General features: G+C 36.8%; 1 pseudogene across 1 annotated transcript; it reads left to right on the forward strand.

Annotated features, from left to right (window-relative positions):
* Positions 1 to 29,821: 29,821 nt before the first annotated feature.
* Positions 29,822 to 30,802, forward strand: LOC103254019 (annotated as a pseudogene). Its single transcript, XR_002481605.1, has 2 exons — positions 29,822 to 29,836; positions 30,383 to 30,802. The product of XR_002481605.1 is annotated as a tropomyosin alpha-1 chain pseudogene (transcript).
* Positions 30,803 to 72,089: the final 41,287 nt, after the last annotated feature.

A 72,089-nucleotide genomic window follows, 5' to 3' on the forward strand; every position in this document is an offset into this window, starting at 1 on the left:
TAACTGTTCTATATGTGACAATTTCTAGTTGAAAAAAGTTTCTGTTATATTATTTTATTTAATTATTATATCAACAAGTTCTTGGGATTATATATACATCAACCCCATTTTATAGAAAGAAAAGTGGTAAATTATGGATCTAAAGAAGGAATCTAGTGCATCTAACACTAAGGCTCATTTGCCTTCCAATGCTCTCAAAGAAGGCAAAGCACATACATAAAACAGTCATATTAGAAAGTTAGATAGTGACCCAGTGCAGTGACTCAAGCCTGTAATCCCAGCACTTTGGGAGGCGGAGGTGAGAAGATTGTCTGAGTCAAGGGGTTCAAGACCAGCCTAGGCAACTTGACGAGACCTCATCTGTATAATAAGTCAAAAAAAAAAAAAAAAAGAATTAGCAGAGCATGGTCATGCATACCTGTAGTTCCAGCTACTCGGAAGGCTGAGGGAGAAGGATTGCCTGAGCCCAGCAGGTCAAGGCTGCAGTGGTCGTGAGCATGCCACTGCACTCCAGGCTGGGCGACAGAGTGAGACTCCTACTCAAAAAAAAAAAGAAGAAGAAGAAGAAGAAAGTTAGAGAGAAAATACTGAAAGATCTAAATGTATGCCCAAGAAATAAGGTCTCACATAAACAACAAACATGGAGACTTTAGCTGGGTCTTGAAATTGTAGCTTGTTCAGAGAACATTCATAAACAGATCAAACAGCATGAATAAAAATGTAGAGGTAAGAATCATCTCATCATATGTCTGGAAAGGTCATATGAATGATAATACCAGATGAGAGGCTGTGGCAGAATTGAGTCATAGGCAGAATTGAACTGGAACATTAAGATGTGGTAAGAAAAAATGAGATATCAAGAATACCTCCAAGATGTCCACTCAAAAAACCAGGTGTAAAGAAAAGTCAATAGCCAGGAAGAAGAACATGGAAGGAAGAACACAGGGAAGGCAGAGCGATAGAGAAAGGACAATAACTTAATTTTGAATATACTGTATCCACATGCAGCTATTCTTTATATGGAGCTGCCCAGTAGACAACTGGGGAATGGCAAAACTTGGCTGAATCATAAACAGAGACACCAGAAGTTCCTAGAGTAACCTATTATTAAAGAGAGTACAAACTGGGACATCTTGGCATCTATAAAAGAAGCCTGGGAAAATATGGTCACATCTTAAGAAAAGGAACATTTAGAGAAAGAAAAGATTATTATAGAGTACATAAGTAGTCAAGTGTATAAAGGTCAAAAAAAGATTGCAGGACCAGTTAAATTAGAAATAATGTACAATTGTACAAAGATACGATTTTTACCTTTTATTCCTCATTTACTTTGCATAGAAGAAACAGAAAGGCTAGATTTTTTTTAAGGTGGGAAAACAAGATTTATTGAGAGGACAGAAAAGCTCCCACAGCAGGAGGGGACCCGAGTGGGTTGCCCAAAAGGTAAGATTTTAAGTTTTGCTCACAGTAATATTTATCAATATGAAATGACTATCTGAACTACAGGAAGTTCTCTTCATGAATGGTCCTTGGTCAAGCCTATAATGGGTCAGAAACAGAAGGAGACCTTTGCTATGTACTTTTGAATTTAATTGTTTCACAACTTAAGAACTGATAACTATTACTATCTTCAAGTTGGAGAGGTAGGAATGAAGTTCATACTGCTTATTCACTGGATTGGAGAGCCAGTGTTCAATTATAGATGTGCCTGGCTCTGGAACACGCACTCTTACCTACTATTGTAACTTCGCTAAAATTAATGAGCTGTGGGAAGTCGATGCTGGAGTACAAAATGGTTAATTAAATGTGTTCAAAATTATAGGCCATATTTTACTACAATGTAGCAAAAGTAGGTTCCTCACTAACTCTATCACCATTACTCAATAACAAGAAATTAAAGATATCTTTGATTAAAATAATTAAATGTATTCCTCATTTCCTCTCCCAGCCCTTTTAAAGTGTGTATCTACAATGTATAAGGCTCCATGCCTCCTCTTGAATTTTATCATAAGCAACTAGAAGTGAGACGTAAATTCCAAACAAGCAAATAAGAAATAAGAGACTCTCCTCAACTTCTGGTGAAATCCTATTTAAGTGCTTTGTGGTAAACTCATTCCTTTCCTGGCTTTCAGATGGTAAACGTTTTAGTCATCACTTTAGAAAGTCAACTCATTCCTTAACTGGAACAGAGGCCAAGAGCAATAACTCTTATCATTTTATTCTGAGGGAGTGAATGTATTTTATACCATCTTTGGATACAATGTAAATCTCATCAGAAGCTAGACTGTGTTTAAATGAATTAACTTCATACTGAAGTAACCATGATACTTTGAGTTATAAATTAGGTTGATTTAAAAGAACTCAGCAGAAGAACATTCCAAAAGTGGCTACAGAACCAAAGAAGAGACTGAGATCTTTTACTTTTAAAGGAAGTTAGTTTTAATAGGCTCTAATAAAGTTCGTAATTTTTGTTATTGCTATAGTGTACTTTGAAGCCTGGGAAATAAAACTATATGACCATTCTCCTTACTAAGACACATTAAAAACTTTTTCTCTTCAAAGTTTCTGTGAGGAAAACTGAGTATAATATTTTCTCCTAAAATAAGGAAATAAAGAGAAATGATACTTTTATATCAGAAAAAAAGTAGAATAACAGCATACATATATGTATTTTAGGTGTCTATCTAGGAACTCTCTTAAAATTGGGATTGTATTGTTAAGTTCCATTAGTAAAGATTACCTTATTAGCTCTAACTTGTCTGTACAAATACAAATAAAGATATGTCTTCATGGCCCTCTCCTTATACGTTTTACATGTAGATATTACTATCAACTCCATTTGTTAAAGACATTGAGGCTTAGAGGGCTGTCATTTGCCCAAGGTGTCTCAGCATATAAGGACCCCAGCAGGAATGCAAAGCTAAGGAAAATGTACAGCTTAGCAAAATTACTGTTTAGTGTATTCTTTTTATTTTTAATCAACTACATTGAAGTACATTTTACAAATGATAAACTATGTCTATTTTAAGTGGCCAGTACTATGAGTTTTGACAAACGGATGTACCATGTCATCACCATTACAAGAAAGATACAGAACATTTATCTTTTTAATTTATTTTATTTTATTCACTCCGAAGAGTTCTCTCCTGTCAATACCTCATGTCTTCTATTTTTTTGACAACTACTGATCTGCATCATGAGCTATACTTTTTATTTTATTGCATGCATGTTAAATCATTTGCCTTTATTTCCTTATTTCAGGAGAAAATATTATACTCAGTTTTCCTCACAGAAACTTTGAAGAGAAAAAGTTTTTAATGTACTCTTAGTAAGGAGAATGGTCATATAGTTTTATTTCCCAGGCTTCAAAGTACACAAAATGCCACATTACAGTAGAGTTTGAAATGATATGGTCCTTCTGTTAGTATTCATTAATATTGACAAATCAAATTCCTAAACAGATGCATGGAAATTAGTTTAGCCTTACCAGCAATAAGAAGAGGAGAAAAAGAACATATAAATTTATTTTACGAAATTTGACTGAATAAAAAATAAGTCCACAAATAGTAAAGAATTTTAAATAAAATAAATAGAAAAGTATTTAATATGGTCTTATGTGCCCCAAAATGGTGGTACCCAACTTGGAGGGATGAGCACTGTGATCACTATGCCCTACAGTGGGAGACTTCAGAATCATGGAATCACCATTCTTCTTTCTGCCAGACATGGTACTTCTTGTCTCCTTTACTCTCCTCTGTCTCTTGGCTTCTCTGCTGCCTTCCTCATGGGTAACATGAGACTCTCCAGTCATTCTTCCTCTTTGAGACCTGAGTTGCTTGTTCTAACCTGTGACCCAGACGACAAGCAAGAGAACCAATTGCTACTGGGCTTGACTAGCCCAATCATTTTAGTCCTTTAGTATCTAATCATTGTGGTATAATGAAAAAAAGAAAACAATTATTTACAAATAAATGAACCACTCTGAGTAGTAAATAGAGAAATTACACAGAGTTCCAAAATGCAAAGCACATGTAGTTTTATTTTCTATTTTCTATACCGATCTGGTTTTCCTTTGAAATCTCACTTCTTTGAGTTAGTTAAGAAAAAAAACCCACAGTCTTTAGTTAACCTGGACTGCAATAATTCATCCCTCCCCCATAAAATAGTCTCTTCCGGTTGATTCTGTCTTTCTTGGGTAGGTCTTTCAGATGCTTTCTACTTCTTCATGCTTTTTGGACAAATAACATCTGGGTATCAATGGGCTTTCTTAGCTGTGTGGAGGTAGCGGAGAAGGAAGCTCAAGACCACAGAGTTTCAGGAAAATGTATTTGGAGTGAAGGTTCTTTTCTCTTCCTCATCACATTTTTCTCTTTTTTTCACAGCCTGATGGAGCACATAGATTGGACTTTCTACTGCCTCTCTTCTGTGTAACATCTTCTTCTCAGGGGAATTAAGCCTCAAAACAGAGTCTACTCCATGCTGGGGAAATGATTGAGGCAAACCACTGGCTCCAGATCTCTCAGTGGAAGCTACAGAAATTTTAAAATCCTCTTCCATTGTAGCAATGCTACAATTTTAAGGTTGTTATTTTGCTAGCAATACAAAAATACAATTTTTGCAATTCAAAGTTAGTTCTCTTGCACACTCTCTCTTTTGTTGTTATAGTCTCTGATGTAGCAGTGTGAATCTTCCTGGAGATAGAGTGAGGTAATATAAAGAATCGTACCCTCAAAAAATTATAAAGGGAAAATCATATTTTTTGACTTACTTTAACCTTTATCTTTAGTATACATTCAGTAGCATACTAAATGATACACCCTCTAGCACAATAATAGTTCTGCCTCTGCCCATTAATAGTAATAAATTGGGTGGCTCCCCAATTCCAGGAACTGCCCACTCATTTCTTAGAAAAATCCACCCCTTTAATAGAATATTCCACCCCTTCATTATTATAACTCACAAGCCAAAGACCCCTGACATGACACTTCCTTGTATTCGCCCACACCTTGCCCTAAAGTGTGTATTACTGTTAATTTCACTTTTAGCAAATTGACTAACTGCCTTACTATGTTCAGCTCACTCTGAAATTCTTTTCTGCGGTAAAGACAAGGACCTGACACAGAAGACTAGTAACAGACACAGAATCCTGATAACAGAACTTGACCTTGCCCACCAGAGCTATCCTTGCTTCCACCAGGTCACATCTGTCTCCCCTCTCTCTATTGTTGTCCACATCTGGTCAATGACCATGTCCTGCCCACTTGGCTGGATTCCTTCTCTGCAGACCTTAATGTCACATCTTAGTCTTCACTTTCATCCCTGGAAAGGCTCTTCAAAGTCAGTCCAACCCTAGTTGTGCCACTGCACTCCTTCCTCTTCCACCCCCTCATTCCACCTTGTTCACTTGCTGTCTTCCAGGTGCACCAAGGGGACAAAGACCAGCCAATTGCCACTTTCATGGATCTCACATTCTAGGGGAACAGTGCAATGGGGCTGTGCAGGGTCCAGGAGATTGGCAGCAGGGGAGCTAATGCAGCTCAGGTGTCCTCTGTGGGACAAGCACTTATTTATTTATTTATTTATTTATTTATTTATTTATTTTAAAGATGTGGAATATAAGTCAGGTATACAAGTGTTTCATTGTAGAGTTGGCCTACCTCTTTTTTCTTTTTGAGTTGGGGTCTCACTCTGTCGCCCAGACTGGAGTGCAGTGGCTGCTCCCGGCCACCGCAGCCTCGACCTGCTGGGCTCCGGCGATCCTTCTGCCTCAGCCTTCCAAGCAGCCGGAATTACAGGCGCGCGCTACCACACCCAGTTAATTTTTTTATTTTATTGTAGAGATGAGGTCTCACCACCCAGGCGAGTCTCAAACCCGCGGGCTCAGGCAGTCCACTCACCTCAGCCTACCTTTTGTCCTTGCTTTGCCTGCTTTGAGATCAGCTACCCTTATTAATATTATATACCTCCCTCTCCCCTGGCAGCTCCAGCTACTGCCGATTCCTTTCTCATAGTATTATAATAAATGTTCAGGATCCACTTTTGAGTGAGAACATATGATACTCAGTTCTTCATTTCTGTGGTAAATCCCTGAGTATTATATACTCTAAATTCATCTAAGTTGCTGCAAAGTCCACAATTTTGTTCTTTGTGGCTGCATAATATTCCATTGTGTGTATTTACATTTTTAAAATTCAGTCCAGTTTTGATGGGCAGCATGGTTGGTTCCATGTTTTTGCTATTGTAAATAGTGCCGCAAATAAACATGCATGTGCAGGTATCTTATTTTGTAGAGTCATTTAAGTTCCTCCAGGCATATTCCCAGAAGAGGGACTGCTGGATCATATGGAAGGTCAGTTTCTAGTTCTTTTAGGAATTGCCACACTGTTTTCCATAAAGGCTGAACTAGTTTACATTCCCATCAACAATGTAGAAGCGTTCCCTTTTCTTCACATCCTTGCCAGCATCTGTTGTTTTTTTTGTTTTATTATTGATGGCCATTCTTACTGGAGTTAGGTGGTATCTCAATGTGGTTTTGATTTGCATTTCAAAAGGAAAAGATCATATTAACAGATATATTGAAACATATTACCATTATTTCCATTTTAAATACCATAAAGGAAAACAAAAGCAGAAGAAAACTACACATCTTTGTTCAATATTGTTCCACATTGCCCTTTCTTACAGTGTCAACACCTCTCAGCCAGGCATTCAGAATTTTCCACAGAAGTATCCATTTGTCTTGCACTACTTTTCTGTAAAACACATGCTCTGAACAACAATTGTTTCTCTAAACAATGTCTACTCTTTTGTTTCCATGTCTTTGTTCATGCTGTCCTCACTGTCTAGAATGTCCTTCTTCGATAGACATCTTTGAAAGTCTTTTTCATTCATTTGGGTTCAACTGAAATCCTATTTTTGTCTGCCAGGAAGCCAGGAAATATTGTTAAGTCTCTCTCTTATACTATTTCACATTTCTATCATGTATTGTATCTCCATTATAACAATTTATCTTTTTCTGCTATTTATTAGAGATACTTCTTCATCCATCTGTCTTTCATAGTAAAGTGAGTAGCTGTGTGAGCAATTCAGCCTGGTGTCACCTATAATATTCAGCACAATGTCTTACATCGTACATGATATGTGGTATGTAATCCAATCTGTGATGGTGGCTGAATGACAATGTAAGAAAAAACCAGCTATTTCTTACAAAATCCAAAAGAATTGTGCCAGGTCTTTTGGGATTTAAAGATACCTTATATAAAAATTCCATACATAGACTATATAATACAAAGAACTTCATAAAAGACAAATTCTTTTTTTAAAGTGTACTTTTCTAGTAACTAGCGGAGATTAAGACAAGTCTACTTACAAGTTTTGTTTTAAAATCTCCATGCTTTTTAAAAATAGCAATATATTCTGTTATACGCTTGGAAAATTACATCAAATTAGGTTTTCAGATCTTGATATCTAAATTTTGAATCAACAGATTATTTATTATAATTTCAGAAGAGCAGCTACAAAGATTAAAGAGTCAAAGATAGTAATTCACATAAAAAGTAAAAATATCCAGAGACTAATTTATATCTTTAAAGTGCATCTCAAGCTGGCTGTGGTGGCCCATGCCTGCAGTCCTAGCTGCTTAGCAGACTGAGGCAAGAGAATTGCTTGGGCCCAGGAGTTCAAGACAAGACTGGACAACATTGTAAAACCCCTGTTATCTATTAAAAAAAAAAAAAAAAGTTCAGGCCAAGCATGGAGGCTCAAGCCTATAATCCCAGCACTTGTGGAGACAAGGTGAAAGGATTGCCTGAGCCCACAGGTTAGAGACCAGCCCAGACAGCATGGTAAGACCTCGTCTCTATAATAAATGAAAAAATTAACTGGGCATGATAATGCTCACCTGTAGTTCCGGCAACTTGGAAGGCTGAGGTAGAAGGATCACCTAAGGCCAGCAGGTTAAGACTGCGGTGGCCATGAGCATGCCACTGAACTCCAGCCTGAGTAATAGAGTGAGACTCCAACTCAAAAAAAAAAAAAAGTACAGCTCAAAGTAGCTTTATTCCTTCAAAAGTGGGAAGGCAAGAGGAAACAACATTGTTTTACAAGAACATAATTAGGAATAGTTTGAATCACCAAAACTAGTGCGATGTATTACTTGGGGAGGAAGTAATGGCAGCAAATTGTAGCGGGTAAGATGAAAGGTGGGTAAGATGAAAATAGAGAGAATTTAAATGTTTCTGAACAGAGCATATCATCATTAAGAAACACATTGACATTAACAGCATAATGATAGCCAAGATGACTGAACAGGTCCAATGCCTCCCAACCTTAGCAGATCCATGGATAAAACATACAGAAAGTAAGACAACAATCATCAGCATTTTCAAGAGGAACTAAAAATAGCTCAGAAGTCATAAAAGTTTTCAGAACAAATCTCCAATATATAGAAAAGCACAGTTTTGTTTAAAAAAGAAAGACTTTTTAAAGTTGTGATGCACACTTACCATATCACCCATAAAGACTGTCATTATCCATTACTTTATATGTCTCTCTAAAGCAACACAAGGAAAGCTGTTCTGAGTCAGACCATTTAGCGAGAAATGTTCTGGCAGCAGTACCAAGGGACATCTTGTTGATGGATATAATCAATCACAAAGTCCTCTATTCCCACTGTCATGGTTCATCCAATCACTAAATATTGTATGTACTTTCATTATATGCAAAACATTTTTCTTATTTCAGTGGACCATAAGAATGAATCATAACACTTGCTCTTTTTTTGTTTTTGAGTTGAGTCTCACTCTGTTGCCCAGGCTGGAGTGCAGCGGCACGCTCACAGTCACCGCAACCTTGACCTGCTGGGCTCAGGCGATCCTTCCACCTCATTCTTCCAAGAGTTGGAACCACAGACGCGCGAGCACCTGTTCTCAAGGAACCATATTCTACTCCAGAAGACGTAGAGCTACCTCTACCATAGGAGGAGAAGAAGCATAAGCCACCACAATTTCTTTCAGGAGTTTATAGATATGGTCCCCCAGAGAGATTATCAAATACTCTAAACTAGCACCTTGTGCATTATTTGCCAAATGAATAAATGAATCTGGTAATTTGTCTAAGTTCCATATACATTTATTTATTTGATATTTTTAGCCTAAGTCATGTTGAGGCACAAGATTTAGAATTAGCTTTATATTGTGTGTACATATATTTAAAATTAGCTTTATATTGTATATACAGATGTGCATAAACATGATGTCATTCAAGCATCCATATTGCTTTTGTGAATCTTGGTCTATTCCTAAATGTATACACCTTTTGTGATTTTTGCCCTTTGATCACATGCCTCCTTGGTTTTAATTACTTAGAATTTTTAGATGTCATAATTTCCTCCTTTTTTCTTCAAAGATCTTCCTATCTCTTGGGTGTCCTCCCATCCTTCTGACTTCATCTTCTTAATCTCCTTCCTGGCTTTCTCTTCTTCTGTCTATCCCTTATAATTTGTTTCTGCTGCCAAGTTTTTGACCTCAGTCTTTGCTTTTTTCATTTTGCCTTTTTCTCTAAGTGACAACAACCGGCTTTACAGCAATGTAACACCTGTTAATTTCATACCATTTCAACATCTAGTCCCCCATTTTAGATCCATCTCCTAAGTGGAGACTCAAACATCCAACTCTATTCTAGGTAGCTTCACCTGGATGAATGACACGCAGGGATCTCAAGCTGAACCAGTCCTATAAGTTCTATCACCTAAATATTTCCAGATTTTATCATCTACATATCCTACTCACTGCTATTCCTTTAGTTGTGTCCCTTATTAGATTTAAGACTGATAAATTCAACATTGCATCTGACTTTTCTATTTTGTGCTTGCTTTCCCATCAGCCCACCTGGACATATTCTCCATACCACTGACAGACTGATCTTTAGAAAACTGATCTGGTTTTGTTACTTCCTGATTGAAAATAGTTTAGTGGTACTTACATAAATTTAAAAATAATTAGCATGGCATATGCTGACGTTTATGACCTAGCCTATAAGCACCTTTCTAACTTCATCTTTGGCTATTCTTCTTATTCTCTGTAAACCAATCCATCCTTTCCCAGAATGTTCTCTCTTCATTCCATGCCATTAGAAATGCTTCTTCTCTTTCTTTATTTTCTCTCTTTTTTCTCTTTCTCTCGCCTTCTCTTTCTTTTACCTGTTTAACACTTATTTATTTTTTAAGTATTTCTCCTAAGATATCTTCAGAAATCCCTCCTTAACCCTTAAAGTTTTCTACCTATTGCACCAAACATAGTAATTTTTGATGAACTGTTTCAAGTTGGTATGAGTGTTTCTGTAAGATCATTTTAATACTGTGAAGACCTTTTCTTGCTACTGGAAAAACTGAATGACAAGATAATGCAGATTAAAGGTATCATAGCTCTTTGAGGGGGATCCCAAAAACCTGGAATTATTTTTTGGAGGGCAGGATCCTTGTAGCATGGGCTTCCCCTGTTCTAGGAACCCATCAGTAGCAACGTACCAGCTAGCATCTTTGTGAGAGGTTGAGTTCAGCTTCAGTGAAATTTTTTTTTTTTTGAGATGCGTTTGCCCATTTTGTAATTGGTGGTTTATGAGTGTACCTGCCCATACTGCACTGAGTGTACAGCAGTTTTTGACGCAAAAAAACATAACCCTGTGCCTCGCCCTCCCTATTCACCGGATCTCATCCCAAGTGACTTTTTTGTTTGTTTGTTTGTTTCCCCAGAATAAAATACCCTTAAAGGCAAATGTTTTTCTGATGTGTAAAAGGTGAAACAAGAAACAGCAGAAGCACTAAAAGGCATCAAAATTGGTGAGTTTAAAAAATGTTTTGAGCAGTGGAAAAAGCATCTCGATAGGTGTATTGCATCAAATGGAAAATACTCTGAAAGTGACTAAAGTTTAAACATGTAAGAATAAATACACATGTTTTTATAAATAAATTCTGAGGTTTTTTGGGTTCCCCCTCATACATGTTCATGGTTAAGAGATGTTAGCGAGACCTCATCCCTACAATAAATCAAAAAATCAGCCGGGCATAGTAGCGCATGCCTGTAATTCCGGCTACTTGGAAGGCTGAGGCGGAAGGATCGCTGGAGCCCAGCAGGTCGAGGCTGCGGTGGCCAGGAGTGGCCACTGCACTCCCAGTCTGGGCAACAGAGTGAGACTCCAACTAAAAAAAAAAAAGAGTCACTGATCTAAAGACATGAGTCTGAATCCTGGTTCTCTCAACTATGAGTTTGCTAACTTTAGACAAGCTTTTTTTAACCTCATAGTTTTCCACTCCCTAAAGTGATTATAGTTAACCACTTCATATGAGGTTTTATGATTTTGAATATGATATTATATGTGAAGCATTTGCATGAATGTAATTACGTTAGAAAAGACCCTCCAAATCATCTACAAGTATATTATATATAATCTTTTATGTTTTAAAAAATGCATAGTCTGAAATATTTATGAACAAAATGACATGGTGTCTGGATTTTGCATCAAAATAATCCAGTGAAGAGGATATTCAGGGATATGGTGGTATAGATAAAACAAGATTGTCTCTGAGTTGCTAACTGCTCAAGCTCATTGATGGGTAAAAGGAGAGTTTATTACATTATCCAATCTACGTATGTGTCTGAAATTTTTCAGAAGAGTTCTTTTTAAAAAGTAGACTGTTATGTTTAATACATATGTACTTTATACTACAGTATGTAAAGATTCAGTTTCTTTTATTAGAATGCGATAAAATGCTGGCTTGCACGTAGAGATCTCATTGTATAAAAAGTATATGGCTTTGCCTAGAATCACCTTCTGCAAATAAGAAGCTCACACTCTGAGAGGTATAAGGGAACTGAGATAATTTGGGGAACAGAAGATTCAGGACATCAATATCATGCTTATTCCAAGGACATTCACCATAATGTACTCTGACTAACAGATGTACCCAGAATACTTAAATCCTCTTTCTCTTTCTCTCATATAAATGCAATAAGTGTATGTATAATATGACACCAATATACATGGTTTTAGATAGCAGAATTGCATTATATTCTCGTTGGATTTGCAACTGCCCTAAATTTTGTATTTTGTGGACACTTAAGCAATTAACATAGGATTCATGTCCATTTTATAATAATTGAAAAGTAATCTTTCATATATATGTGCAAAAGTAATCTTTTATACACACACACACATATATATACATATATATTCTACAAAAAGGAAGAAGAATTTAATTAGGTATCAGGAGACTGGGGTTTTGAGCTTGGCTTTAAATTCTCCTGCCTGTGTAGCCATGACTATATCACTCAAACTCTCATTTTCTTCAATTGCCAAGTAGACACCCTAATGTCTTATTTTCAATGTTGCTTTGAGGAGTAAATGCAAGAGAGGGGGAGTAAGTAATGTTCTGTGTACCTATCATGTGCTGGGCACTGTGCTAAGTCCTTTAACATAAAAAATAAAAACTTTTGGCGGGGCTCGGTGACTCAGCCTGTAATCCCAGAGCTTTGGGAGGCCGAAGTGAGTGGATTGCCTGAGCCCGTGGGCTCGAGACCTGCCCGGGCAACTTGGCAAGACCTCATCTCTACAATAAATCAAAAAAATTAGCCGGGCGTGGTAGCGCGCGCCTGTAGTTCCAGCTACTTGGAAGGCTGAGGCGGAAGGATTGCCGGAGCCCAGCAGGTCGAGGCTGCGGTGGCTGGGAGTGGCCTCTGCACTCCAGTCTGGGCAACAGAGTGAGACTCCAACTCAAAAAAAAAAAAAAAAAAGTAAAATAAGGGCTTTTAATATGTAAAATGAGATAGAGAAATAGATGTAGATATTAATATGTGTATTATGACATACTAAATGTGTGGTTGTGCATATGCATACATATATACCCTAGTACTGTCCACTATGAGGACTGGGGGCAATGACACACCTAGAACTCAAATCCTGTGTTCTGAATACCATATGCCATTAAAAGGAAGTAGGGATTCTTGGACAAAAGGCTGGTTTTGAATCTAGAGCATGCTTTAGTGCCAGAAAGTAAGAAAGTGCACAAAGAATGATGGAACTTGCCCAGAGAACAAAGTAATAACCTTGAAAGGTATCTATTGGCCAAATTGAGGGAAAGTTGTGTTAATTGCATAAAGATAGATATTTGAATCAAGGAACAAATAAAGACTTCAGAAATAGACACATGTATGGCCAGTTGGTTTTTCAACAAGATAATTCAATACAGAAAGGGTAGCCTTTTCAATAAACAATGCTGGAACAATTTTGCCATATTCCTACCCCTTCCAAAAAGAATTTCAATCCCTACTCCACACTGTATTTTTAAAAATCAAAGATCAAAATAGATCATAGACCTAAATGTAGGAGCAAAGTCGACCAAACTCCTATAAGGAAACATAGGATAGGTATACTCTTAGAGAATTTAAGTTTAGTAATTTTTTAATGCAAAACACAGTTATTATTTAAACTACTGGAAAATATTGACCTTCATTAAAAAATGTTCAAAGTTTTGAAGACAAATTTTATTTAGAATATAGAAGACACCTCTTAAGATTTAATAAAAAAGAGATAGGCCAGGTACAATGGCTCATACGTGTTATCCCAACACTGTGGGAGGTCAAGGTGGGAGGATTGATTGAACCCAGAAGGAGTTTGAGACCGGATAGGCAACATAGCGAAACCTCATCTCTACAAAAAAAAATTTAAAAATTAGGTATGATGGCACATGCCTGGAGTCGCAGCTACTTGGGAGGCTGAAGTGGAAGGATCCACTGGAGCCCAGGAGGTGAGGCTGTGATGAGTTGTGATTGTGCCACTGCACTCCAGCCTGGGTGACAGAGTGAAACCCCAATTCAAAAAAAAAAAGAAAAGAAAAGAAAAGAAAAGAAAAACAACCCAAATTGGCACCAAAAAAAAAAAAAAAAAGTGACGAATATTTCACCAAAGAAGATATAGGGCTAGTAAACAACTAAAAGAAAATACAAATCAAAACCAAAATGAGAAGCCACATGTTCATTAGAATGACTAATATTTCAAAAATAGCAGTATTCAAGTATCAGTGAGCATGCAGAGTATTTAAAATTCCTAAACACTTCTGATGGGAAGCAAAATGGTAATGAGTTTGGCAGATTTTCAAAAATTCATAGGACCCAGTCACTTCGCTCCTAGATATTTACTCAAGAGAAGTGAAAGCATATATTCATACAAAGACTTGTACACAAATGTGCATAGAACTTCATCTGTAATAGCCTAAACTGGCAACAACTCAAATATCCATCAGCAGGTGGATCAATAAACAAATAATACATAGCTATACAAGGGAGTACTACTCAACAACAGAAATAATGAACTATTGATATATGCAACAAAATAAATACATCTCAAAAATTATTATGTGGAGTAAAAGATGCCAGACACAAAAAATGTATGCATACTGTATTATCCCATCCATATGAAATTCTAGAAAATACAAACTAATAAAGAGGACACAAGTAGAGTGAAACATCACATTAATGTTATTCCTACTAGAAAATCATAATCTGATTCAAGGCATGAGACATGACCAGACAAATCCAAATTGAGAGGAAGTCTACAAACTAATGGCCCGTAATCTTCAAAAAATGCCATGAAAAGTCAGGGAACTGTTCTTAGGAATCTAACGAAGCATGACCACTAAATACAAAGAAAGATATTAAACTGAATGTGTTTGCTATAAAGGCATTATTGGGACAACTGGAAAATTGAACAGGATGGGAGTATTTGCTTAGACCGAAGGTCCTTCTTGAAGCTACTGGCAATACTTGAATGAAATCGAATTAGATAGTAGTAATGTATCAAATCCATTTCTTAATTTTACTTATATCATAGATATGTTGAAGACTATCCTGGCTTGAAGGAAATGATAAAATATAAGGAGTGGATGGGGCATCAGGTTGCCAACTTACTCAGGAAATATTACAGGGAAAATGAAATTGTTCTTTATGCTATAATGACAGGTCTTTTTTTCTAAATTTGAATCAACAGATAAATATTATAATTTGTTATTTCAGTCTATTCTGATCATTTTAATCCTAGGAAAAATAAATAACCCAGGAAAAACAAAATTATTCTTTGCACCATAATGATAGTTTATTTTCTAAATTTGAATCAACAGATAAATATTATAATTTGCTATTTCAGCCTATTCTGATCATTTTAATCCTCCACAGTTGTTCAAAGAATCTCCTTATATAATAATTTTTAACTCTTCCAGTGAAAATCTCAAATTTATACCTACTATCCCTATTTGTTCTTCTCCAAGATTGTACCTAAGTGTGCCAAGGTAGGAAGGACTAGGTAGGGTAACCACCAAATTAATTATTGTATCTAGACAACAGACATAATGCAAAGCCATCCTGGAAAAACCAGAAAGGGTGGTCAGTTTAGGCTGTGATGTTGGGATTAGAGATTCTCAGTTTCATTCCGGGTCCTTTCCATCTTTTGTTCTCAAAGTCAATGACACTCTTATGTTGCTAGCTCTGCTGTCAGTAACAACCACAATCCATGACCTGATCTCGGTGGGTCCTGTTGAATTCTTGTGGTCTTCCCTCTACTTGGTTTTTGCCCTACTTTGGCCTTCACAGGCACTACAGAAATCTCTGAGATCTGCTTGGCTGTGACTGTCATTCAGACCAGACCTACAAGATTCATCGTGAAACTACTCAGCCCTTACTAGTTCCCCAGTCAGAAGTCCCACCACCTACGAATACTGTCTATGTCACAAGCAAGCATGGGTTGGCTCCAGGAAGGCCTTTATCTCTTTTCTTCTTCTCTTCTCATAACATCTCTGGATTTCTTTGTTACATTATCTAATACATATTCTCTCTCTCTTTTTTTATTTTTGACTCCAACCTCATGGTTAAACCCTAATATCATATATGGGTACCTTCTTGGTACTCAGGGAGAAAAGTCTAAAATTTGATTATTAGACATGGCCCTTGGTATTATTAAATATGAGCTAAAAGAATTCAGAAATTACCTCCTATCTCTAAAAGCCTATCTTTAAGCCTTTTTTGATGTTGCAAAATTCCATTGTAGGTGCCAGATGTTGAATATTAAGCCTACTCTTTCTTCGGGAAGGCCTGAAAGGTCCCTGTGGAAAGACAAAAAAAGAATACAATAGTATTTTTTCTAATGTTACATTCACAATACATTTAAGTTATATGTAAGTCTTGCTCCATGTAACTGTTGAAAGCCCAGTAACTTTTCTTAAATTTCCAAGGATCCCAAAGGTGTATGAAAGTTGGATATAAATTTTCTATATTCACCTGCCATTGGATACACATTTCTTCCACCAGGTTAATGATCCATCTCCTCTTACCATCTTGCCTTCTAAACACTGTCCTTTCTCCACCATTCACCTCAGCTATTGGCCCTATTCTTTATCATTCTGCAAAATAATTCATTGGGTTGCTGTGCTAGACTTTTGCTGAACATTCAAAGAGTATCAGTACAGAAGTGAAGAAGAAACCTAAAGTTGAACATCAAGAATTACTCTTTGTACCCATTCCTGTCCATGCATACTGTGCTGAACCAAAGTTTCATCATTCCTCTACTTTTAGCCTCCTGTTGGAAAAGCCTCAGTCCTTTGAATGTTATTCCCACTATCCAAGAATTCAAAACTTTTCTTCTTTGACAGCCTGCTTGTTTGTTTTTTGAAAAAACTTCTCCCTCTTTTTGTCTCAAAATCTCCCAATTGGACAGGTTCTTGATCCTTCTTTAACCCCCCAAAAATGACTCATTAAGTTCTCCACTTCACCACCACCAAATGTGCAAATGTCTCCTTAGATCAACTCTGCCTCCCCCCTCCAGTGGAGGTCTACAACAGAGCAACCCAAAGCTATAATCTGGCCTAGAGTTAAACTTTGTTGGTGTATAAAATTTGTTTGTTTGTTTTCCTCTCATGTCTGTCTTACCACTGCGTTCTCAAAGCAGATAGTTTATTTTATAGTATTATGGGTCCAGAATGGATCATACCAAGTGTCTCATTCATGTATGATTTAAATAATTTAGATAATGATATTTGGGGTTTTTGAGCTACCAAGATTTAGATGAGAATTTAGATTTGAGTTGATGCTATAATAGGCTGATACTTGTGAAGATGTTAGGATGGGGTGAACGTGTTTCCCATGTAGGATAGATGTTAGCCCTTGGGGATAGAGGGTAACCTACAGTATGTCAACAAATTCCCCTTGCCCCAAAAAAGATATTTACATAAAATCCCTGAAAACTGAATGTTACCTTATTGGGAAAAGGGGCCATTTTATGTGTGACTAAGTTAAGAATCTCTTATTTATTTTTCTTTTCTTTTCTTTTTTTTTTTTTTTTTGGAGTTGGAGTCTCACTCTGTTGCCCAGACTGGAATACAGTGGCATGCTCATGGCCACTGCAGCCTCGATCTGCTGGGCTTAAGTGATCCTTCACCTCAGTCTTCCAAGTAGCTGGAACTACAGATGCACACTACCACAGCCAGCTAATTTTTGTGATTTATTGTAGAGATGAAGTCTCACCATGTTCCCCAGGCTGGTCTTGAACCCCTGGTCTCAGGCAATCCTCTCTCTTCAGCCTCCAAAAGTGCTGGGATTACAGGCTAAGCCACTGCATCCAGCCTAAGTTAAGGATCTTGAAAGGAGGATATAATTCTGATTTATCCTGATGGACCTCAGGTCCAATGGCAAATATTTTTATACAAGAAAGGCAGAGGGAAATTTGACACAGAGAAGAGAAGATACAGATACAAAGAGGAGAATATGATGTGAAAACACAGTAAGAGATTAGAATGATGTGGCCACAAGCCCAGGAATGCTGAGACAGACATCAGAAGTTGAATACACAGGGAAAAGTCTGTCCCTAGAGCCCCAGAGGAAGTACAGCTCTGAATATTTCAGACTTCTAGCCCCCAGAACTGTGAGATGATAAATTTCTGTGTTTTAAGTCACCAAGCTTGTGGTATTTTGTCAAAGCAGCCTCAGAAAATGAATATAATATCTTATTCTCTATCATAATTATGCCCATTCAGCTGCCATGAGCTACAATGTAGCTAGCTATAGGAATGGAACTTATCAATATTGGTTTTGTTTGAAAAATAATAAAGATTAGAATATGATAAACTGTGTGTGTGTGTGTGTGTGTATCCATACATATACAAAGACTGATATAAAAGCTAAATATTGGAAGAAGTACTATTATACTATCCTTTTGGGAGAGTGAAAATAATTATTTAATCATAAGTTCCCCATAACTTCATTAGATTCTATACAGAATAAAAACATTTCACATAAAACATTTTTTAAATACGCACAAAAAAATGGAAGCATTTACTCAGGTAGCCCAAAATTTACATTACTATGATTACGTATATTATTTGAGACTTGAGAAAACTTAGGAGACATAAAAGACCATTCATGCATTTATTCTTCATTCAACTTTTATGCACTGGATACTGGCAAAAAGCATTGAACTAAGCCCTGAGTTTACAGTAGTGAGCAAAACTAATGAAGTCTCTACCCCAAGGCACATATATTCTAGTAGGAGAGAGAGACAAGAAACAGATAAATAAATATCTAACATCAAAATAGTGACATGTGTAATTATAAAAAAAAAAGGAGGCTTAGAAATATATAGACAGTCAAGTCTTTTAATTATCCTCAACATCCATTTTTCTGAATTTTAGCAGGGAACATGGATACTCAAATAGGGATTGTATTTCTCAGCTTCATTTGCAGCAAAGTCTGGCCATTTTGCCACACCTTATCCAATAGAATGTGAAGAGACATACTTAATAAAAGTCACTCTTTTTTCTCTTTTCTCTCATGGACTCCATGGGATGGTAGAGCCTCCAAATAAAAGGGTTCTCTGTCTCTGAAAGATATCCTGAAGCAGGAGCCTCCCTACCATGCATCATTTGCCTATCTCTGGAATGTTATAGGAAAAATAAATGCATTTTTTTCTTGAAGTTCTCAATGTTGTGTTGCTTATTATAGCAGTTATGCCTATACCTTATCAAATAAATATTTTCACCAACATGGGCAGGGAAGGTCTTTCTGAGCAGAGACCAAGTGAATTAAAGAAACAAAGACTGTGGAGAGGCAATAAAGTGTGTTAAGAGTATAGCATCTGTCCCAATTTGTGTTGCTTCAGAAACAATTCCCTATGTTGAGGCAGGTACTTTTTTTGAAAGGTGATCCCAGAAAGCACAGGTAAAAGAGTGAAGAAAAAAAAGAAACAAAAGTGTGCCAATAAGTAGAGTTACCCCTAGGAGCACTCAGGACTCTTTGAGGAACTTAGTAGAGCATACCTCAGAATAGTCCCCCCTAAAAGAGGAGAGGCCAGAGTAGTTAGACATCAAACCCATCCCCCATGGAGAGTTTCCTCTGGAGGCATTACATATCTGGAACTGCTGAACTTCCCCATATGTGACCTGAGCAAGCCCCCAGACAGTAGCCTGAAAAAGTTCTCAGGTTGACTAGCATGGGAGCCCATGAGACTGTGGTAAGAAATTATAGGCATTCTGAAATTTTAACACCTCCACTACAGATGAAATCAGAAATAGGCCAAGTCCTACATGGCAGGACACTAGCAATGTCTGCTTCAAAGCCAGAGAACCAAGATTCCTGTGCAACCTAAGACAAGTTACATAGCCTTTCTATATCTTGATTTCCTCATCTGTACAGTGGAGATAATTATACCTACCTAGGTACCTTCCTACCTCATAGGCCTGTTATATTATATATTAAAAGTATTATTATGAGTAGCAATTAGAATAAGGATTATCACATATTAAGCAGTATTTAAATATTAGCTTATTCTCTGAGGTCACAATATGATAGTCTCAACAAATTCATTAAATCTAAAGGCTTAATCTGTTTATTGTTGAATCTTCAGTGCATGTCATGAAGAATTGTACTAGTCACCTCTAACTAGCATCCTCAAAGGGCTACCTAGAAAAATTATATAGGATTGCCCTAAGATAAAGTTTGCAATGGGGCCAATGACTACATTAGCTTTATGAATAGTCTGAGGTATAATTTAAAAGAGTCTCAGAAGCCTATTTTCTTAAGTAATTTTCACATTTTCTTAGGTAACACATTTCATAGAAATCTTAGCTATAAATAAAATAACAGCATTTCTAGGCAAATGCAGGAAAATAAAGGAATTAGGTGGCTAGTTTTTAAAGAAATCCTAAGTGCCAAGAGATTGTGCTAATGGCTAAAAATAGTGCTACTTGAAATCTAAACTTGAGGCTGAACTTGAAAATATTTAAGAATATTCTCAAAGGAACTGAACATAAAGAAAGGCCAGGGAACTTTTTTCTATGCCTATGGGAACAGGTAGAGTTCAGGATCTTACAAATAAGAAATGAGAGAAAAATCAGTCAGTACTTCATACCAGGCAGTTAGAGTCATCCATGAATCATGGTGGAAGGAAGATCACACTAAAGAAAGGATAAAAGAAAGAAATTGAATGTTTATTGAATATCTAATGTGGGTTTCAAAACCTTGCGTTAAGATTTATAGACATACTTTTTATTTAAGACTTAAAATAATGTTTTGAATAACTATTGTCGTCCATTAAGTCCTACTAATTTAATCTCACTCCAAATTCATGCTCTTATCAGACAATTTAGTGAGAGAGGGTCTCATAAAGTCTCTAATCATGAGTTATACACTGTACCCAGAATATAAAGACAAACCCCTGAAGAATTTGAAAAAAAGCATGTGAATGAGAAAGACTACTAACTAACCTTAGGGCTACCAGCTCTAGTCATTTCTGTTGTTTGAAACAAGGAAGGAAATATTAATTGCCTTAGTCCCTTTAGAAATATTGTCACGTTTAAGATAAGATTTCATAGTATTCTACAAGACAGAGAAAATAATAATATCCTGCCAGATAACCAAGTGGATTTTAGGTTCCAGAAACCCAGTATGAGATGACCTACCAAGTGACAATATTAGGACTCAGGGTCTCAAATAAGGGTGAGATAGTGAAAACTTTGAAGTCTTCAGAAATTTCAAAAAATAATAATGATGAGGAAAATATGCTCTACTTTGGTCTTGGTTTTGTTTTACTTTAAACTTATTTCCACAAGGAATCTGTCTTCAATGTTTGTTTTTGTCAAAGATGAGTTGGTTGTAGGTCAGTGGTTTTATTTCTGGGTTCTCTATTATATTCCATTAGTCTGTGTGTTTATTTTTGATTGGTATCATGCTGTTTTAGCTACTTTAGCCTTGTAGTAAAGTTTTAAGCCTTGAAGTGTGATGCCACCAGCTTTGTTCTTTTTGCTGACAATTGCTTTGACTACTCAGGCTTTTTTGAGCTCATGTAAATAAGTATTGTCTTTTCCAGGTCTGTGAGAAATGTTGTTGGTAATTTGACAGGGATTTCACTGAATCTGCAGATTGCTTTGGCCATCTTAACAATATTGATTCTTGCAGTCCATGATGCTTTTCTGTTTGTTTGTCTCACCTTTGATTTCTTTAAGCAGTGTTTTGTAGCTCTCATTGTAATGGTGTGGGGAAAACTGGCTAATCATACGCAGAAGAATGAAACTAGGATCCTATCACCACAAACAAAACTTAACTCAAAATGGATGAAGGACTTAAATGTAAGGCCTCCAGCTATAAAAATCTTAGAAGAAAACCTAGAGAACACTCTCCTAAATTTTGCCGTAGGCAATGAATTCATGACCAAGTCCCCAAAAGCAAATGCAATGAAAACTAAAATTGACAAGTGGGACCTTGTCAAGGTAAAATGTTTCTGCACAGTGAAAGAAGTTTATCCACTCTGGAAAGCAGTTTGGAGATTTCTCAAAGAACTAAAAATGGGTCTACCATTTGACCCAGCAATCCCACTTCTAAGTATATACTCAAAGGAGCTTAGATAATTTTTCCAAAAGATACCTGCACTCATATATTTATTACAACACTATTCACAAAAGCAAAAACATGGAATCAACCCAGGTGTCCATCAATAGTGGGTTGGATACAGAAAATGTAGTTCACATGCATTATGGAATACTAAGCAGCCATTAAAAAAATGAAATCATGACTTTTGCAGCAACATGGATGCAGCTGGAGGCCATCATTCTAAGTGAATTATCACAGAAACAGAAAACTGAATATCACAGTTTCTCACTCATAAGTGAGCACTGAACACTGGGCACACACAGGCACAAGAATGGGAACAACAGACACTGGGCACTGCTAAAGTGGAGAGGGAGGGAGGGGGGATAATGGATACAAAACCATCTGCTGGGTATTAAGCTTATGGGGGAGGAAGTTCAAATATCACCTTCCCCACAATACACCTACATAAAAAAGCTTCACAGGTACTCCCTGATACTAAAATAAAATTAAATTAAATAACAAACAAAAATAAAGAATCTGGTTTGAAACACGAAGGAAGCCTTAATTTTTGAATTTAGGTAGACTGCATGACATAGATGAGAATCTTGGTTTTTCACTTAATTCTATTTTGCTTTTGCATTTCAGTGAAAGGTGTGCTGCTGACATTTACCAATAATAGATCTTTGGATTATGTTTGATTATTTAGAAAGTTAAAACAGTTTACTTTGTTTAAGATTTTTATTGTTGTTGGATTTTTTTGAAAGCTTTTCTTGTTGTATTTTGTTTTGTTTGGTTTTGGTTTTTTACTATTTTCCATCAGTGGGAAATGTATACCGATAAGTGAGTGGAATCAAAGTCTAAACAGCCCCTGGTAAAATTTCTTCAAAGATGCTGGAGAAGGGTGAAGCTCTCCTATTTTGTGTGCAACTGTATCCAATAGCAATAGAACAGAATAGAATAGAATAGTGTCCTTTCAGACACTCCCTCTGGGGAATTTCTCTGTATGGTATTTTGTGTTTTAATATGGAAATAAATTTCCTGTTGGCATAAATGTCATCATCTTAATTTACTTTGCAAAGGGCCCAGCCCAATCTCTTCATAAACTGAATTTAGAAAAATAAGTGATTATATGGATTTCTATTAACAAAAATGCTTTTATTTATTGAACTACATACAATTACTAATATTGAGCTACTTTTGCTCCAAGATTACAATTTTATATGATTCAACCTAATATATTCCTGGTACTTTCACTGGTGTAAGAATAAATGATGCCCCACTAACATCTCTACAGCCCTTTAGGATTCTAAAGTATATTCTTATTGTATAACATAAAATACAATTATGGTATAAGATATTATCATCTAAACTTTTTGAACACAGCATTAATATCATTATAAATATACCTCACATTTAGAGAAGTCAGTGTGCAATAGAAATAGGCTTAAAGAAACCCTTCTGTTCTATAAAGTCATTACAACATTTTTGTATTTTTATTACTTGATTTGCTATCATTTATACTTTGTGATAAACATTTGCAGGATTATCTAGAAGTTAGTTAGCTAATGGTTGGTTAAATTCAATTCTTTCTTAGGTAATCAATATTGGATTTCTTGAATCCAGTTTCCTAGTTCAACCATAGCATCAGTAGTATATAACCTTACCAACAATATCATTGTTATGCCATATCATAGTATGGTAGTAGATGTCACTTGACAAATAAGAGTCAAAAGATACTGGCTCATTACTAGAGTCCCACTCAGTCACTAACGATTAGACTAGTCCACTATTATATTGTATAACCAAAATGGCTCCCAGAGTGAGGTCACTCAGGTTTGCGGGCTTCCATTCAACCTTGCCAGGTCCCACAAGCAGGACTGGTCCTCACCCCTTCCATCCTTTTGTTTAATTGAGCTAAGAGACGACATCATCTCTTTTCCTGAGCCTCTCTCAAGGTGTAATGTACTATTTGATTTCCCTCATTGCATAACCCATTCATTTATTCCCCTACTCAGCAACTAATACTCCCTAGCTCCATTAACTGTTTGTTTTTAACCACTTTTTGGAGAGATATGAGTCTTGACAACTCTGCTGACCAGGTTACCAACAGCAATACTAGTCTAGCAAATGCTTTCCCCTCAGTTTATTCTCATTCATGTAGGATAAGACTACATAGGTACATAACCAGTGGGTTATCTCAAACACTAGACAATATGGTTGCATTTTCTATCAACCTCAGTTTGCTAGATGGGGTGAGGGTACAATCCACCCCACTAGGCCTTTAGGAATTCTGACATAAGATTTAAAGGTATAGTTACTGTGTTGTTTAGGGCTGATCCCTACTTCTGCCACTCACAGTTGCAGACCTGGTTCTGGAACCACAACATCAGGTAGGAAAAAGGAAAGTTGAAGTGACACTTGGGGGTAAAAACAGGAAAATAATACCAGTATCCTCTCCCACATCTTTCTCCCCAGATTCCTCAGAAAAGGGGAGGAATTTATCTAGTGGAGACACTCCCTTGGACCCCCTCACATTAAGTGTAAGAACACTTTCATGAAGATGGGTAAGCAAACCCTTGTTGCTTTTATCTACCCTATTTTAGACAACAAACTGTACAATTGCTCATTCTAATACCCTATTAAACCACTACTCTGAAGATTACATCTCTCTGTCTTTTATTGGACATTATAAGCTGTAAAATGTGTTCCTCAGTCTGAGGAAATGGGACTTTGCAGTTCAGATTTGTGCAGTATCTTCTGTTCCAGTCCTTTTATAGTATTTTAAGCCTTTACATCCACCAGTGAGTATGCAAAGCCCAGCCAGAGCGTCTATTCCTGTCAGGACTCATTTGTAGTCTCCAGGGGTTACCGGCATCAGTCCTCCTTGCCAGCTCTGTGCAAGGCCTTCCCCCTGGGGACTCTGGCCCAGAGCTATCAGGAGTCTCTGTCTTTCTTGTTGGCAGGCAGGACAGTTCTTACTGGCAATTTGTGCCTCAGAGGGTGTAAAAGTATGTCTAAAATTCAGCCTATCTCTGCATTGCTGCAGCACCCAATGTCCACTCATTTCTTGGACCTGGGTGCCATTCAAGCCAACACACCAGGATATGGATATGCCAGTTGCAATTGCGTTTTGATCCTGGAAGGGGCTTCTGATTGGCATCTATGTATTCCACTATAATGCACCCCTCAGATCCCCATATGTGCACCTCTTTAATAGGCCAGTTTTCTATTGCCCTTATGCTTAACCATATGGCCAAGATATTGGCCACCACGTATGGGTCAATAAAACCTGAAATACAGGGACAGATAGCACGCAATTCTGCCTGCCAGCCTAATTTGTTTTTACCTCTTTTTTTTTTTTAGTTGGAGTCTCACTCCTTCTCCTAGGCTGGAAAGCAGTGGCATAGTCACAGCTCACTGAAGCCCCAATCTCCTGGGTTTAGGAGATCCTCCTGCCTCAGCCTCTCAAGTAGCTGGGACTACAGGCGTGTACTGCAACATCCAGCTAGTTTTGTGAATTTTTGTAGAGATGAGGTCTCATTATGCTGTCAGGCTGGTCTCAAACTCCTGGGCTCAAGCAATCCTCTCACCTCAACCTCCCAAAGTGGTGGGATTACAAATATGAGCCACCACACCCAGCTTGTTTTTACCTCTTTCAAATAGAATGGTCAACCTTCCAAATAAGATGTTGTCCACTCATGTTGGAGCTGCCGTCCATATGCCAAGGAGCTCTTTGTCAACCAATCAAGAGATGTTCATAGGCACCACCCAAGTGGTGATAGGATTTGGCAGGTCTTCAGGTCATTTCAAGTGAACCCTTGGGGAAGATGTTCCCTGTTCATGAGTACTTCCTTGAATTCCCCCAGTACCATGTTACTGTATAAACCATTTCCATTGTATTATGAGGTTTTCTGGGTGTTGTCTTCTTCATCAAACTGTTTCTTAAACATCATTCAAGACATTATAAGTATTTCAGGTTGCAAGATTACATTATACTCTTCAGTCATAGGATTAGTCTTCATTCATACACAGTAGCAAGCTAGCTGTCTCTCAAATGAAGATTTTCATGTCTAAAACCTCAGAGGTCATTGCTAGGAGGCACTCACAGGCTTTTTAGTCATAACTTCCAATTTGTGTTCCATACAGGGCTACTGTACTAAGAATTTATCCATATCAGCACCCCAGCTACTATTCTATGCTATTTCTAATTAACTATTTGTTTGGGTTCAAGAAATCTTATTGGCTTCTATTTGTCATATCCAATCTATATAGGGAAATGGGCAGATTTACATACCTTCTGTTTTATAATACTAGGTAGGAGAAGTCTTCCCCAGTCAGAAAGAATATCCATCATTATAATAAGCTCAAGTAAAGGAGATGCAACTCCTTCACATAAAGTCTGTTCAAATATTTCAATTTTTATCTAACATTTTATCTTAAACCCACTAGTCATTGCGTTGTTATATCCTCTCAATCTCACTGTAGGACCACTTAGGACTTAGACGACAGGTTTGGGGCCTATAGTGCACGGGGTTTCTATGTCAAGGATTTTCAGACATGCCTCTCCTCTACCCCTTGGCTGTTTCACTCATTCATATGCATATGGCTCTGGGTTCTGAACTGGAGGTTGGGCCACAAGATCCAGGCCCTCTCAGCATTCTTTTTCTTGCTTAGATTGTGAAACCATCATCCCAGGCTATTGGAGGTCAATTTGTCATGGCCATTATTTTCTTGTGGCTTTTTAATTTATTCCACACTAGAGTAAATAAAGTAGATTTGTTTAGGATCCTTCAATGTTGGGGACAAGTAGATGCTCCCATTGGCCTACCCTTTTTCCAAGAGTACTGCATTAAGACTTGTCTTCAATCCATCAATGTCTGACTTATTAACCCAATATCTAACTATTTAAAGATTTCTGGGTTGAGTCCTCTGACCCTCCCTTCTCTGTTACCTCTTTGCTTTGCTCCTTCTCTTAAAAATCATTCTAGTCTTGTTATCTGTAGTTTCAGCATTTTTTTTTTCTCTTTGCAAGCAGTTCTGAGGTTAGAGGCTGTAAATTAGGCCAGCCAAAACCTAAGCAAAGCTCCCAGCATCAGATTCTGCCATAACATGTTTCTTCCCTTTTATTTTTAATTTTTCCCATGGATAAGAGATCTAAGGCTAGAGGCTTAGCTTGGGCCAGCCAGAATCCAAGTTTGGCCCAAAGCCAAAGTCCACCCCACCACTCTTCCTTACTTTTGTTTTAACTATTACAGATAATAATAACCAAGAGATAGTATAGTTTGCCTTTTACTAATTACTTTGAATTTCCTTATGTATCCAGCAAGTCAACTCCCTGGGAGTTGGAGTTATTATTTCTAAATTCCATTAGTAAATTTTACCTCCAGTAACAGACTGTTATACAACAGTGGTTCCATAATATGGCTAACCAAATATCTTCAGTTAGCCAAACTTCAAGGTTTGAAGATACAGTTCTCTAAACTTCCAACTCTACCCAAGATTTCTGACACCAACTGCAAGTTCAGGCATTTCCCCCAAACCACCATCAGTTTTGATAATTTGTTAGAAGAACTCATAGAACTCACTGAGAGCTATTATACCCTTGCTTATGATTTAAAACCAAAAAAGAATCTATTAAAATCAGACAAGGTAGCCAGGCTCGGTGGCTCAGCCTGTAATCCTGTGCCATTGGGAGGCTGAGGTGAGTGGATTGTCTCAGCCCGCGGGTTCGAGACCCGCCTGGGCTACTTGGTGAGACCTCCTCTCTACAATAAATCAAAAATCAACCGGGCATGGTAGTGCGCGCCTGTAATTTCGGCTACTTGGAAGGTTGAGGCGGAAGGATCGCCGGAGCCCAATGGGTCGAGGCTGCGGTGGCCAGGAGCAGCCACTGCACACTGCACTCTAGTCTGGGCGACAGAGTGAAACTCCAACTCAAAAAAAAAAAAAAAAATCAGACAAGGTAGCTCACACTTGTAATCCTAGCACTTTGGGAGGTCAAGTCAGGAGGATCCCTTGAGGCCAGGAGTTAGAGACCAGCCTAAGCAACATAGTGAGACCCCCTCATCCCTACAAAAAAAAATTGTTTTAAATAGCCAGGCTTGTTGGCATATGCCTTTAGTCCCAGCTACTCAGGAGGCTACAGTGGGAGGATTGATTGAGCCCAAGAGTTTGAGGCTGCAGCAGCACTCCAGCCTGGACAACAAAGCAGTACCCTGTCTCTAAAAATAAAATAAGGTAAAATAAATATAAAATAAAGTCAGACAAGGAAAGGGACACACAGAGCAGAGTCTGAGGAGGTTCCAAATATGAGGCTTCCATTGTCCTCGGGAAACACTACCTTCCTAGTACCAATGAGTAACACTATGCATGTAGTGTTGACAATCAAAAGAACTCACCTGGGCTTCAGTGCCCAGACTTTTTATTAATGCTTCGTTACTTGTGCATGATTGATTGATTGCCCATATGGTTGCTTTCAATTTCTATCCCCTTACTCCTCAGAGCTCAGGTTGATATCAGATGGTTCAAGAAGTCCATAGTGGGTCACCTCATTAACATAAACTATTAGGCATGTCACAAGTACCTAGGTACCATGAGCCTCCTAGGTTGCAGATGTGGCTTACAGAGCCTCTCCATGAATAACAGACACTCCTGTCACCGGAGATATTCCCAAGAATAAAAGGATTACTTTCCAGGAGCCAGAAATAAGACGAAATCTCTCTTTGGTCAAGGATAAATTCTTTATTAAAAAATAGACAATTTAAAAATAGATAAGCCTTAGAATTAGAGTTTGAAATTGTGATTTCATGAAATTTTCACTTTTCTTTAGTCCTCTAGGGTACATGAATGCAGTTTTTAAGTGGGTTTGAGGCATGCAGCTAGTTTACCATGCAATATCCACTCTACCATCTACTCCAACAGAATAGTAAACAATGCAAATAAAACAGAAAACAAAGATGCATAAAAATAATCCATAAAGTCAAAAATAAATGGCTATTTTTTAAAGAAAACTATGGCAAGGTTGATGAAGAAGAAAGAAAAAGAGGGCTAGAGAGGGGAAGAGGAGGAGGAGGAGGAGGAGAGGGAGAGAGAGAGGGAGAGGGAGATGGAGGAAGTAATGAGGAAGATAGGTAGGGGAGCTTAAACAATTAACATTAGCAATCTAAGGGAGACGTAACAGATGCAGAAAACTAACAAGATAATATAAGTATATTAGGAACAACTTTATGCCAATAAACTTGAAAACTTGCATAAATTGGTAAAAGGACGTGAAGCAAAGAAAGAAAAACATCACAATCCCATAGGTATTCAAGTGTTTGAAGTCCTGGTGTAAAATCTTCCCACAAACCAAAAACAAAAGTGAAACAAGTGCAGTTATGGCTTTTCCAGCATGTTCTACCAAACATTTCAGAAAGAAGGAAGGAAAGAAGGATAGAAGGAGGGAAGCAAGGAAAGAAGGAAGGAGGGAGGGAGGAGAAAGAAAAAAAGAAAGAAAGAAAGAAGGAAGGAAGGAAAGAAAGAAAGGAGGAAGGAAAGAAGGAAAGAAGGTAGGAAGGAGAGAGAGGAAAGGAGGGAGGAAGGAAGGAAGGGAAAGAGGGAGGAAAGAAAGAAAAGAAAGAAAGAAAGAAAGAAAGAAAGAAAGAAAGAAAGAAAGAAAGAAAGAAAAAGAATCTTTAATCTTAGACACCCTGTTTCAAATTACATAGAAATAGAGGAAACATTTCAGTGAAGCCAGCTCAGCTTCAAGGAGATGGGAACTAGACTCCACCTCGCATGGAAGGAATAACAAACTGTAGCTCATCTTTAATCCACCACAAATTGTTTTTCTAAAACATCGTTTAAAAGGAGGAGAGTGTCACTGGATCCCTTTATGTCTTTCTAAGAAAACAGCAAAACAAAAGTATGCTTACATATGGCAGTAGAAACTTAAACTTAGAGTAGAATTTATTAATGGTGCTCTAAAATAAAATATTCAAACAAATGAAATGGATAATACTATACATTTATGTAGGCCAAACTACATGTATGTTACAGGGAATCAGCTCTACCAATCTTCACATTTTTTTTTTTTTTACTCAGCAGAGGGTTTACTCTAGAATTCTTAAACGTGAACAAGAGATGATCTTTTGTGGCACCATTCTTGAGGCTGTATTAGATCATGCTATTTCCTTTTCCTCAGACCCAACAACCTAACCCTCCAGGGTTTCCTTCCGTTTAAATTTCTCTTATAAAAGGAATCACACTGTACTTCGCCGAATCTCAGGAAACCGATTTTTGCTATTTCTTAAGTTCTGCACAACTGCATGGCCTGCTAGTTTTACTTGAGTCTAAATTAATCTCTCAAAAGGATAGCGCTCAAGGTCATTCATATTCCAGTTCACTGCCTGGCGGGAACAGTCTAGTTCAGGGTTTACAAAATAAAAGGACTGTGAGAGGAGAGTGATTTATATAGACAGACTTAACCTACTTGACCTTTGTATTAGGAGATCCAGCTGAAAGAGGCCAAGCACATTGCTGAAGATGCCGACCGCAAGTATGAAGAGGTGGCCGGTAAACTGGTCATCATTGAGAGTGACCTGGAACGTGCAGAGGAGAGGGCTGAGCTCTCAGAAGGCCAAGTTCGACAGCTGGAAGAACAACTAAGAATAATGGATCAGACCTTGAAAGCACTAATGGCTGCCGAGGATAAGTACTCACAGAAGGAGGACAAGTATGAGGAGATCAAAGTCCTCTCTGACAAGCTGAAGGAGGCTGAGACTCGGGCTGAGTTTGCTGAGAGGTCAGTAACCAAATTGGAGAAAAGCATTGATGACTTAGAAGACGAGCTGTACGCTCAGAAACTGAAGTACAAGGCCATCAGCGAGGAGCTGGACCTCGCTCTCAACGACATGACTTCCATGTAAATGTCACCCACCCTGCCTGCTCATACCCGCGCCCTGGTGCTCACGTGATAAGCTCGCCACGCTCCTTCCCTACGCCTTCATCTCCACCTTCGTACCCCCTGCGCACGCTCTCGTATAACCTGGATTAGCCGTTGTTTTTCACTTTCTACTAATACAATCTTCACATCTTAACTTCTCTCATTGTAACGGATTTTTCTGTCTTACAATCTTTGTGTCTTACAATCTTTGCCTTTGCTAGATTTATGGACTACAGTAAATTCTTTTTGCAAAAAAGTATGCATTTCTACTAAAGAATACTTTTTATATGTCTTTATACATTTACACAGATTTCTATTGTCTACTTTAGACATTGTCTTATATACAATAGGCATTCAATGTTTATTGAAATTAATGGATGACAAGATGAGAGTTAAAAAGTTCTGAGAAGACAATGACCTGCTTTGTAATTTATAGGCAGCAATTATGTTAAACAATTATAATAATGATGAGGAAGAACAATACCTGAGCGTACTCAAAAAACTCAACAATTATTTGTCAGTTGTCCTGGCTATTTCTATAGCACTAGACTGTTAGTGAACGTTTTTACTACAACTACATGTTTTGGGAATTTTGTCTGCTATATTTCAGTCAACACTGTAAAAAAAATGAGGAGAGTACTTTGGCTTCAAATTTGGTTTTTAGTTCATTCTATGATGTGTAAATTATTTTTGTTACCTCGTTTATAGCTATCAGGAGAATCTAAACTATGTTGATGGTAGAATTCTGGTATGACATTTTACTGATTACTACTCACAAAAGTCTTTTATCTATGAGCTCAATGGGTTATTCCTAGCCTTTGAAAATGTATTTCAAGAAAATGCTTTATAGGGATGGATTATAAGTATACAAATCAAGTATGCATTCTTATGTATTGGCAACTGTCTAAAATTTTATGGTACTTTGCTTTCTGCAACTTTTTATTCATCCATTCTAGACATTTTAATTGAATTCTTACAACGTTCCTAACTTTATCATAAGCCCTGAAGGTAAAACTGTGGCAAAAACATATTGCCAGATAAAATACAGGATTCCCAGTTAAATTTGAACTTTAGATAAACAGTTTACTCATAGTAAAAAATCATTCTGTTTATCTGAAATTCAAACTTAAGAGGGCCCTGTAATTATTTATTTTACTTGTTTACTTATTTATTCATGCTAAATATGGCTGACCTAGTAAAAATAAATATAGCCCTAATTCGTTCTAATTTACTCTCCAGTGGCAAAGCAGACACTAATCAAAAAATTATGCAGATAAATGAAAAATTTTAACTGAGATAAGTATTACCAAGGATAAATTGAAATCTGAAGAAGGAGAAAATAATTGGGAGACAAACCTGGACAGAAAGGGGAGTTCAAGGAAGACTTCCCTGTGGAATCGACAATGAATCTTGGTACCATGAGAAAGGAAACACAGATGCTCTAACACTTCTTCTTTTAGATGACAATTTTGTATTCATAAAAATACATGTCCAGCTGTAATGGTACAAGGAGTAGAAAGCCTGGTTACTAGTACACCATGATATAGAAAGCATTCAAAGCCTGGTTTCAGAGTCTACCCAGTGCTTTTCCCATTTGGTATCTGATTGATTATGAAACCAGAGCCTGCAAGTTTTAGACATATGTAAAGAGGTACATTTCAATGTTCAATTACAAATTCCAAATACTGTGGACATTTTCTGGGACCAGAGAAGGAAGCGTTACTTGTCCATCATGCCTCTGGCCTTTGCTCCTGCCAGAAGTGAGAGAAAATATGCCTGGTTTTAAGCAGCCAGGAAGACTTATTCAGACTGGTGGGAAAGACACAAATCTACCATCTACTCACCTGGGAGTTGCCAGACAGGTATGTTGCAAGTGACTACACCCTATAGTGCCTCTGGCAGGATCAGGGCTCTTCAACTTTCCCAACTGCCCAGTTTGGGATTTTTCCCCATTTCCAAGTTTCTATATGGATGCGTTATTAAAAGTGATCTTGTATGATTTGTATAATTATTCAGATTTGAATATGCTCCTTATTTGTCTTTATTGTAATAATAAGAATAGTTCTGCTTCAGGTTTATATAATCATTCCCATATATTCAGGTTCCTTTAATTATCTTATTTATCTTTATGGTGTCTGCAAAATGAAAGGGGAGGTGAATGTTATTATAACAATTTTTATGGATGCAGGAACCTGGGTATAGTCTCTGTAGGTGAGTTGCCTAAGTTCTTTTTCTGACACAATCTACAGCAAGATTGACCAGTCATTCAATCTCCCAACTTTCTCTGGAGCACTATCAAGCTAATTAGAAGTACAAAGCATAAACGCATTGTCTGAAAAAAACAAATTACCTTGAAAAAATAGTACAAAATATAAATCATGTTAAATTGCAAAGTATGCAGCCAATAGTTAAAACTTATAAAAATAGACTGACACATATAACTATGTTTAAAATGCCACCTGGTAAATTGTAAAGTTATATGATTAGCTTTACCATGGCAAATAATTATTGACTAAACTTAGATTGCAAAGGTAACATATGCTCTAAATTTTACCAACCAATTACATGTATTAAAAATCTGTAAATGTGAAAATATTTAATTTCTTCCCCCAAAATTAATAACTACTTTTGAATTATAATAGAACAATGTTGAAAAAAGAGGATTGAAAAAAGTGTCTTTACTATCTCAATTTATTTTTATAGCACTTTGTTTTCTAAATAAATTTTTCTATAAATACATATTTCTCATTATACGGTAATTTAATGTATGTGCATTTGATTCTAAACTAATGTAAATACCAAATACACGAGATTTATGGATTGCAAGGTTATATAATGCTGTATTTTTTTAAAGACTTTATTTTTCCAGGAAAAATTTAGAAACAGGAATGCAGGTGGTCTTTCAAAGTAGCAAGTTTATGTTTATTATATTTTATTTTATTAGTTTTAATAGTGAATTAGTTATTTTATTTTATTTTATTTTTTGGTAAAAACAGCATCTCACTTTTTTGCCCAGATGGGTCTCAAACTCCTGGCCTCAAGCAATCCTCCTGCCTTGTCCTCCCAAAGTGCTGGGATTTACAGGCATGAACCACCTTGCCCAGCCTATTTATTTTGTTTTATAAAAGCGAGATAATTTCCTGCTTATTACTTAAAACTCTACTACTGAAAGCTTGCCTTCATATATAGGTTTCTATGAAAAATGAACTGGTAACTTTTTTTAAAAAAAGATTATTTTCCGGGCATTGAGCCACAAAAATGATTTTTTTTTTTTTTAATTATATTTGTTCTTCAACACTGCTCCATACACTGTGGAACAGAAGGAGCTCCAGGTCCTCCTCAGCAGCCACACTTTTCTCTACCAGAAAAGATTTCAAACAAAAAGTGTTCCCCTAAAAGCAGCACTGTTAAGGATTTCAGGGTGGAAGTATATCTCCCAGGTGTACCTTATCGCCTGTGTGGCTTTTTCAATCTGCTCATGACATATGCCTAACAGACTCTGAAATTACTTCAAACTTGAGTATCCCTTTGAGAGTGAACACATCTATGATTTATGGGAATATGGTTTCATACTACAGATAGAATGAGATTTTTAAAAAAAATTATAATTTAGTGCTATGGTACACAATCTTCGCAGATTTTACTGCATTAATTGTAGTATGATGTGGAAAATGGAAAAACACCCAAGCCCTAGTTTTGTGACAAGCTCAGAAAGTCCAGTAACTTTATATAAACAATCCCAATCAATCCTTATCACAATTTAATAACATACTTTTGTAGTAAATCCTATTACAATAATTGTATTTTCCTGATGAGAAATCTAAAACTCAGAGAGATACTAAGAGAATGGAATCTCCTAAGTAGGTCAAAAAAAAAATCAGGATTTATAATGATTTTCCATCACCCAGCTGAATCTTTCAGATGGATTTCAGACTAAGAAATGTAAAGTAGCAGTATTTTATTTTAGAAACAAAAGTTAATGGCAGCCTGCTGGGTTGATATGCAGAGATGAATTCTTTTTTTTTTTTTTTTTTTTTTTGAGCTGGAGTCTCACTCTGTCGCCTAGAGTGGAGTGCAGTGGCTCCTGGCCACTGCAGCATCGACCTGCTGGGCTCCGGCGATCCTTCCACCTCAGTCTTCCAAGTAGCTGGAACTACAGGTACCCGCTACCACGCCCGGCTGATTTTTTGATTTATTGTAGAGATGAGGTCTCGCCAAGTTGTCCAGGTGGGTCTTGAACCCGCGGACTCAGGCAATCCACTCACCTCAGCCTCCCAAAGCACGGTATTACGGGCTGAGCCACCGAGCCCGGCTGAGAATGAATTCTTAGATGATGTGGTAGGTAAGAAAAGTGCCCAAAGCAGAAGATTTTTAAAGAATTTGAGAAAGTATACTCTACCCTTCTTCAACTTTTATACAACCCAACCCTACCCCCAAGCCCCTTCCACCAGATATAGAAATGAAAAATGATTGGTGATGCCAAAACACAAATTCACCAATTTTATGTCAAACTTGCACTGTTGATATTATTGGAATCTAATTTTTGTTGATTTTCCTACCACTGAGTTCCCCAAATGCTGCCTAACTTTGTTGTTTTAATATGTTTCCAATACCTGAATTTCTAAGGACCTGAAAAAGTCCCCTGTGATTTGTACTATTGCTATGTGGTTTCTCACCATTGTCATTGCTTCTCTTGCCTATTTTCTGAGAGTCTCAGCAAAGTTAATTTTTTATTATGATCCTTTTTGCATTACTAAGAAGGAGAGATCACCTAAATCATTCTTTCATGAAGACTGTTGACTTTTTATAATAATTTCACACTTAGCAATCAGCAACAGTGTCACATTTCAAAAGTCTTGGAATTATTTTGCTTGTCAGGATTTGGATTCCATTTTTCAGACTCTTATAGAACTAAACCACTCCTGTGACTGGATGGTCTTGAAATCAGTGATATTTAACACTATCTTCTTTCTTTCCACCATTTAAACTTGCTACAAAAAACTAAAGAGAAAATGACTCAATTCCAACTAATTAGTTCTTTATAAGACTTGCTGTCACCTACAAAGAATAATATTTGAGATGTTCTCGCTAATTCAGAAGACATTTCCAAAAGGCAGCACTAGAGTAATACACTTACCAAGTTGCAATTTTGTTTAACCTAATGGAAGTAAGTTGTTCTTGTAATTTTTTAATCATCCTTGACTGCTGTCTTAATTTTTTTTCTAAAGGTTGTCATTATTATCACTTATATCCAGTAAACATTTTAAAACACATTAGGAGTTATTAGATCCTAGGTGGGGGAAAAAAAAGTTCTTAAAAAGGACATCCGCTGACATTTAATAAGGATATTTTTGAACATTAATTCCTCCAGACCTGCAGGCAGAACCTATTGCAGCGTATGCTGTGGTGTCTGGAATAATTATTTTCATCAGTCCTGCAGATCACCCGCAGCAGAGGCCTTTCTCACACTCAAACGTCTCTACTCAGCTCGCTTAGTTTTTGATCTTTCTTCAACACAGACGGATTTTGTAGGAACTTGCCATGTGTCATGCTTTACCTCATAAACAACTATGTATCTTTGGACCATCTCCAAAGAAACTATGAGAACATGTGAAATAAAATAGAGAGTATTTCAAGAAAGACACTTTGTAATTATGAAGTATTATGATATGTTGTATGCTATAAACATCAGAACACATTCTGAAGTTGTAGATGTGCATTTCTTTGGAGCATGAGGCTACCCTATACACCATATTAATGCAGAATAATCCTGTAAATGTTAATATTTACTTTATTACATCAACTATTACTTTCATTTTGGGCATCTTTTCATTCTGAGAATAAACCAAAATGACAAAATAGACATTTTCATTTTATATAAAATTACAGTGTTAAAATAAATCAACTATAGAAAGATATTACTTATAAAACTTTTGATGTGTCCAGATAATAGATCCCAAGTAATATGACACGTAATGAAAATATCACTCAACCAATATTTTGAGACCCAAAGAGAATTGACCTGGGTAATGTACAGTTCTATTATGTTTCTGTATCTGTTAGATTTAGTTTTTTTCCCCCAAAAGTACTTATCAGAGATAACTCATATGATTTTTTAATTTTAGTGACTTGGGGATAGGAAGGAGATAAAAGTAGTGGGAGATGAGGATAGCCTTGTTAAGACCTTCTGAAATCTAATCAATTTTGAAAATCATGCCTAAGGTCAATAGTTTTTTTCATTGTGAAAGAAAGAAGTGTACCCCACAAAATCATAATAAAAAATATTGATTATAAAAAAAAAGAAAGAAGTAACTTCAGTCAAGTTTTGTAAAGTACTTAACATGTGTCCTTGATATAGTTGGCTTCTTGAGAATTTATTTATGCAATATAGGTTTTACTTTATTCTACTATTTGCTGATTTGATTTTTTTCCCTTGAAACAATATTATATGCTGAATCTCCATGACAAGCCATATGAGATGTAGACAGCTATATCAAGAGCAATCTGATTCACCTAATTTCTAGAATATTTTCCTGCTTGCGGTAGACTTCCTTGATGCTGTAGTTGAGCCTAATCCTAATTATTAAAATAGAAATAATTTTCTAGGCCTAAAAATTATATTTTTATCCTGATGTCATGTCATGCTGAGAGTTAAATGAAAAGTACTAATTGTCAAAGAGATTACAAACCTTTAGCAAAAACAAAAACAAAACCACTATTACACATTCTCATAACAAAAGATAAGGCTGAGTATTGGGAATTGGAATACTCAATATCGGGCAGCACGGGAAGGGTTCAAAACTACCCAAATACCTGACTCAAACAGTCCATCATTTTCAGTTTCTCTGTTCCTATCATTGTGGCCAATATCTCCCAGATGGCCAGGCACTCAGCACAAAAGGCTAATTCCCTACTTTGCTTGATCTCCCAAGTAATCAGGCATCTTTTTTTTCCAGCTGTTTCCAAACTAGTCTAATCTTTACCACTTCTTTCTCTTGATACTTTAATAGGCTAGTTGTGTTCACTGTCCACATTCCTTTTTGACTCAAGGGAAAAGTTTTGCTTGCTAATGCTACACTGAACTTTCTAAAAAAAAATAGACAATCAATAGATAGAATGGATAGATATAGACAGACAGATGGATTGTTTGAGGTCCTGATAAAGTCCTCAGTCTAGCATTCAATCCATTTTATCTCTCCAAGTCCAACTCTCTGTGATCCTTAAAATTCAGTCATGACTCCCATGGTACAGTCACTCGTTCCTCTCATTTTTTCTTGTTCTTGTTCTTACCTGCTGCAACTTAGGATGCTCAGCTTCCCTCTATTTATCCAAATTCTAAAATGCTCAGGTTCAATTCAAGAATCTGTCCTGTACTGTTAGTATTTCCAGAACATTTTATAACATGGCAAGTGTCTATATACCTGTTGTCTAGTAGTTTTCTGTATTTAAGTTGAATTTAGGATAAGCTGATTCTTATATATTTTTTCTATCCCACAAATTAATTTTCTAAATTGCAGTTCATGACTCATTTAGAAAATCAGCTTTGTTCATGGGAAAGTCTTTCTTTTTTTCAATGAAATAGAGTTGAATAGAAAATACCAGAAAGTTTTGCATAAAGTAAAGATGATATTGATTTGTGATGCTTTTGTTTCAGGGGTGTGTGTGTGTGTGTGTGTGTGTGTGTACATACTTTTGTATTTTGCATGCTAATGTATCATGGTCATATATATTTTTAAAATTTTACCAAAAAGATTTACCATAATTTATGGTCATTCATATTTTTAAAACATTACCAAAATTCTGTTTATACTCATTCATTCATATGCAGAGTGACTCATCCATTCAACATGTTGAGTACTCTGGAAAAATAAAACTATTATTATAGTTTTATTTTATTTTATTTATTTAAATTTTTTTGAGTTGGAGTCTCACTCTGTCGCCCAGACTGGAGTGCAATGGCCGCTTCCGGGCCTCGACCTGCTGGGCTCTGGCGATCCTTCCGCCTCAGCCTTCGAAGTAGCTGGAACTACAGGCGCGATACCGCGCCCGGCTAATTTTTTGATTTATTGTAGAGATGAGGTCTCGCCAAGTTGCCCAGGCGGGCCTCGAACCTGCGGGCTCAGGCAAATCCACTCACCTCAGCCTCCCAAAGCGCGGGATTACAGGCTGAGCCACCAAGCCCGACTCCATTAAAATATTCTTGAGATATTAGTTTTATGCCCATTTTATTCTCTTCGTTTAAATGAATTATAGTGTTATTTACCAGCAATGGAGCTATAATATAAAATTCTACTTGAGTAGATTATATAAATAAGAAATCCTCTTCAACAGGCTTGAACTTTTTTTGAAAAGTGATATTGAGAGTGCGCAGACGCGAAAGGGCGGGGCCGTGTCCATGGCAACCCGTGCGCTGCCCTGGCCGCTTGCTGAGCTGGAAGCTTGGGGCTGCGCCCTGGCGACAGGCGGGGCTGCGAGCGCGCGGAGGGGGCTGGGCGGCCTGAGCTGCTGCAGGTCGAGACCCTGAGCGTGGCGGAGGGAAGTCCAGGGCGCCCGCGTGGAGACTCCAGCTACTCGAGAGGCTGAGGCGGGAGTGGGGTAGGTGGAGGTGTCTGGAGGAGGGAGGTTGGCGATCAGCTGAGCCCAGGAGATCAAGACCACTGCACTCCAGCCTGGGCGACAGAGTGAGACTCCAACTCAAATCAAAGGAGATCACTAGGAGGAGATCCCATTTCAGGAAACCACTTACCTTGCTCATCTGTAATAATCTACTCTGTTCAAGTGTGATTATGAGGTTGCTGCGATTCAGTCTCCTCTTCGGGCTCCGTTTCTAATTTGAGTTCTGCTGTTTCCACCCCATCTGCCAGGATTTCCTCTACTGAAGTCTCTAACCCTCAAAGTCCTCCCTGAGGGCTGAAATCAACTTCTTCCAAATTCTGTTCATGTTGACATTTTGACCTCTTGTGAATCACGAATGTTCTAAATGGCATCTAGAAGGGTGGATCCTTTCCAGAAGATTTTCAGTTGACTTTGCCCAGATCCATCAGAGGAATCATAATCTGTGGCAGCTATAGCCTTATAAAATGTACTTCTGAAATGTGAGACTTGAAAGATGAAATTCCTCCTCGATCCATGGGCTGCAGGATGGATGCTGTGTTCGCAGGCATGAAAACAACATTCACCTCCGTGTCCATCTCCATCAGACTCTTGGGTGATCAGGTGCATTGTCAGTGAGCAATACTATTTTGAAAGGAATCTTTTTTGATGAATAGTAGATCTCAATAGTGGGCTTAAAATATTCAGTAAACCATGCTGGAAACAAACATGCTGTCACCCAGGCTTTGTTGTTCTATTTATAGAGCACAGGCACAATAGATTTTAGTATAATTCTTAACAGCCCTAGGATATTTATTTATTTATTACTTGTTTATTATTTGAGTTGGAGTCTCATTCTGTTGCTCAGGCTGGAGTGCAGTAGCAATGCGATCATGGCTCGCTGTAGCCTTGACCTCCTGGGCTCAGGCAATCATTCTGCCTCAACATCCTGAGTAACTGGTACTACAGGCATATGCCACCATGCCTGGTTAATTTTTTGATTTTTTTGTAGAGACGAGGTTTTGCTGTTTTGCCCAGGCTGGTCTTGAACTTCTGGGCTCAAGTGATCCTCCCACCTCAGCCTCCCAAAGTGCTGGTATTACAGATGTGAGCCACTGTGCTTTGCCAACTAGTGTCCTTTTAAAAGGAAAGTCACAGACAGAAGAGAAACACAGAGAAGATGAAAGCAGAGACTGGCATTACACCGCTACAAGGAAGACCAAGGATTACTGGCAACCATGAGAAGCATTAAACAGTTCACCCTCAGAGCCTCCAAAGGAACCAACCCTGCTGGTGCCTTGATTTCAGACTTCTGGCCTCCAGAATGTGAGGGAATACATTTCTTGTTTTAAGCCACCCAGTTTCATAATTTGTTACAGCAGGACTAAGAAACTAATATGCACAGGGTTAGAAAGGATTGCAAGGAAAGAAAGAAACATATTAGCGGAATTAGAATTTGTGCAATATAGTAGCAGAATTAGAATCTTTATTGGAGGCAGTAAAAAGCAGAAACTGCAATGTAGAAAATAAACCAGTGATGTGAAAGCTAGACTCAAGATATTTTCTAAAATGTGACAGAAATCAAGAGATGAAAACAAAGCAAGAGAAGTTGACAAGGATGAAGATAAGAGGTTGAGGAGGCAGCACTCAGCTGGGATTCTTGAAGAAAAGGCCAGAATAGGAGATAATTTAGGATATAATGGATGAAAACTCACCTGTACCTTAAAACAGAAAGCTTTAAGTTTGTGGTTTGGAAAGTTCACTGCATTCTGGGTAGAATAAATAGAGATTTCTACCAAGACAATGTGAATTATGTGATGTGAATGTCTCCAGGGAGGATAGTGACTTACAGGAATACCTTGGAGATATTGTGGGTTCAGGTCCAGAATACCACAATAAAAGGAATATTGCAATTTTTAAAAGTGATATTTAGAGTCATACTTCGGAAAAGCTGTACCTACTTAAAGAAAGAAATTGCTGGGGAAAAAAGCAAAGAAACTAACCTCAATGATGACGTTCCCCTTTACACAAAATGAGAAAACTTAGTCACAGTAAAGCACCTTATTCTTTCCTCTGTTTTTTGTTTTTTTTTGTTTTTTTTTTTGAGTTGGAGTCTCACGCACACTCACGGCCACCCTAGCATCGACCTGCTGGGATTTGGCGATCCTTCCACCTCAGCCTTCCAAGTAGCCAGAACTACAGGTGCATGCTACCACGCCCAGCTAATTTTTTTTTTTTTAATTGTAGAGACGAGGTCTCGAGACCTGGGCTGGTCTCGAACCCGCGGGCTCAGGCAGTCCACTCACCTTGGCCTCTCAAAGTGTTGCGATTACAGGCTGAGCCACCGAGCCTGGCCTTTCCTCATATTATTAAAATAATGTGCAAATATGTTGCAATATAAGCTTTTAACAGTATATTGTTCACAAGAAAATTCATAGTGATACATGCTGATGTCTAAAAATCATAAAAATGAATAAAAAATATATGGCAAATATAGTAGATTTAAAATAGTCAAACTGGCATTGTTTTTATTTTTTTATTTCCCCAAAATGTAGTGCACTTTGGTTTGATTGAGTTTATATTAAGAGCCAAGTAAATAAGCATTTTTATAAGAGGATTTTTAAAACACTTGAGAGTCTCTTCAACACAGCAAAAATTAGAAGTCAGATTACAAAAGAAAACAGTGGATTGTAACCAAAACAGGCTACTGATTTCTAAATAGAGTGCTTTCTTCTGAGATCAGATGGAATAGGGCACATTCAGAGTGGTATGGCCGTAGAGTGCTCTCTTGAAGGTTTAATAAATATATCCTAAATGTGCTACTTATCTGTTCCTTTGGATTTGTAGTACATACTTTTGGAATAAGTGGCATTTTATTCTTTCTCCAGCCTTAACTAATTTCTGTCATTATTCTTCATTTGAAGTCCATTAGACATTTTTATATATTCCAGTTTCAGTGCATGATTTTAAAATTAAGGAGCTTCTCTAGATAGCTAAATGTATATCCACACTATTGCATTAACTAGAGCTTGTTTTCTATGCTTGAAGCTAGAGTTTCTACTGCATGAAGGTTTTTGTGCATTTCCGATGGCTAAATCACTCGCAGGGAACTGTTTGCTTTATTATGAGGAATCATGGCTCAGAGTCCAATCCTCAGGAGTTTATGCCCATATTAGGAGGTTGATTGAATGACCTAAAAAAAAAAAATCCTCCATTTTACTTAACTTTCTGAAAACAGCTTGAAATTGTATTAGTTAAATGTTTAATACATTATATTTAAGTTTATAATAGGTATGAGCTTTCATGATAAAACTTCAGGTCATTAGTTTTTCTCTGAAACTGCCTAGTTTTATTTTCTAATAATAAAAAATAGACCTTCCATATGACCCAGCAACCCCCACCCCTTCTGGGAATATACCCACAGGAACTCAAATCACTCTAATATTATGAACAATTAATATTATTTGTATTAATATTATATGTATGCTGTAGAACTATGAGAATTTTTATATGATCAACATAAACTGATTTTATATATTGAAAATATTTACTTTCTTAAGATATTTTTCCTTTGGAGATTATGTAGCCTTTAAAATAGAACCGATTTATCTTAATTTTGATATCTCCTTTGGTATATGATGTATGATTGATTCATCTAGATCAATACATGATAGCTAACAATTGTGCAGGGTTTTATATTTTCAAAGACTTATACACTAACATTAGGTTGGTGCAAAAATAATTGCGGTTTGGGATTGTGAATTTTAAGTCATAGCTAGGCTCAAACACATATTTATGAGTCAAAATAGGAAACATTATAATCAACCACAGTTTTGCCAATGAGAAATAAATTTGTTCATTCCTGTAAAAATCCATACTTTAGGATTCGACAATCTCTTGAAAAGTATTTTCTGCATCCTGCCGATTATGAAAGCGTTTTCCCTGCAAAAAAAATTGTCAAGATGCTCGAAGAGGTGGTAGTCAGTTGGTGAGAGGCCAGATGAATATGGTGGATGAAGCAAAACTTCGTAGCCCAATTTGTTCAACTTTTGAACCATTGGTTGTGTGATGTGTGGACAGGCATTGTCATGGAGAAGAATTGGGCTCTTTCTGTTGACCAATGCCTACTGCAGGCATTGCGGTTTTCAGTGATTCTCATTGATTTACTGCGCATTTTTCTCAGGTGTAATGGTTTTGCTGGGATTCAGAAAGCTATAGTGGATCAACCAGCAGCAGACCACCAAACTGTGATCATGACCCTTTTTTTGGTGCAAGTTTGGCTTTGGGAAGTGCTTTGGAGCTTCTTCTGGGTACAACCACTGAGTTGGTCATCAACAGTTGTCATGTAAAATCCACTTTTCATCACACATAACAGTCTGATCAAGAAATGGTTCATTGTTTTTATTTTTGTTTTTAAAATTTTTATTTTAATGATGAATACAATTCAGGGTTAGGTATACAAATGGTCATTGTACAGGTAAAGTTTGGGCCTCCCTTTGGTCCCCACTTCACCTGTGTGTCCCCACCTCTCTCTCCTGGCAGTTTCCCACTACTGCCAATCCCTTTCTTATAGTATTATGATAATTGTTCAGGGTTCGCTTATGAGTGAGAACATGTGGTACTCGGTTCTTTGTTTCTGTGATAGATCATTGAGTATCATAGACGCTAAATCCACCAAAGCTGCTGTGAAGTTCATAATTTTGTCCTTCTTTTTGGCTGCATAATATTCCATCATGTCTATGTACCACATGTTTTTAATCAAGTCCACTTTCAATGGGCAGCATGCCTGGTTCCATGTTTTTGCTATTGTGAATAATGCTGCAGTAAACATGTGTGTGCAGGTATCTTTTTCATAGAGCAATTTGAGCTCTTCCAGGTATATTCTCAGAAGGGGGATTGCTGGGTCATATGGAAGGCTGATTTTAGATCTTTTAGGAATTGCCACACTGTTTTCCATAGAGGTTGTACTATTTTACACTCCCACCAACAGTGTACAAGTGTTTGCTTTTCCCCTCATTCTCGCCAGTATCCACTGTTTTTTGTTATTGATCATGGTCATCCTGACTGGAGTTAGGTGGTATCTCAGTATAGTTTTAATTTGCATTTCTTTGGTGATTAGTGAGGCTGAGCATTTTTTGCATTTTCTGTTGTTGAGTAGATTACAACAACATTTCAAAATAACAATTTTTTTTATTTTCAGGCTGTTCATGAGGCACCCACTTATCAAACTTTTTCACCTTTCCAATTTGCTTCAAATGTCGAATGACTGTAGAATGGTCTACATTGAGTTCCTCAGCAACTTCTCCTGTGGTTGTAAGAGGATCAGCTTCTATGATTGCTCTCAATTGGTCGTTGTCAACTTCCAATGGCTGCCACTACACTCCTCATCTTCAAGGTTCTTGTCTCCTTTGCAAAACTTCTTGAGCCACCAATGCACTATATGTTTGTTAGCAGTTCCTGGGCTAAATGTGTTGTTGATGTTGTGAGTTGTCTCCACTGCTTTACCACCCATTTTGAACTCAAATAAGAAAATTGCTCAAATTCGCTTTTGTCTAACATCATTTCCATAGTCTAAAATGAATATAAAATAAACAGCAAGTAATAAGTCATTAGCAAACACACACACACACACAAACACACATACACACACACACAACACAGTGAGCAATGTGCATTAAAATGATGTATAACATGACCATATTTATTTAAGAATGTATTCCGGGCAAACCCCTCGGGTCCCCTTTCACAGTGGGAGCATTTCTGTCCTCTCAATAAATCCTGCTTTAAAAAAAAAAAGAGAGAGAGAGAATGTATTCCAATATCAAATGAAAATATCAACAATACAAAAGTCAAAATTACCTTTGCACAAACCTAATATGTTTGATCTCCTAATAACCATATGAAGTAGACAATGCATAAAATATTTTTGTTTCCAATTTACAGATGAGAAGCCTGAGGCCCAAACAGGTGATGGTACTTGCTTAAGCGTTAGTAAAAGGTAGACACAACTCCATATCTTCTGACTCCAAATTTCATATTTTTCCTACAGTCTGAATGTACAAAATATTAAAAACTCAAGATTCTTAGAGTTGCTCATCATTGCTACCAATATGTTGAGATTCCTTTTTTGAAAACTCCATAAACTCTATCTCTGCCCACATTGCTAAACTCTCCCTTCTCCTCCACCTCTCCTCTCCTACTTGGACTGTCTGCCTTAGTGCTACTCTGCCCCAAATCCTATGTAAGTAAATTTTTGAAGCCCAGAGTAGTGAAAAATTCTTCAAAACTCAGTGTTGATCTGAAACCCAAAATGAAAATCTGATCATAGAATGGATTTCTCTGCAATCTAATAACCCTCTACTTGCTAGGGACTGCACCAGGTGCTTTCCATCTAGAAATTCTCTTATTACGGATAACAAACTATCACAGGTGTTTTCAGCCCCACATTAGGGTGAACTGAGATACAGAAAAGTTAAATTACTTGTGAAAATCCCCTTGATACACACAAGAAGGACCCTGGGTTTCAACCCAAGACCTGTATGGCCTAAAACCTAGAATCTTTCCATGGTATAATTCTTTCAGAAGATGACTGCAAGGGGGCTTGTTCTTAGAAGTAGGGTTCCAGAAGACAACTTGACCTTTTTGTTAAGCTGTTGTGTTGTTGACCTTTGCCTGAAGACATAAAAACATCCAGCCTTTTTTTGTAAGCAAGGAGTTTATATCAGCTATTATTTTCACTTATTTAAGAAGGCTGACATGTACAATAAGCTTTAGAACTTCCTCACTCAGATCACTGGAAAGGATTTGCTCTAAGAAGCCGTGCAAACTGTGGTTATCAAAGAGGACTGGATTAAACTCAAAAGCAATTTTTATGACAACTGTCAAAGAAACTCAAGATTAAGCTCCATTAAATGATGCTGGCTTATAGATTAGCTATATACTATATACGACGTACTTAATTCACGACAGTTTTTGCAAACCCTGCAATAAAGAAAGAGCTTGCAAAATGTACACAGCTGGATGAATTCAGATATGGAAAATGCTTGTTAAAAATTTAAATAAGCGTTCCTTGAAAAAAGTTATTTAGCACAAAATTAAAGCCATCTAAATGATATATTTTTAATGCCCACAATTTATAATTCATTCTTTTTAAAAAAAAAACATCAAATTATCTCACCTATCCAGTAACACTCTAACTCTTAATGTTTGTTTGTACCACATGATTTTCAGCCAGATACATTTAACTCTAAAACTACTCAAAGAAATTTAGATATAGACTAGTGTAAAGTGCAGAAGATGAACTGGTTTATAACCAGTAGTGTTCACAAAATAAATTAATATCTCTAAGTTTATAGAGAAACATATGCAAATATATCTCACTTTAAGAGAAGCAAATGGTTAAATGTTCAGTTTACAAAATAGGCAAATCATGTCTTATTTTCATTGTAAAAGGATCTATAACCACTCCTAATACAGCTAAGACAGATTTTTGTGTTATCAAGACTACAGGGATATTTACAATCAAATTTTCTGAGGTTCTAGTACTTGTTTGAAGAAAATCTATGCTTGATTGTTGATTGCATTTTCTAATTTTAAAAAATCTCATTCCATCTCTCTCCCTTAAAAAGTCATACATTGCCTAAATTTCTAGGTAGAGTTGAAAACTGTATGAAGTGGGACCCAAAAATCCACAATTATATTTTGGAGGGCTAGCCTCCCTTTGTAGCACAGGCTGCCCCTGCTAGGTAAGTGTTCTAGGAACCACCCGCTTCAGTGTACCAGCTAGCCTTGTTGTGAGAGGCTGTGTTTGGCTTCAGTAAATATTTCTTTTTTGGAGATTCTTTCAACATGTTTGTCTAAGTTAATGATGAATGATTTATGAATACACCTGCCCACACCACACTGAGGGTTCAGCAATTTTTGGCCAAATACAGCACGACCTCCATGCCGCAACCCTCCCTACTCACCTGATCTCACCCTGAATGACTTTTTTTTGTTTCCCTGGATGGAAAAAAGTCCTCAAAGGCAAATAGTTTGCTGATGTGGAACAGGTGAAACAAAAAGTGGCAGAAGCACACAAAGGTATCAAAATTGACAAGTTCAAAAACTGTTTTTTACTGTTGTTGTTCTTATATAGTTTTTTGAATTTTGACTTTATTTTATTATAAAGATGTGGTGTACAAGTCAGGATTAGGTATATAAGTAATCTATGTGCAGGTGAAGTTTGGGCCTTCAGCTGGTCCTCACTTCCCCTGGTTTAGGACCAGGTATGCTTTGTGTTATTACATGCTCCCCACTTCCCTCCCCTGGCAGTGTCCCATGACTGCCAACCCCTCCCTTTTGCTATTGTGATTAATGTTCAGGTCCCACTTATGAGTAAGAACATGTGTACTTGAGTAGTAAAAACAAAGTCTCTAAAGGAGTATTGTATCAAATGGAGAACATTTTGAAGGTGACTGAAGTTTAAACATGTAAGAATAAATACACAATTGTTTATAAATAAATTCCAGTTGTTTTGGGGTCCCCCCTCATATTTGTCTATTAAAATATACACTGATACTTCAAACTTTTAAGTATCAGAGAAAATATTCTTTTCCACTGAACAACAGGCTCAAAGAATCTTTAGAATGCTTGGAACTTTTATAGGACCCCAGAGGAATTGGGGGGGGTCAGGCTGCCCCTCCCATGGAATTAATTGCCTCAGAATTATGCTCCTTTTTTTTCTGCAGGATGGAAATATTAAACCTTCCAATGGCATGTTCAGAAGTCAATTAATAAAACTATTCTGACTCTTTGTGTCTGTGATCAACCTTCATTTTTTCCAAATGGCTAAAGACATTGCATAAATCTTTGACATAAATAACGTCCATCAAACATTTTAGTCTACTGACAGATGGGGACTAAATATAGCTTTGGCACAGACGTTTTGGTGGAAAAGCCAAATAAAGAATCATATTCACTAACCCCTTCAAATCTCCCCGAAAGAAAATATACCCCCCACCCCATATAGGACACAAGCAGAATACTAAAATTACTGGCAAGAAAGAATTTTGCAGAAATCTGAGAAAAGGGTTTAAATGTCTTAATAAGAAAACTATCAAAGTATTTTTTTTCAATCTTCACATTTATCTCTAAATGAAATGTGATTTCAATGGCTTAGTGCTAAAAACTCCATAGCAAAAGATCATAAAATGTTCTATATAGATTGTCAAAAAAGATCATGTTTTCGAAAAAATTATGGAAATCACAATTTTAAAAATAATGTGGGGAAATCAGTAAGAAGTTTGTTAAATAGATGAAAGTTAGACTCTTGCCTCAAAAAGATATATTTAAACATTCAAATAGATTAAAAAACTAATATTAAAAAAATAAGAACCACATACTAACAACTATAAACACATTAAAATGAACGATAGGTATACATAACTATACTTATGACTGGAGAAGACATTCCTAACAAAATCATAAATGCCAGAATCCATCATAAATATTTGTCATAAATTCACCATAAAATTATCAAACATTTGCTTTGAGTAATGATTCCTTTAAATTAAGACATATTATAAATTGGGCAGCAATATATAAAATAAATATAAGAATAAATATCCATTATATGTAAGCAGCTCTCACAAATCAATATTTTAAAAAATAACCAAATAGACAAATTAGCAAAAAATAAAAATGGCCAATATATGTATAAAAAGGTGTTTAACCTTTTTTATAATAATGAAGATGGAAATTAAAATGTATTTTAGTACACCCATGTAACAAACATGCACCTGTGCCTCTTGAATCTAAAATTTAAAAAACAAAAACCTAAAATTCTCCATAAACTTAATTTGAGGTAAACAAAAACAAAAACAAAATTACTTAATTTTCAGACCGAAGTTAACATGTGACTTGAAATCTATAGAACCACATTCCATAAGGCATTTAAAATGTATATATTTCTGTTTTCTTCTGGTTATAAAATACAAGGTAATGAAAATTAAAAGACCATAAAAGCATAAAAATAGAAAGTGAAAGTCCTTTTTTCCACTCATCTCATAGAAAATCACTGGCAATGCAATAAAGTCATATTACTTTATATATAAACCCCATAATGGCATTTTGATCAACAACAGGCCACATGTGTGATGGTGGTCCTGTAAGATTACAAGGGAGCTGAAATTTCTATCACCAAGTGACACAGTAGCCATTATAAAGTTGTAGTGCAACACATTATGCACGTGTTTGTGGTGATGCTAGTGTTAACAAGCCAGCTGTGCTGCCAGTGGTATAAAATTCTAGCACATACTGTTATGAACAGCACATAATACTTGATAATGGCAATAAACAACTAGGTTACTGGCTTAAAAAAAAACTTGGTGTGGATACACTGGAACTCTTCACTATCTTTGTAATAATTCTACAAATCTAAAATTCTTCTAAAATTAAAGTTTAGTTTTTAAAATGATTTTTAAAATATTATCAATTTTTAAACAACCTCAGCTGTGCATGGTGGCTCACACTTGCAATCTCAGCATTTTGGGAGGCTGAGGCAGGAAGATTTCTTGAGTCCAGGAGTTCGAGATCAGCCTAGGCAACATAAAAAATTAATATGTTGAAATCGTAACTCCCAACTGATGATATTAGGAGATAGGGTCTTTGGGAGGTGACTAGGTCATGGGGGCTAACTCTTATGAATGGGATTATAGCACTTACAGAAATTCAGGAGAGAGCTTGGTTTCTTTCTTTCTGCTCTCTACCATGTAAGGATAAAATGTCATCTCTACAAAAAAATGTAAAAAGTAGCAGGGTATGGTGGCACGTGCCTGTAGTTCCACCTACTCAGGAGGCTGAGGTGAAAGGATTGCCAGGAGGTCGAGACTGTGGTGAGCCATGATCATACCACCGCACTCCAGTCTCGGTGACACAGTGAGACACCCCCCAACTAAAGAATAAAATAAAATAAAAACAACCTAAATATAAAATTTTATCTCATCTTATTCCTAAAGCCAAGATGTATGTATGCTGGGGATGAGTGTGGGATAAGTAAAGATGATGATGATATAAACATTTATTTTGTTCAATGAAGCAGCTTTTTCACTTTTTAATTTTCTAAAGTCAGGAAATATTCCACAATTGATAGGAACACTTAATATGGTAAAGATTTTGTTAAGTTCACTTTGATTTCTTTTCAGAAAAACTGTTATTAAATTAGCTGTACATTTTACAACCTATGGTACTTTATAATTTTTAAAGATGGTACATGAATGCCATACAAGTATTGAGAACAATACTGTCCTTCCCAAACAGATCTCTCTGTTCTTGTTTCAGTTCATATGATAGGCAAATTCTTCCCCAAGGAGGAGGTTTCATGTATTTATTTTTATGTTCCTAATTGTGCTTTGTAAATGCACAGGTCAAGGTTTCCTGAGTACAGTTCTGAACATTATTTCTATGTACTATTTTATATACATGTGCTCAAGGCCTTCTGTCACCAGCTAAGTTAAAAAATATTTCAGGAGGAGGGTAGCTGAAAGTTGCCTCTTTTTTTGCTTCATATCAAACCTCTAAAGAATTGAGGGTTATACTTGGGTAATCTCAATACTGAAACCTGTTCCAAGCCTCAGTCAAATGCGAAATAAGCAAAATTTGCATGTGTTGGTAGGCACACCATCTTTGTCAATTTGGGCTGTTAGAACAAATTACAATGCCACGGACTAGATGGATAAACAACACATTTTTTTCTCACATTTTTGAAGACTGGGAAGTCCAAGATCAAGGCCCCAGAAGATCTAGTGTCTGGTGGGGACCCTATTCCTTCTTTGTAGATTGTCATCTTCTCATTTTATCCTCACATGGTAAGGAGCAGAAAGAAAGAAAACAAGCTCTCTCATTGTAAATACACTAATCCCATTCATAAGAGTTAGCCTCCATGACCTAGTCACCTCCCAAGGACTCTATCTCCTAATAACATGAGTTGGGATTTCAACATATTAATTTGGGGGGAGGGGGACACAAGCATTCAATCCATGCACTCTCCTATAGCATGTTACCAACCATCCTCTCCTCCTCAAAGGACCTCAGCTGTTGATGGTAACTTTTTAAGTGAAGTAGCCATCAGTTTTCCTCAGGAAAAGATCTTCATCTTCAAATTCTTTCTCCATTTTATGGAGACCTCTCTATACTTTTAGATATTATAGATATGACAATTGACAATATATGAATGCTAATATATTTATATGAGTCAACAAACTACTGAATGGGTCAAATCCAGCCTGCTGCTTGTTTTTGTAAATAAAGTTTTATTGGAATGCAGCCACATTCCTATGTTTAAGCACTGTCTATGACTGCTTTTGCTCTACAATGGCAGAGTTGAGTGGTGGGGACAAAGAATATAGAGCCCATAAAGTCTAAATACAGTTGACCCTTGAACAACGTGGGTTTGAATTACCTGAGTTCTCTTACATATGGATCTTTTTCAATAAACATAATGGAAAATTTTTTGAAGATTTGTGACAATTTGAAAAATCTCACAGATGAACTAGTCTAGAAATATTTTTTTAATTAAAAATCTAGATATTTCAGGAATGCATAAAATATATGTAGATATTAGTCTAGTTTATCTTTTTTTTTTTTTTTTTTTTTCAGAAAGCAGGATTTATTGAGAGGACAGAAAATCTCCCACAGTGGGAGGATACCTGCGGGGGTTGCCTTATTTTATCATTTTCTATCATGAAATATAATGAATCTCTTATGAAAAGTTAGAGTTTATCAAAACATGTACATAAACATTTATAAGCCATACCTTACATGGCACTATTCACAGTTGAGAGAAACGTAAATAAACATAAAGACACAGTATTAAATCATAACTGCCTAAAATTAACTGTAGCACATGATATGTTACTGTGATAATTTCATAGCTATCTCCTGTTGCTGTTGGGATGAGCTCAAGCGTTGTGAGTGTCCACTTAAAACATCATTTGACGCTAATCATCTCTGCATGATCAGTTTGTCTCTCTAATAAATTGCATCTCACAGTAAAAAGTGACCTCTTATTCTTATATGTTTAGTGCAATACCATAAATTTTGACCAACACCATAGGACCCATAGGACCCAAGTGCCATTAGTGACACTGGAAGTAATCCCAAGAAGCAAAGTCACAAGGCAAGTAAAGTGGAGTTGCTTGATATGTACCATATGTTGAGGTCTGCAGCTGTGGTTGCCCACCTGAGATTTGAAAATAAGTGAACCCAGGACCATTGAGAGAGAGAAGAGAAAAGGAGGGAGGGAGGGAGAGAAGGAAAAGAAAGGGAAAAGAAAAGAAGGAAGGAGAGAGAGAAAAGGAAATATGTGAAGCCATCGCTGCAGTTATGCCAGCAAGCATGAAAACCTTGATAGTGAAATGCCTTTTTAATCTCATATTGAAAATGCAGGTCTTATGTGGGAGCAGGATTGCTATAAGACGACATACCTATAGACTAATACGACTCAAGAAAAGGCAAAGTTGGCTGAGCACAGTGGCTCATGCCTGTAATCCCAGCAATTTGGGAGGTGGAGGCAGAAGTTCAAGATGAGTCTGGGCAACATAGCAAGACCTCATCTCTATAAAAAAGCAAAAAATTAGCTTGGTGTGCTGACACATGCTTGTAGTCTCGACTACTCAGGAGGCTGAGGTGGGAGGATCACTTGAGCTCAGGAGGTCGAGGCTGTGATGAGTTATGATTATGCCACTGCCTTCCAGCCTGGGTAACAGAGCAAGATTCTAATTCAATAATAATAATAATAATAAGGAAAGGTAAAGTCATTATGAGACAACCTAAAACAAAAGGAAGGTAAAGTATCTAGCACTTGAGAAGTTAAGGCCAGCAAAAGAAGGCTTGATAATTTTAGGAAGAAGTTTGACTTTTTAAATGTCAAGATAACATGTGAAGCATCTTCCGCTAACCTAGAGACAGCATGCAAGTTCTCAGACACCATTAAAGAAATCCTTGAATAGAAAAAAATATGTTTAAACAGGTTTATAATGAAGACAAAAGTGCCCTATTCTGAGAAAAAAAAATGCCACAAAAAATTGTATTAACAAGGAAAAGAAGTGAACAGAATTAAAGCAAGAAGGGATGAGCTAACACTATTGTTCTGGTTTGGTTTGGTTTTGGGGGGCGGGGTTGTTTGTTTTTGTTTGTTTGTTTTTGCAAATGTAGTCAGGTTTATGATCAGGACTGTCCTTATCTATAAAACTGCTAACTCCCAAGCCTTGAAGGGAAAAGATAAACACCAGCTTCCAGTCTTTTGGCTGTACATTAAGAAGAAATGGACAATGAGAACCCCTATTCTAGGTTGAGTTCACCAATGTTTTGTCCCTCAAGTCAAGTGCCTTGCCAGTAAGGGACTGCCTTTTAAAGTTCTTTTGATAGACAATGCCTCTGGCCACCTAAGACCCCATACATTCAACATAGAAAGCAACAAAGTGGTCTACTTACTCCCAAACTTGGTGTCTCTAAGTCAGCCTCTAATCAGGGAGTTCTAGGACTTTAAGGCTCATTATACACAATACTCTAGGGAGAGGATTGTAAACACTATGGAAGAAGACCCTGAAAGAGAGAACATCACAAAAGCCTGAAAGGATTATACCATTGGTAATGCCATTGTTGTTGTTTACAAAAAAAAAAAAAAAAAAAGAGCTGTGAAAGCCCAAAACAATAAATTTCTGCTGGAGAAAAATGTGTTCAGATATTGCTAATGAATTCACAGAATAGGACAGAGCCAATCAAAGAAATTATAATAGACATTGTGGATATAGTAAAAAAAAAAAAAAAAAATGAGAGTTAAAGAGTTTCAAGATATGACTCTTGGAGAAATTCAAGAGCTAATAGACACCACATCAGAGGAATTAACAGAAGACAAAAGATGACTATGAATATGAGTGATTCCAAACAAGTGCCAGATGATGGGGAAGAAAACAGAAAAAACAGAGCCATAAAACAAACATTAGACAATCTGGTGAAGCATTTCAATTATTCGGCACTACTTTTGACTTATTTTATGATGTGGGCTTTTCTATAATACAGGCACTAAAACTAAAGCAAACAGGGGTAGGACTGGTACTACATAGAGACAGTCATAGAGAAATGAAAAGGCAAAAAAGTCAGGCAGAAATTGTGACATGTTTTTGTAAAGTTACACTGAGTTTGCTTGCCTCTCCTTCTATCTCCTTCTCCTTATTGCCACCCAAGACAACAAGACCAATCACTTCCCTTCCTCTTCCTCTTCCTCAGCATACTCAACATGAAGATGAATACGAAGACCCTTCTGATGACCTACTTCCACTTAATGAATAGTAAATATATTTTCGCCTCATGATTTTCTTAATAACATATCTTCTCTTGCTATATTGAATTAACATATATATATATATAAAATAAACAAAATATGTGTTAATTGTTTATATTATTGGTAAGGCTTCTAGTCATTAGTACTTAGTCATTAGCTATTAGTAGTTAAGTTTTTGGGAAATACAAAAGTTATACAAGGAATTTTCAATTGGGTAGGGAGTCAGTATCCCTAATCCCTATACTGTTCAAGATTCAATTGTGTATTATTTGTGTTGAGGCATGGGAATAATTCAGGAGGTAATTGACCTGAAATGGTCCTGCTCCATAATAGGAGGTAGCCACTATGTTCTACCTCACTTTTGCTTTGCAGAGGTAATGTAAGAATAACTCATTATGCAAAAGTTGTGATAATAATGTTGAGATAAAACTTAAGAAGTGGAGAATGCTGAAAACACAGGTATCTAATATTATATCAATATATATGACAAATATATCATGCTATACTTATAAGACTGAAAAATAGTGATCAAATTGCAGTGAGGTTAGGTGAATTTCATAATTGGTATTTTCGAAATAGTTTATGTGAATCTAGATAGTAGTCACGCGGGAGAATACTTCAGAGTCCCACCTTATTCAATAGTTTTATTAAAGCCTATTGTCAGGACATTGGTTACTTACTGATTGAACCTGTAGATAAAAAATTGGGGAGCAATGGATAATATGTTGCCTGAAAAAATAGCAATCTCAATAAATTGAAACAAAGGACTAGTTGTACTCAGATGTCATTTAACAGGAATTTAACAAAAAGTCCAAACTGGAGTACACAACACCATTTGCATGACTATAATATATGGGTCTGGTGGCTTAGTAGACCAGTAGGAAACATATTAGAGTATAGCTGTCAGTAAACACAATATGATTTCCTTTTGTATGGCAATTGTTAAGAACAGTTAATTACATTGTTATGCATTCATTGAAATATGTGTCAGAAGGAGGGAGGAAATGGTCATATAATATCCAGTTAGTGTGTTGTGTTATGTTGAATGTTGAACTTAACAGAGACACTTCCACAAATTGGGACTTGTCTAAAGTAGACCAACCAGAGTGATGAGGGCCTTGAAGCTAAGTTACAAGAATAAAAGCAATACAAAATGGACTATATAAGCAGTTGTCTTCAAATGTTTGAAGGGAGGACCTGAAGTTTTAAACCTGCCTGTAGCAGTAATCTTTGAATCAACATGAAACAAACAAATACACATTTAGGACTGACTCAAAAGACAATCAGTTTCGTTATCACTGGGGTCACAAAAGCAGATAATGAAGGGTCACTCAGGGATCAGAAGTTAAACTGAATTTTTCCTAAGGCTCTTACTTAGAAGATTCTATGATTCATCATTCTTTAGATTTTTAGATGCTGTGTTGTTGATGTGGTTTGAGGGAAATGCCTCACTCCAAGCAGCTTGCTATAACATTCTCAATTTCTTCATGATCTGTTATCTACTCACATATCCACCTTTGCCTTCTATTATGCCAGTCTTGAGTCTTGTGAGGTAGGCAATACTTGATCATTTCTTACCTATAAAAACAGCAATTTCATATGGCTAAGTCTAATTATCTACATTTTCTCCAAACATGCCTTAAACTTTCCAACCTCTAGGCATATATGATTCCATTTCTCCAGTATGAGATAACATTCCAGGATACTCTCCACCTCAACTTACCTCAAGACTAACTTTCTTTTAAGGTTCAATTTGCCCACTCAATTCATAAAGATTTCTTTGGTCATTTCAACAACCTGACTGTGTCTGCCTCTGTACATCATTAGAATATCTCACCCAGGACAAATGATATTGCTTTATGTGGTTAGTACCCTTTCTTACATAAGCCCCAGCTCCCATGAATGCCATAACCAGCATATGCCTAGCTATGGTCTGTCTCCCAAACAGTAGGGGCTCAATATATAGCTGCTTACGATAAGGATTCAAAGCTTAGAAGCGATCAACCACCTTGCTTTTGAATAGAACTGATCCTGAATGAAAGGAAATAATGAGATAATTCCTCACAGATTCTCTGATCCATGATTCACTGCAGAATGTAATTATTATACAGTTCTCATACTTTGCAGTTAGCAGAGACAGAGCTGAACATTTGTAGGTCCACTCATATGAGAAGCCTTTTGGCAGTGCAGTTACCAGGGTTGTTTGTGCAGATCTATGAATTAAGCAGTCTTGCCAAGGCAGATCAAATATTCTTTTCCACACAACGAGGTAAATCTTCAATTTCTACATTCATTCTCATTTCCAACCCTTTCTCTTCTTGAAATTTGTTTTGCAAGAACATTTTAATATATTTATCTCTTTCTCTCAGCTTGTGAAATTACTCATCCCTGGGATGCATAATTGAGAGGTGTCCTATTACACCCATGGGATTAGAGGCTTTATGAATCACTCCAAGACGAGAAAAATGTTTGTATAAGAAGCACTGGATTTATTTGGAAAAAAGTATAAAGAAATTTTAATAACCATGGCTCTCAGTTTGGGCAGGCTTACAAGGGAGTATTTCTATATATGTAGGTAGCAAATGCATACAGTTGGCAACATTTAAACGTAAAATGCCTTCGTGCAAGCAGGTGTTTTTTAATTGGGAATTTGCAGAGTGCAGTTTCATTGCTTTCTCCTCCTCAGAAACCTAAGATTTTGACACAATGGAAGGGAATGTCTTTAATCCTCAGATTAGCACATGGCAGACCTTTAAAACTGGAATTACAGTTTCCCCAAGCATAAGGACAGATGTGGTGTGCAAAAGGGATAATTATCTTTAAAGAAAAGATACTAGAATGAGTTGCTTGAGGGTGAATATGAAATCCTCTGTACATCTTTCAGAATACCAGAGCAGCTTTTTAAACCTTGATGCCTAGCTATACTCTCCTTGAAATCAGGAAGTTTGTTTTTATTAATGAGAAGTTCTGGAGTTCCATGTTCATAATCATTGGGGGGGAGGAGGGAGAGAGAGAGAGGTGTCTCAATTTGGTTTATTATAATTATTTTTAGGCTATCAAGAATTTTTGAGAACACTAGTGGCTCCTTGTCACATCAGGAATCACTGAAATTTCAGTAAATGATACTTATTCTAGTGATGACATTTTTAAATGAAATGACTAATCCTGGAAATAGTGCTGAGCCTAGAAAAAGTGTGGTTTGTGGTTAGAAAGGTTACCACTGCTAGTTCTCTAAAAGATCCTCCTTATTGGTGCTCCTTTTCTCTTCTTTTTCCTTTTGAGGTTTTCCCGCATATTTACCTTTCAGAAACTTTTTATTTAAAAAAATGAAGTTCATTCACATAAATAGAAATGAATCACTGAGTTTTGCACAAAATGTCTGCCCTGCAATGGATACTTGGGTCTCATCTAATCCATCTCCTTTATAATTCTATAAAAATGAAGCACACTCCAAAGAAGTCAAGTGTACAAGTAAATTATTGAAAAGTTCGACACATAAAAAGTATGTCCAATCCTTTCATCACTGCTCTTTTAAGTCTGTTTTTGTCAAATACTTCTTCTCTACCCTGGGATGAAGTCTTAGGCTGTTCCAGCTACTCTCAGGTATGAATAAACAATGTGAATGAATAGTATTAGTCAGCTCTGGCTACCATAACCAACGGCCTCAAACTCTGTGGTTTAAACAACAGAAATTTATTTTTCACAGTTCTGGAAACTGGGAAGCCCAAGATCAGGGTACTAGCTGATTTAGTTCCTGGTGAAGACCCTTGTTCTGGCTTGCAGATGGCCACCTTCCTGCTGTGTCCTCACATGGTAGGGAGAAAGAACTTTATCTCTCTTTCCTTTCTTATAAGACCACCAATTGTATGGGATTAGGCCCCCCATGACCTCATTTAGCTTTAATTGCCTCTTAAAAGCCCTATTTTCAAATACAGTCACATTGGAGGTTAGGACTTCACTATAGAAATGTGGAGGCAAGAGTCCATAGAGATGTCAAAGCTTCACTCTCTTATCTAATTCATAGCTTGAAGCCTGATTAAACCAGTTTTGGGAAGGAGTCAGCTTTGCCAAGGTTTTGGTACTTCATTCACGAAGCTGCTTCTTTCCTATGTGGTGTGGAAGAAGGACAGAGAAAGAAAGAAGACAGATGAACTGGTGTCCTGTAGTTCTCGCTTAGCTATCCATGCACTTGAGCAGATCTCAGATAGTAATTTTGGGGGGTGCCCTTGGGAGCTCTTCAAAGATACCTGATATTACCAAAAAGACCTCTCCTGCTAAAGACCCAATGCTCACGGTGTTTCCTCTAGTTGACAGTATATGACACTTTCCTCAGTCCCTGTTTCTAGATGTCTCACAGAGGCTCTCATTTTGTGTTTCCATGCCTCTGTGGTGACCTTATCAGTGAGGTTCCCTTTTCAGACAACACAAATCCAATTTCTTCTGGGGGCCATACAAATGTCTACCTTAGCCTGTCATGAAAAAAAAAAAAATAACAACCAAAGCTAGCATTTACTATGTGCCAAACTGGTTCCAAGTTCTCAACATATTTTAACTCATTTTATTCTCACAGCACTCATTTGAATTATTTCTACAAAGCCACAGAAAAAATTTGTTACATAACCGTGAACACTTAATTAATAATTATTAGTTACTAAGTGGTGGATGTGAGAAATACACTCAAGCAATAGCGCCTCAGAAGTTACACTCTGAACCGTTATAACATATCAAGAGAATGACCAAGAGTGCTTCTTTCCCTCTAAATTTGTCTCCTCACTTTGTTATCTGAGGCAGCTCCAGTCTCAGATACATGTTCAGGCATAAGTCAGGGACTCTTCTTTGTTTTCCTGCAACTCAAGGAGGACACACTAAGTTCCTCATGGGTTTCATGGAAGAGCTAAAAGAAGAAGTCTGCCTCACTCAGTTTGTGTGGAAAGTGCTGCTTGCTTCTCCCATGATGAGAAAGAGAATAACTAGAACCTTAATGTCTCTGAAAAAATTCTTTTTGAAGAACTCATAGGATCCACATTGTATTGTTTGGGCTAAAGATGGAAGAAAAATTAAAACAGAAATTGGTAGATAAATACTGTAATTTCCTCACACCTTATTTGTGATGCCACACAACCTATCAGAGGTCCTTAGTAGAATTGAGCCACTATTACCACAGAGGCAGCTTGTTCAATAATAAGCCATTAATTGGCTTCCATAACTACCCTAATTCACCATTTTCACTTCTCTGTTGGTTTCTTGAGATCACCTCCTAAATAAACTACTTGCATTCAGAGTCTGCTTTTAGGGAAACCCAACCTAAGATATCTTGCACTCTAACATGTTTACAGGTACAGTGGTGATGATTAGTGCTATCAATGAACATAACATAACTTCTCTTGGACAGACTTCACTGCCCCTGGGCATTAAAAAACAAAAAAGGAAAATAAAATAAAAAACACTTCACCCAGGATATTATTTTTGAATTCTGAGGTTCCAAATCACTCAATACATAGGAGAACCTTGTCCCAAAACCACACATTGTCCCATTTCCCACAACTTTTCATTGGCACTAAGAGAAAAGAGTGAGTTCTCTTGGAGAAAGGGATCGCAGTGTTACCTTGAATCTCAGACTATCTTATCTATAGGAAGAGAAGTGGAGCAAGAATCAATTTTTCATAAAATGTATTATGCCTGCTGGGATAACTTTTAGTGTAAAATAATTACTCTAGGACAACTGGCATAATCTAGGACTTTCACAAGCAACCCGGGACATATATAGTTATCCTGGGTAAGACCCAAGGTTAAAAACAAAGGAGAGCTCTCCTTAAGCAAAAAGATTTTAGAAATGTTCCCAAATATCCCTACTAAGCAGGACTTTAATGCTTCCAAAGTGGTCAACCCTCCTTTGTCAGATCTTATATTCTAAAATTACTTTTCCATTAGCCAACATGCTACCATCACTACCATTTTTTTCTTAAACAAGATTTATGTTCCTTAAAAATATAACCACTTCACAAGCGCTCCAGGAAAATTTGCATTTTAAAAGGTAATGTGTGTTCAATTATGGGATGCACTATTTAGACGAAATAGAATAATGTGGCAAGTAAAATTTTTCATTTTGAAATACGAAAAAGATATTTTGGGATAGGAAAACTTTCATATAGTCTGCTAAAAGAAAGTAAACGTTCAGCTCTAGATTTCTGAAATAGAGATTTTTAGTGGATCCTCAAAGTAGTACCCTGCTTCATGTAGACCTCTTAGTGCTTGCCCTGCCATGTGAAGGGTACCCCTGGAGATTTATAAGGAGAGTGTCCTGCTCTGAGTCTTGTCTCCAGGAATTAGAGGACAAACATGAGTAGAGTCTCTCTATACAGTTTATATGTAGAGATAAACTGCTGTTTACTTCCCTTCACCAAATGTTTATTAGTATATTTCTAATATAGTAAGGGTTCAGAGACTAATGGAGTTCCTTTTCTTTACCCTTGATCAGGATGCCAACGTCACTGTAATGTTCAAAAATGACATGCAACAATTCTATCTTTATACCATCATATTGGCATCATTTCCCCCAGCTGTTGCTATTTCTTTACATTGTATTGAACCAAGAAATAGAGACATATGTGTTAGTACATATATACATGTTTACATGTGTGTACACATAAACATATTCTCTCTATGTCAGTTAGATGCAGATTTTCAAAAAAATACTAGACAGTCAACTTTGACTTTCAGTCATACACAATTGCTCAGGTAATGTTTTGAACGTTTCTGTTTTCTTTTGCATTTCTTAAAAAACAAAAACAAAAACAAACTTTTGCCTTGTATATATGACATGTGACCAGAGGGAAATTCTAAATTCTTCACTGGACAAATTCAGAGAAAAAAACCAAACTAATTTTATCACTTAGAAATTGACTTTGGCTTATAGGAACAGAGAACTGACTGTGGTGACTTAAAATTTGGAGGTTTGATAATTTCATTAAAGGGAGTCAAGAAGTAAGCCCTCTGTGATAGGTATGTAGTCCATAAAGTCATCGAGAACATAGGCTCCTATTATCTTTGCTTCACCATCTTTAATGTGTGACTTGCATTTTTGAAATCAAAAGATGGCTCATGGAGCTTTTTTCTAGGAAGGGAAAAAAATGTGGGGACCTTTTTAGGGTTTAGTATACCCCTGATAAGCAGGGAGTGTTATGATAAGTAAAAGCCAATCTCTCACAGACTTTTGTCTAATATGGCTATTTGTTAAACAGTCATTTTAGTTAATGCTCAGGCTTCTCTTGAGGAAAAAAGTGCTTAGTTTCTTTTACAATTTATCTCCCCCTCTGCTTATCTCTCTCTAAGGTTATATGTAATCTCTGGAGGAGGAAATATGTGCCTTGAGTACTTAGTGTCTTTGGCAGAATAATGCAGTCACCTGGTTTCATGGTGGGCCTTCATAGGTCTCTCACATTCATGGGTCTTCTAGTCCCATTTTCTGACTTCCTGCTAGCTAGTTGTCTTACTGGCCTCCAGGGACAACGTCTGCAAATGTTTTTGCTTCAGTGAAGATGCTGCATTTCTGCCTTTTTCGTATTCTTCTCAGGTGTTCCTGAATACAGATCCATACACCATCTCCACATCCCAAATATAGCCTTCTTTTTTTTTTTTTGAGTCGCCCAGACTGGAGTGCAGTGGCCGCTCCCGTCCACCGCAGCCTCGATCCACTGGCCTCCGGTCATCCTTCCACCTCAGCCTTCTGAGTAGCCGGAATTACAGGCGCGCCCTACCATGCCCGGCTGATTTTCTTTTTTTGATTTATTGTAGAGATGAGGTCTCGCCAAGTTGCCCAGGCAGGTCTCGAACCCTCGGGCTCAGGCAATCCACTCACCTCAGCCTCCCAAAGGCGCAGCATTACAGGTTGAGCCACCGAGCCTGGCTAATATAGCCTTCTTACTTGGCTTCCCACCCCTCCCCTGTACTCTCAACTCAATGTCCACACTGCATGGGAAAGAAAAGGCCTCAGGAGTGACCCTAGAAATTTTATGTGTCTAGCAGTGCCACTCTGCCTTCATAAATGCGCCAAACCCTATACAGCAATTTCTTTCTTAGGTACCAAAAGGGAATAGCACAAGAATCCACTGTCCTTAGTATTATCATCATTTTCCAAACATGTTGCCTTTTTCTGGTTAAAGCTAGAAGAGAGAAGTCTGAATATAGCATCTGAACTCTTAAAAACATTCATGTGTTGCTTTTCGAAATACATGAACTCATAAGCTTGGCAGTAATAGAGCTAAAGTATCCATCTGATGAAGGAAGATTAAAATTTATTACAAAAGGAAGCCATTTATTACGGTGGGAATGAAAATAGATAGTCCGCTTCTGATATGCAAATAAGTTAATGCAGTAAGAAAAATGCCTTGCAAGCCAAGACATTGTCTTGAAAAATGATCCCCTAAATTTTATTTTATCTGTTTTGTTCACCCCTTTGCATTTCAATAATCACATCAGGAAGATCAGTATTAGAGTTTTCTCCCAGAATAGAGAAAATACTGTTGTGTCCATTAAGGTTTCTAAGAAGGCCAGAGTAATAAAAGAGGCTGGAACAGAGGGGAAAGCTCTCAGATGATGGCAGAAAGAAGGGGAAGTGGTAAGATTTTAAAAGTGAAAAGAGGAGAGATATTGATTAACTGGAGAGCAAAACTATCGGAAATGTTTCCAAGTTTGAGTCTTAGCTATTCATACTAACCCATGATCTTGTCAGGTAGAAGAAAGCACTGAGATTTAGCTTTCTTAGTCAGCTTTGGTTTCTATATAAGTTTAACAGGACATTATAATGATTGAGAATCTGGACCATAATACCTAAACCAGAAAAGGACACAACCAAAAAAGAAAACTGTAAAACAATATCCATAATGAACATCGATGCAAAAGTTCTCAACAGAATAGTAGAAAATTAAATTCAATAGCACAACAAAGAGATAATACCCCATAATCAAGTGAGATTTATCCTGGGAGATGCAAGGATGGTTCAGTATCCACAAATCAATAAATGTGATACATCACATAAACAGAATTTAGAACAAAAGCCATATGTTAATATCATTAGAGTTAGAAAAAGCATTTGATAAAATTCAGCATTACTTCATAATAAAAATCTTCAACAAACTAGGCATCAAACATACCTCAACAAAATAAACTATATATTATAAACCCATAGCCAACCATACTAAATGGGGAAAAGTTGAAAGCATTCCCTCTAAGAACTGGAACAAGATAAGGATATCCGCTTTTACCACTCTTAATCAATACAGGAAGTCCTTGACAGAACAGTCAGGTAAGAGGAAAAAAATAAAAGGCATCCAAATTGCAAAAGAGAAAATCAAATTATCCCTGTTCACTGATTATATGACCTTTATCTAAACAACTCTTAAGACTCTACCAGAAAACACTTAAATTTATGAAATGAGTTTAGTAAAGTTTCAGGAGACAAAGTCAAAGTACAGAAATCAATTGTGTTTTAATACAACAATAATAATTTAGTTGAGGACAAAATCAAGAAAGCAATTCCATTTACCGTAGCTACAAAAAATAAAATAATATATCTAGGAATACATTTAACCAGGGAGGTGAAATATTTCTACAAAGAAAACTACAAAATACTGACGAAATAAATTGTAGATGACACAAACAAATGGAAAAGCATCTCGTATTTATGAATCAGTGGAATTAATATTGTTAAAATGACCATACTGTCCAAAACAATCTACAGGCTTGATACAATTCCTATCAAAATAACAACATCGTTTTTTACAGAATTAGAAAATACAATTCTAAAGTTCACATGGAACCAAAAAAGAGCCTAAATAGCAAAGGCAATCCTAAGCAAAAATAACAAAGCTGGAGGCAGCACATTGCCTGACTTCAAATTATACTACAAGACTATAATAACCAAAACAGTATGGTACTGGTATAAAAATAGACACACAGATCAATGGAACAGAATGGAGAACCCAGAAATAAAGCCATCTACTTGCAGACAACTGATCTTTGACAAAGCCAACAAGAACATATACTGTGGAAAGGACCCTTTTCAATAAATAGTGCTGGGAAAATTGAATTGCCATATGCAGATGAATAAAACAGGGCCCCATCTCTTACTATGTACAAAAATCAACTCAAGATGGATGAAAAACTTGAATGTAAGACTGGAAACTATAAAAACACTAGAAGAAAGACTAGGGGAAACTCTAGACATTGGTATAGGCAAAGAATTCAAGAATAAGACCTCAAAGTTACAAGCAACAAAAACCAAAATAGACAAATGGAACTGAATTAAACTAAAAAACTTCTGCACAGCAAATAATAAAAAAAAAAATTGCGTGAACTAAAAAAACCTGTGGAATGAAAGAAAATATCTACAAACTATACAGCCAACAGGGACTAATATCCAGAATTTAAAAGAACTCAGAATAGCTATTACTAAAAAGACAAAAAATATCAGATGTTGGAGAGGACACAGAGAAAAAACTCTTATACATTGTTCATGGGAATGTAAATTAGTACAACTGCTGAGGAAAACAGTTTGGAAATTTCTCAAATAACTAAAAATAAAATCCATCAATCCCACTACTGGGTATCTACCCAAAGGAAAACAAATCATTATATCAAAAAGATACCTGCAACTGTATGTTTATTGCAGCACTGTTCATAATAGCAAAGATATGGGATCAACCCAAGTGTCCATCAACAGGACTGGATAAAGAAAAACTATATATATATAGTTCTTTTTTTTTTTTACTAAATAGATATTGTACTTAAGATACTTAAGATATTGAACTCTAGTTTCATCCATATTGCTGCAAAGGCATGCTTTTCTTTCTTTTTTTTACTAAATATATTCCATTATATATATATTCCATTATATATATATTCCAATATATATATATTCCATTATATATATTCCATTATATATATATATATAATAATGGAATACTATTTAGTAAAAAAAAAAAAAAAGAAAGAAAAGCATGTCTTTGCAGCAATATGGATGAAACTAGAGTTCAATATCTTAAGTGAAACAAGTCAGACACAGAAAGACAAATACTTCATGTTCTCACTTATAAGTGGGAACTAAATAATGTGTACACATGGAAACAATGGGAATGATGGACAATGGAGAATCAGAGATGTGGAAAGTGGGAGGGGATAGATAATGTGAGGTTTCTTGGTTGGTATAATGCGTACTGCTCCAGTAACCAGATGTAATGAAGGCCCTGACATCACCATAATGCAAAATTTCACTTGTACCTTATGAAAATATACAAATAAAATAAATAAATGGAAAATAGTAGTTGAAAATCTGATATGAACTTTGACAGATGGGATAGTTTTGGCAGGGGCAAGATGATTTTACAGAAGGAGCAACAGAGTGGAGCACCAGATGGATCCCAAATGAGCATCACAACTTGACATTGAGAGGTCTATAGTACCATCAGGAGCTGAAGTGAGACTGGGTTATCCATTCCTTTACCCCATCCACTACTAACCTGTTACCAAGCTGTCAGAGAGATACGAGAGTGCACCACCCTTACCCCAGCCACAAATCGGCACAAAGTGCCAAATGAATAAGCAGAGACAAGGTAGAAAGAAAACACAGCCCCAGAGACAGAGGTTGGGGAGCTGGGAACAGTGAGGGTTGTGCCCCAAAACAACGATTCACTGTTTTTACCCCTGCCCCAGATAATTAGTCACATTTAAAAAAAAAGCAAAGGAGAAAAGTTGACTCAAACTAAGCTTTCATTTTGTTCCAGAGAACTTGAGTATTAGTTACCTAAAGGAATTATATGACTTATCTAATTGGGTTAAGTTTTACAGTAGATTGGATATTTAGTAATTTCTTTTCCCAGTCCCTGACAGGTAGCATTTGCCTTTGTTCATCTGAGTTACAGAAAAGTTTTTGATTCCCATATTATTAATATTCCCTCTCCTGCATTAGATGCAAAATCCCAACAAATCACTCCCCCCCCCCCATTTCAACATCCAGGAAAAAGAAATTTAAAAGGGCATATTTTATAATAAATCTGTTGTGTTTTCTAATTTTTAGGTGTAACCAAAACTGCTTCCAAGTCTTCATTAGCTGTATTGAAGAGCTGAATCAAACCAATGAGAAAAACTTCATGGCAATACTTAAAAAGCTTGGGGCCCACTGGGACAAATCCTTCCTGCTTCTCTGTCCTTACTGCCTCCTCTTTCTTTATCCTATTGATACCTCCTAGGTGGTGGCTAGATAAGCCTTTGTATGACACATTTAGAACAAACCTGTCCCTGTGTTAGAGAAGAGTAAAGAGATGTTCTCATACAGGTTTAACTATATCCTCTTTACTCTTTCTATTAAAGACTTGTTCTATTTTGGCCCCAAAGGATTTCAAACAGAGTAGGGGTATTATTCTATATACTAGACAGCATCAGCACTCCCATTCTACTGTCCTCCATCCACCTTTTCTCTGAGACATAACCAAGGACCCTCCCTGAAGATTTTGTTTGTTAGAACAGGTTGGTGACGTGTTCACTACCTAAAAACACGGGCAGGAAAATGGCATAAAAAATTGGACCCTTCATGTGACTTTATAGTCATGAAAAACTTTCCATGAAGTCTACTTTTTTCCTACTTTTTTTCATGCTTTTCAAGTGGGATGTGAATATCCATATGTGGGAGTGGGCCAGCAAGTGTGAGAAATCGCTAAGTAGATTCCCAAAGAATCAATTATTATTATTCAATTATTATCCAATTCACACGAATATATGCTTAAATAGGACTTCAAAGAAAGTTCATACTTGAAGCAGAAGACTTCTAATATAGTCCCAAACCATCTCACACCCTTCCCAAACCTCACCCAACCCAAGAGACGCATGCTGTCTATATCCACTGCCAGATTTCCTTATTTCACAGAGATTCAAAGCTTTGAATGTCTTTTCATAAGCCTTCATAAATCTCAAGAATGATCATATAAGATTGCAGTTGCTCGAGGGCAACTTTCTACTATTACAGTTTAGTAGTGAATCAAGTCAGAATTTGAGACAGTGGATGATTGTCTAACGCATAAGTTTTTGTTTTTTTAATTTTTATTTTAAAGATGTGGGGTACGCAGCCATAAAGAAGGATAAGATTATGAACTTTGCAGCAACTTGGATGGACTTAGAGTCTGTAATACTCAGTGATCTATCAAAGAAACAAAGAACTGGGTACCACTTGTTCTCACTCATAAGCAGACCCTGAACAATTATCATAACACATAGGTTATTGATACACATTCTCAGAGGCAAAATGAGTTATTGAGTATTTAGATATGAATTATCAATATCAAACAAACTAAGAAGTACCAATTAAGTTTTGAAAGAAATAAGATGAGGAGATTGTATTCATATAAATTATGGCATTGTGTGTGTGTGTGTGTGTGTGTGTCTTCTACTCTAGAATGAAGTTCTGCAGACTACTCGCTTGGTTAAAAAGCTTTGGAAACATGAGTGCAGTTCCAGTCATAACATTTAGACCTTCATTTCAATCCCATAATAGTTAGCTTAAGTAATGTCTAAATATTTCTTTAAGCCACAATATCCTATTTTCAGCAACAGACTCTAAATCATCATGCACTGTATCTGCTTTTTTCTAACTTGGAGTAAGTTCCTATGCGGAATGGTTGTGAGCTCCTTTGAGATTTGTCAACTGAACCAAGGTATAAAGTAAGACTGGTGAAAGGAAATATGTTTAAATCCCTGCTCTGATGGAATAATTCACAAAAATTGTATCTATGTGCTCTGTATTTGACTTAGTTCGATGTTGGCATCTGTTTCTCGTTGAGCAGAATCACCTCGGTGACTATTAAAAGGCCAAGAGCTGTCTTTGAAATTACAATGATGTGCAATTAAGGAGAAGCTATTTCATTTATCAGCATACAGTAACTCAACTGGCTACAGTTAAGAAAGTATATAAATTCCAAAGATGTTCAAGACATCTGGCTTTGGACGCTTCTCCCTTTCCATAATTGATGTGTTAGCTACTCATGGGTGAAAGCACACACAGCACATTTTAGTGACATCTGTTTCAAGTTAGGGTTAATTGATTTCCATTCATGCCTCTCTTTTTTGCCCTAAATATACTAGAAGATACAGATTAGAAAAAAAATACATTTGTAGACAAACGTTTGTAATTAAATACATGCATTAAGAGAGAAAAACTCAGTTAATATAAAACTTTCTGGACTCTTCTACTATAATATGAAAAGTGGTGATAATTGTCCCTCAAATCATAACTAAGACTTATTGAGGAGTAATTAGTATGTTCTTGTGACTGTGTTTACTAATGTAGAGTCACTATCTTTATTAATCACAACAACAACAATAAATCTATGGGGTCAATCTTGTCATGGTATGATTTACCAAATGAAAAAAGGTAGACAGAGATGTGAAGTTATTTGCTCAAGGGCAATACTCTAGCAAAAGGAACAGCTGAAATGCTCACCTAAGCGGTTCGATACCAAAGCCCACATTGTACAATATCACTCATGAGTTATTATAGTGACAAACCCATCATAGTACTAATCCTGCTGTGTGCAAAGCCTTACATGAGATACTTTCAGAATTAGAAGAAAACCTACAGAACCAGCCACTTCACAATCCAAAAGCCATTTCATGACAACATTTAACAAGGGATTGGGACTAGATTTTTATTCCAGTAGTGTACATGACTTAACAAATCTCCAAACCTCTCTGAGTCTGGGTTTCCTAAGGTAAATTGGTTATATCTACCTGACATATCTAGTAGGATTGTTATAAAGATACAAAGAGTTAATCTGTGTTGAAATATTTTGCAGACACTAAAGAATAATTTCTTGAAGTGTTAAATAAAAAACTTACTTTCCCGGAAATGATAACAGATGTTCTGAGTAAAAAAAGTTCCCGGTCAAATGTGTTTGGGGAACTCTACGGTAACTATTCCCCCACCCCTCCCACCCCTGAGAGACACATGTTATCTTGTTTAGAATTTCTGCCATCCTTTTCTGGTAATGAGACTCATACTGTTGACGCCTTCCTCCTCCTCTCATTCCACAGGCTTCTGGTGGAACTGCTACTCACCCCGGGACAACAGCGGAGCATACGGCCTTCTGTCCTAGAACATTTTACATCTCTGCAAGAACTGTGGCATAGTGAAGTCCAAGACTGCAAGCCCAGGGCTGCTGGCGGCAGTGCCCTGCCACATGGTAGAAACAATCTGCAGTAGAGATAAAACCATCTAACTTGCTTTTTGTTTAAGTTGCTCTGATATTGAGGTCTATTTAATACCCTCATAGAGATTCACTATACTAGAAAATACTTGCAGATTTCAATGAAGCATGATTCGAAAAATCAGATGTATGAAGTGGATTTTCCTACCTTTATCATTTTAAACCATAGTCTTAAAGACCCACAAGTAATGCTATTTTACATACCAATAAATTATGATACTAAATAGAAAATCACTGGGCTAGATCAGCTTCCAAGGATGTTAGAGAGAAATAGAGCAGTAATGGGAAATTGACAAAGTACAATATTATTTTCTTAATTTTTTATAGATGCATAATATCTGCATATTTTATGGGGTACACATGATATTGTGTTACATGCATAGAATGTATAGAGATCAAGTCAGGGTATTTAGGGTATTCATCACCTCAAGCATTTATCACTTCTGTGTGCTAAGGACATAGAAAGTCCTCTCTTCTTGCTATTTTGAAATACACAATCCATTGTTGTTAACTATAGTCATCCTACTCTGCTATAGAACGTTAGGACTTATTTCTTCGATCTAACCGTATGTCTGCACCCAATGACTAACTTTTCTTCGTCTCCACCATCCCCCACTCCCAACGCTTACACATTTCCCAGCCTCTGATAACTGTCATTCTATTCTCTGTCTCCATGAGATCAGCTCTTTTAGCTCACACATGAGTGAGACCATGCAATATTTGTCTTTCTGTGACTGGTTTGTGGTATTTCTTTAAATTTTGATACTCTGAGTGTTTTTCCCCCAAATGTGCATCCAGTAGTTCTTTTGTTGATTCTCAGCTGATCATTGATAGGTGATTATCAACTTTATTTTCTGAATATAGAAATGATCAGTATTTTGCAAAGTCTCCCCAAACAGATGTCTTGTTGGTTAATTTTTTTCAGCTGTCACACTATGATGATTTTGTTGCCTAAATATGACAATGGATAAAAAACATTTCAGACTGTCTTTACCATAGTCTGTAATTTTGCCTATGATATAATAGACAAACACACATAGAGAGAAAAATGAAGTTTTTAAAATGTAAATGATGTTCTAAAGGCAAGACCATAGCAGCTTGAGCCTGTGACTACGTACGTATTTTATTATATTGTACCACATTTTGTTGCACTTTGTAGATATTGTATTTCTTACAAATGGAAGGTTTGTGGCACCATTCAGCACCATTTTCCAACAGCATTTGCTCACTTAGTGTTTCTGTGTCACATTTTGATAATTCTCACAATATTTCAAATGTTTTCATTATAATTTAATACAGTGAGCCATAATCAGCAATACTTGATGTTCTCATTGTAGTTATTTGGGGGTGCCACTAACTGTGCCATGTAAGACAGTAAACTTAATAAATGTTGTATGTGTTTTGACTGCTTCAGCCATTCCCCTATTTCTTTCTCTCTCTCTCTCTCTCTCTCTCTCTCTCTCTCTCTCAGGCCTCCCTGTTCCCTAATACATAACAATATTGAAATAAGGTCAATTAATAACCATATAATGGCCTGTAAGTATTCAAGTGAGAAATGTTGCACATCTCTTGCTCTAAATCAAAAGCTAAAAGTGATTAAGCTTAGTGAATAAGGTATAGTGAAAATCAAGAAAGGCCAAAAGGTGGGCTTCTTGTACCAATTAGCCAAGTTGTGAATGCAAAGAAAAAGTTCTTCAAGGAAATTAAAATGCTACTCTAGTAAACACACAAATGATAAGACAGAAAACAGCCTTATCTGTACTATCAAGGCTGAGAGAGGTAAGGAAGCTCAAAAGAAACATCTGAAGCTAACAGAGGTTGGTTTAAGGAAAAAAGCTATGTCCACACCACGTAAATGCAAGGTGAAGCAGCAAGTGCTGATGCAAAAGCTATAGCAAGTTATCCAGAAGATCTAGCTAATATAATGACTGAAAGTGGCTACACTAAACAATAGATATTAAATGTAGATGAAACAGCCTTCTACTGAGAGAAGATGCTATGTAGGACTTATATAGCTAGAAAGAGGTCAATGCCTAGTTTCAAAGCTTCAAAAAAAGGCTTACTCCCTCGTTAGGAGCTAATGCAAATATTGACTTTAAGTTAAA

Source organism: Carlito syrichta, unplaced genomic scaffold, assembly GCF_000164805.1.
Source record: "Carlito syrichta isolate Samal-C Ts95f unplaced genomic scaffold, Tarsius_syrichta-2.0.1 Scaffold262725, whole genome shotgun sequence".
NCBI classification, from domain to species: domain Eukaryota; kingdom Metazoa; phylum Chordata; class Mammalia; order Primates; family Tarsiidae; genus Carlito; species Carlito syrichta.